At 41.7% G+C, this 69,462-nt stretch overlaps 1 protein-coding gene across 1 annotated transcript; it reads right to left on the bottom strand.

Moving 5' to 3' along the window:
• Positions 1-4,102: 4,102 nt before the first annotated feature.
• On the bottom strand, positions 4,103-42,670 carry GSDMC (gasdermin C). The gene is made up of 14 exons (XM_028852908.2): positions 42,053-42,670; positions 32,757-32,977; positions 31,570-31,753; positions 21,643-21,808; positions 18,642-18,747; positions 16,553-16,597; positions 8,580-8,702; positions 7,989-8,030; positions 7,745-7,774; positions 7,423-7,449; positions 6,312-6,451; positions 5,873-6,002; positions 5,337-5,410; positions 4,103-4,629 (listed from the first exon to the last, which is right to left on the bottom strand). The coding sequence occupies exons 2-14, from the start codon at positions 32,971-32,973 to the stop codon at positions 4,390-4,392; spliced, it is 1,524 nt and encodes a 507-aa protein (XP_028708741.2). The 5' UTR covers positions 32,974-32,977; positions 42,053-42,670; the 3' UTR covers positions 4,103-4,389.
• Between the last annotated feature and the right edge of the window lie 26,792 nt (positions 42,671-69,462).

Raw genomic sequence — 69,462 nt, forward strand, 5'->3', positions numbered from 1 at the left:
CCTCTTCACCTGCATCTTTTTTCTTTATAAATTACCCAGTCTCGGGTATGTCTTTATCAGCAGCATGAAACCGGACTAATACATTTTACTATTTATATGCATGCCATAATATCATGTCATATACCTTAAATATACAAAATAAAATATATTTTTAAAAAAAAAACAAATTTCACATATCAGAACCTCCTAGACCTCACCCTATGCAACTCTACCTTTTGCTGATTGATTTGCATCCTTTTGCTATAATAAAATGTAAATGCAAGTATGACACTTTCAATGAGTTCTGTGAGTTGTGTCAGTGAATTATTGAACCTGAAGATGTAGTGAGAAACACCAAGTTTCTAGCCAGCTGGTCAAAAGTGAAGATGTCCTGGGAACTCCCAAATTTGTAGCTGGTGTCTGAAGTGAGGGCAGTGCCCTGCATCTGCAAAATTCAGTCTGACTCCAGGTAGTTATTGTCAAAAGTCATTTTTCTGATCTCACAAAAGTGGTATTGGCTACAGTGACCCGGACTCACTGAAACATGTGCTTTGGGAAGAGAAAGAACGAGAGGGTGAGAGATGAATACTCATTGATTCCTGAATGGCTACCTAGTCCCTAGTGACCTGTGATACAAAACTGCACCCGTGCAGTGACCATTTATGATAGAAGTTGAGGATCTCTGTTTTCTGATTGCTAACTCTGATCTTAACTGATAAGAGTTAAGCAATGGAATTTTTCTCTTTTTGAGACAGTCTTGCTCTGTCACCCAGGTTGGAGTGCAGTGGCACGATCTTGGCTCACTGCAGCCTCCACATCCCGGGTCCAAGCGATTCTTCTGCCTCAGCCTCTAGAGTAGCTGGGACTACAGGTGCACGCCACCACTTCTGGCTAATGTTTGTAATTTTAGTAGAGACAGCTTCATTATGTTGGCCAGGCTGGTCCCAAACTCCTGACCTCAAGTGATTCACCCGCCTCGGACTCCCAAAGCACTGGGATTACAGACATGAGCCACTGAGCTGGGCCAGCAATGGAATTTAGGAAAGAGAGATCCAACTCCTAAGGGGGCTGCCTCATTGTAATGCATCAGGAAATGCAAAGTAACAAGAAAGAGCAAAACATACAATTCCTTGCTTATTGTGATCCATGGTTAAAATGGAAGAAATAGACAAGTCAAGCTTAGATTCTGGCTGGCCTGACTACAGCCTCAGGACTCAGGATTGTCATGGAAAGAATGTGCTGGGGCAGATCCTGATGCTGGATCAAGTTCAGATGCTGGCCCACTGGAGATATAGCCACTAGCCTCAAAGCCATTTCCAAAGGGAAAGGTTATGCTGAAACCTGGACAGTGAAGAAGACTGGTGTAGTTCCTAAGAGAATGGGGAAAAATGAAGAGGGTGAAATAAAGGAGAAAGAGAAAGGATGTCAGGCGTCTCATCCCAGCAGGGTGGAAATCTTTAAATGCCTATAAAGAAATGGAGTGAATAAAGCAGATGTTCATGGGCCAAAAAAAGCTCTTAATGCCACAGTCTTAGGATTTGGGATGGGAGCCCCTGCTGTTCCTCCAACAATGAAGAGTCTGCTTCATTCACCCTAGTTTGAAGGAATTAAGAAATCTGACCTCAGATCACCTGCCATGATGATCCCACAATCTAATCAGTACAAGGATTGACAAAAGGACCTGAGTTCCTTGAATGAATTCAGGGAGTTCACGTCAGAAGTCATTTCCAAAAGGGCAAAATCCCTTGATGAGGTGAGGGAACTCGGGTACAGAGAATGTTTAAAATTGTAGAAGGAGAGAGAGAGGCCGGGGCAATCATCCAAGACTGCCCAGACCTCCAGGTGAGCCCTCCTTCCCTTCCACATGCCATGACCTTAAGCACTGGAAAACACAGGTTTTAATCCAAAGTTTGCAGAGGAACAGAAACCATCTCATTTCATTTATAAAACAGTTGAGAAAAACTCATTTACCCTATTGTCTTTGTGTAAATAGAGTTTGGACAGAGCTGCTCATGCTGAGGATGAGCTTTACATGGCAGGGGAAGGTAGAGGGTGACAAGAGATTCCATACAAACACACTACAGGAAAAGAAGCGAGTAGAGGAATCAATTCAGGTAGAAAACATAGCTCAAGAAAAAGAATTGTTTTATGCCATGGAAGAATTTAAGATAAATACTTTAATAAGGCAAAACCTCAAACTGCAAAGATAAAACAACAGAAATACGTGAAGAGAGATTGCAAAGCTAAGGAAAGGAACTGAGATCACAACACAATATCTGAACTGATAAACTGGAAAGAATTATAGTTGACAGTTGAGTTATAGACATAGAGCAAAGACCTGCCGTGATCTCAGAGAATGCAGACGAAAAAAAATCAAAGATGCAGGAATTAGACAAAATAATATATGAGAGTCCTACAGGACAATTGGTACCTGTGAGGTAGAGAATCTAACTAATAGAATATGAAAGATATTTAATTATTATAAGAGGAAAAATTCCTAAAAGAATTGAATCTGCAGCTCAGAAGGCACAGTGTCCCAGGAAAAGTGACACAGAGTGACTGAGACACGGGTATTGCCTGATTAAAGTGCTTAACTTCAAGGATGAAGAAATAATTCTTCAGGCATACATTTAGATGTACATGCAAAGAGTTTGGGAAAATTTGACTAGCCTTGATCTTCTTCAAGGCATAAAGAAGTCAACAGGAGACCTTTGCATGGCTACAAAAGACTGAGGGCAAGAAGGTGTTACCTAAAAATATAATCTCTCCCCAAGGAGTTCTTCAAGAATAAAGGCAACAGGCAAAGTTTCTCAAATATGAAGGGACTTGGGGAGTGAAGCACTACTGAAAAAATTATTTGATCACAGCCATTCAAGGAATAAAATAAAATGACTGGTAGTTAGCAATGAACAAATTTAAATAGACTGGAAATGGTGGCTCACACCTGTAATCCCAGCACTTTGGGAGGCCGAAGCAGGCAGATCAGTTGAGGCCAGGAGTTCAAGACCAGCCTGGCCAACATGGTGAAACTCCGTCTGTACAAAAAACAAATACAAAAACTAGCCGAGTGTGGTGGTGCATGCCTGTAATCCCAGCTATTCAGGAAGATGAGGCACAAGAATCACTTGAACCTGGGAGGTGGAGGTTGCAGTGAGCTGAGACCATGCCACTGCATTCCAGCCTTAGTGACAGAGCGAGACTCTGTCTCAAAAAAAATAAAGAATTAACACTAAACAGACATGAGGAATATGGTTACACTCCTTGGCAATTTACAAATAATAAAATAATTGGAGATAGGAGATGATAGAAGAGCAAGATGGGAGAAGAACTCATTTTCTTGCCTTTTTTAGCAAAAAATAAGTAAACACTGTCTAAAAGTGAAGACATGACGTGAGCAATAAGGATTACTGGAATACACTGGAGTGAACTAGTGATAAGGCACTTGATTATTGTCATGTGGAAATGCAGGCCAAGGTGATTCTGATGAGACATCATATTTAAAATCTTGGTTGATGATTCTAGATGACAGGGAGCCTCTAAAGGATTTTAGGCAGAGGAGTGACATATAAAGGTTGCATTTTTTAAATTATTCCCCATGCCTGCTATGATAAGAGCCTCCAGGATTCAAGGAGAATTTGAAGAGAACAAGATGGTGGCAGGACAACCAGCTGGGAACACTAGACCAGCTGTCCAGGTGAGAAGAGGAGGGCTATAGTGAGTCGGCTAGACTGTGTTGATCGGGGATTAAGGAGAGAGAGGAGTCAAGGTGGACTCCCAGGTTTCAGCTTATGAGGCCAGGTGGCATTAGCAAATGACACAGAGAGCACAGAATGAGACAGATATATGACCAAGAAAATGTGATAAAATGTTAATAATGGAGGAATATGCACATACATACACACGTGGGGGCTAATATGAAACATCAGAATCACAAAATGTTTCAAGAAAAAGAAAAAAAACCTCTTCTATATCCTTCACCCATATTCCCCAATTATTAATACTTTATCACATTTACTTGGTCATGTATCCATCATCAAGTCAACTTACTTTTTGTTGCATTTCAATATCAGTTACCGTTATCAGTACACTTCACCCAAAACAATTCAAAATGCACACTGTTAACTAGAGTCAGTATTTGTTTTTATTATTTTGAAGTAAAATTTATACATAGTGAAATGCTTACATCTTTAACATACTATTTGAGGAGTTTTGACAAATATATAAACTCTTGTCGATATATAGAGTATTCCACCACCCCAAAACATTTCCTAAAGTCTCTACCCATTACTGTCTCTACTCCACCTGGAAATGCAGAGAGGCACAGCCCTGTCTCTTGCACCCATAAGGACACTCACAGCATAGACTGGGCAAGGGCCAGTATCTCTGGACTGACTGCCCATCAGGGAGAGCTTAGGCCTCAGCCAGCTGCTGTAGCAATGAGAGAGTCCCATAGAGGGCAGACAGGGGTATCTTTGCTTCTAGATCCCAGGTTGACCTGGGGTTATCCAGCTCCATCCTCAGGCCACACTCCTCCAGCAGGCCATAGGTGATGGCCAAACCCTCACTCTGGAGTGGGGCAAGGAGCTCCGGTTTGAGGGTGAAGGGAATGCTCCAGGGGTATCTGAAGTTCGGCTCCAGGATGCTCCTTACCTAGAAGAAGGATGATCAGACTCTACAGACCAGCCTTTAAGATCAGGAAGAAAAGGCTTCTGCCCAGCGTCCAGGGGCCATGCAGGATAACAGAAGGAGCAAGAGCTTTGGGATCCAGAGGACCAGAAGTAACATGCTCGTCATATCCTATGATCCGCAGATCAAGTTATGGGAAATCAGGGAGCATTGGTTCCACATCTATGAAATGGTGAAAATAAAACTCTCCTCGTAGAATAGTGGTGTTTTTATTTCTAAATGTATATGCACATATGTAAGAACACAGTAAATGCATATAAAGGTACGTATTTATATGTACATATACTTGGAGAGAGAAAAACAGAGAAATTAGCAAATCATAACAGTGTAACTAGAGCAGAAGTAATTAGCAAATGGTAACAGTGTGAGTAGAGCAGGAATATTATATCCCCTTAGTCCTCAAAGTCCTGTGCTCCCATATGGCTATTTTAGACCATTGGGGAATGCTGCAGAGATTGCCATGGAAGCTAAGACCCTCCTGAGGGAGGCTCATACCCACTGGACCAGGTGTCCAGAAGGACACTGCAGCTAGGGATTTCCCAGTGGCCACCGTTGGATAAGGACTCCCCTCCCAGCATAAACCTGTATCATCTCTTTCCTCAGAATCTTTCTTCTTACCTCTGGTTCCCTCACCCTCTTCCCTGAACTTCTGGCCCCTGGGAAGTTCTCACCAGTTCCTGTTGCTGAAGCAGGATCCTCATCTCCACAGAACAGGCCAGCAAATCGTGTTGGATGTCATTCAGCACTGAGGGTGGAGGACATGTGGGGAAAGACAGTAGTGAAGAATCCAGATTTTTCCTCCCACCATAAAGCAGGAGACTCCCTGAGAGAATAACTCCAAAGTAGAGGAATAAAACCCATTAGACTTAAAGGTCAAGCTCCCTGCCCTGGGAAGCCCTTCAGAATGGTCTCCAGGATGCTAAATAAGAGGGACCAGAGGATGGGATTCAGGGGCTGAAGGCTGGAATCACCCACCTCCAGTGATCTGTGGATGAACATAAACTGGTGACTTCCTAGGCCTTAAACTCATTCTGTATCATATGGCAAGTTATCACAGTGAGCCCTCTGACCTTAGAGAGAGCTGTGATGTAAGGACGAAAGATCATGGCATTCAAAGGGTTTTGGACACATGGCATCTAACACAGCTTTTTGGGGGTCTGGGGACCAAACTTATGATTCTCCCATTCTTCCCTTTAATTAATCTTACCCATTATGGCTTCAAGGAGATAAAGAATGGGGTCCTTTGGGTTAAACCATGCACGGTTTGAATCCTGTTGAAGTTTCTTTAGGATGGCACCACCAGGGCCATCCAAATGACCTGAGCTGTCCAATTCCAGCTATAGAAGACAGGTATTATTGTTAATAAATAATACTAATAACAGTAACATTATATAATTTTCCTGTGTCTACTGGTGATAACCAAGGGGTAGGGGTGAGGGTTCTCTACCTCCTACCGGGGTTTCCAAGCAGCCTCAGTAGTGGGGGTGGCACTTTCTGGCCCATTGTGCCCGGCGCCAGAGTCCCGAGCCTTTCTCATTCCCCTGGCATCTTGCTTATTCTTCCTCCCCCCTGTAACTTGGGAGTCGTATCTCCTAACCAATCCCATTTACAGCTTACCAGACCTATGCAACTGTGGAGCCCCTCACCATGTCCATCAGGTCCTGTAGAGCCCCTCTGTCTCCGAGCATGGCCAGGATACTATAGAACACGACATCCTGAACATCCTTTGAGAGCTGAGCCAGTGTCTTTATTTTCTGGAAAACCTCCTCTTGTAGATGCTTGAAATCTGCTCTCAGGCATCATCAATGCCAACCAGAAAGTGGGGCAAGTATTTGATTAGAACATCCTTGAAATGATAGCCTGTTTGCATGAATATGAGCCAAACTCTTCCATCCCTTTCAGCTACTAACCAAAATTGTCTCTGCTAATGGCACACTTGAGCTCTGTGGATAGAGCTGTCATAGAAGCTAAAAAAATGGACAATCCAGCATTCTGAAAAGAGGAAATAGGATACTGGGAGCAGAGATTGAGATTTTGAAAAGACATCATCACTAATGGAAGATAATGACAAAGTGGTCATTTCTAGGACATGTCAGGAATACTGTAAAATCTAGCACTGGGCTTTAGAGGCGAAAATCTTAGGTGCTCTGGAATCAGTTTCCATATTGGTTAAATGGGATGCTATGGGGATTAAAAGAGTTTATGTAGGCCAAGCATGGTTGCTTACACTGTAATTCCAGCTCTTTGGGAGGCTGAGATGGGGGGATTGCTTGAGGCCAGGAGTTCAAGACCAGCCTGGCCAACATAGTGAGACCCCATCTCAAAAAGCAAGAGAGAGACAGAGTTTATGTATGTAAGGCACTTGGCACATATAGGCTGCCCTTATTATCAGGCAACTTTGCCAGTATCCTCAAAGTCTATGAAGAATTAACCATGGGGTGGATGTTGGGGGCCATCTGTTTCTCCCAGGAGGCATCAGGCGCCCTCAGGGTGATCTGCTTGGGATGACAGATCACTGGATTGGAAGCTCCAATGAGGCAAGAATTTATGTCTGTTTGGTTCACAGCCATAACTTTCAAGTTCAGAATAATGCTTGTTGTCCAATAAGTCCTCAATAAACATTTGTTTGTTTCATGAGCAAAGTGTAAATTTGGAAGTGGATCTAGATTTCTGACTTGCATGGAAACCACCAATTTAGGTGCTCAGATTTGCAGCTCCCACCTAGAAGCCCCAGGTTTCCCCTTAATAAATACTTACTTTGCCAGAAGGGTTCCTCTATTCTTCCTAGAAGGAGAATCAAGTCATCATCTCACTTCCTCATCCCCCCAAATTTGCTTTTCAGATGTTTTGGAGGGTTCTGCTCTCCTACCACCTCCTCCCTCTCACTTAACTTCTTCCTGCCCCCATCACCATTCATCCCTCCATGTTCTCAGCCTTTCTGGACCCTTTCCATTCCATATGACCAAGGGCCAGTCCCTAGGGCAGTGGTGGCAAAGGCAAGGCAGGAGCAATCTGCCCTACTTACCCCATGTGTGCAGGATGGGATCCCCACCACCACCTCCAGCAAACTCACACTCACCTACTGGGAGAATGCAAACTTGTTCGTATTCTAAAAAGAGAAATGAAATTCCTCACCAAAGAGGCTCAAAGACTGGATTTCTCCAGTCTTCTGCCTTTCTTTCCCTGAACCCCTCTTCTCTATCTGTTCCAGCCCTTTTCCCAAGGGGCCAGACTCCAAGACCTTGGGTAATAGCACCAAAGGCAATCAGGTGAGTTTTTGTTGTGCAGATTGTCCTGGGAGGGGAGGGCCATATTCCACTCACTTGGCAAATGCCCTCTCAAAAATTTCGGTTTCAGAAATAGCTCTGGAAAGAGAAAGAAAAATGTTTACTCACCAAACGTTAGTCTACCCCTACTTTTCCTCTTCTACTTCTTTCCCTCTTGGTCTCACCTCTAACTCCTCTATCCTCCCCTTATTTCCCACATGTACCATCAGTTCAGTTGAAGAACTTCCCTAGAGAGATGGATCCCCAGGCAGCCTCTCTCCCCAACAGACTCACACCATTCCCAATGTTCAAAGGAGAAAGCCTGGTTTCCCTGTGGCCCCAGGGGACAGTGGCTCAGTCAGAGGAAGGGGTCAATTGCAGGAAATGGAGGAGCCTGATTGGGGGAAAGTTCTCTGTGGGTCTGTGTGGGCTGAGCCCAAGCAGGTCTCTTGTGGGAATTCAAAGGGGGTCAGGGATCAGCAATGCCTCAGTTCTAGGCAAAAAAAACTGCCAGAGGAGGATGAGCGAGATGGTGCAATAGAAGCGTACCTGGTTCATACACCCCACACAAACACCAAATTTTAACAACTGTCTGCACAAAGAAAAGCACGATCATAGAAGCAAAAATCAGGTGAGTAATCACAGTACCTGGTTTTAACTTCATATCTTTGGGCGAGGCATTGAAGAGGGTTGGAGAGATAGTATGAAATGATGGTAGCCACTCCTCACTCCTCGCAGCACAGGAGACTAGCCTCTGGGAAATTTTGTACTCTTGGGAGAGAGGGAGAGCACAGTGACTGGGTGAAAAACTTTACATTGAACTCAGTACTGCCTTGTCATAGCAGAGAGCAGAGCCAGGCTGGGCTCAATCAGTGCCAGTGCACAAAGGGAAAATTTGGATAAGACCCAGTCAAAGGGGAATTGCCCATTCCTTCTTTCAGAACTCAAGTTTCATGGCAAGCCTCACAAATGCCAGCCAGAGTGCTCTGGAGTCCTAGGTAAACTTAAAGGTCAGTCTAGGACAGAAGGACTGCAATATTTAGGCAATTTCTAATGCTGAGCTGGGCTCAGAGCCAGAGGACTAGAGTGACATGTGACCTAAAGAGATACCAGCTGGGGTGACTAAAAAAAGGTGCTTGTGCTACCCCACTCCCAACCTCAGGCAGTGCAGCTCACAGCAATGAAAGTGTTTCATTCCCTTTGTTTAAGTGGAAGAGAGTGAAGAGTAGAGAGGATTCTGTCCCGCATCTGGGATGCCATCTCAGCCACAGTAGGATAGGAGACTAGGTAGAGTTGTGAGGCCCCCGTTCCAAGCCCTAGCTCCCGGACAACATCTCTAAACACCCCTGGGTGAAAAGGGAACCTACTGCCTTGAAGGGAAGAACACAGTCCTGGCAGAATTCATCATCTGCTTAATAAAGAACCACTGGGCCCTAAATAACCAGCAGCAGTACCCAGGTGGTATGTAGTGGGCCTTGGGCTCTGAGATGTACTGACCAAAGTTGTGACCCAGCATATTCCCAACTGTGGTGGCTATGGTGAAAGACTCCTTCTATTTGAGAAAAGCAGAGGGAAAAGTCAAGAGGAGGCTTTGCCTTGCATCTTAGGTACCAGTTCAGCCACAGTGGTGTAGTGCACCAAGCAGGCTCTTGGGGCCCTCAAGATCAGGTCTAGGGTCTTCAACAGCATTTCTGGACCTGCCCTGGGCCAGAGGAGAGCCCATTTCCCTAAAGGGTGAGACCCAGGCCAGACAGCATTTACCACGAGCTGACTGTTGAGCTCCTGGGCTGTCAGCAAACATATGCAGTGGCCTGGCAGAACCCCTCATGGGCCAGTGGTAATGGTGACCACAGAGAGAGCTTCTCTACCTGTGAAAAGGGGAGGGAAGAGTGGGAAAAACTTTGTCTTGTGATTTGAGTGACAGCTTAGCAGTAGTAGAGTAGAACATAAGGTAAATTTATAAGATTTTTTACTTCAATCCCTAGCTGCCAAACAGCATCTCTGCACTTACCCAGGTCCTGGGAAAACTCAGTGCTCTGAAGGAAGTGAAAAAACCTCACTGGTTTTGTCACCTGCTGATTGTAGAGCCCTAGGGCCTTGAGTGAACACAGGTGGCAGCCAAGTAGTGGTTACAGCAGGCCTTTGGTGAGACCCAGTTCTGTGCTGGCTTCAGGTCTAACCCAGTGCAGTGCCAGTGGTGGTGGCCACAGGGGTGCTTGCATCACCACACTCCCAATTCCAGGTGGCTCAGCAGAGAGAAAGAGAGACCCCATTTGTTTGGGGGAAAGTAAGGGGAAAAAGCAAGAGTCTCTGCCTGGAATTCCAGGTAATTTTTCTGGATCTTATGCAAGACCACCAAAGCAGAACTTCTATGAGTCTAAAACAACCACAGAGATATTCAACAGGAAGTCCAAGTCCCTTTGAATACCTGGAAAGCCTTCTCAAGGACAGGCACAAACAAGCCCAGACTGAGAAGACTACAATAAATACCTAACTTGTCAATGCCTAGATACCAAAAAACACCTACAAGAATCAAGATTATCCAGGAAAATATGACCTCACCAATGAACTAAACAAGGCACCAGGGACAAATCCTGGGGAAAAAAAGAGACATGTGACTTTTCAGATAAAGAATTCAGAATAGTATTTTGAAGAAACTCAAAGAAATTCAAGATAGTATGAGAAGGAATTCAGAATTCTATCAGGTACATTTAAAAAAGAAATTGAAATAATTAAAAAGAATTAAGCAGAAATTCTGGAGTTGAAAAATGCAATTGACATACTGAAGAATGCAAGAGAGTCACTTAATAATAGACTTGACCAAGCATAAGGAAGTATTAGTGAGCTTGAAGACAGCCTATTTGAAAATATACAGTCAGAGGAACCAAAAGAAAAAAGAATAAAAAGCAATGAAGCACACACATATGATCTAGAAAATAGCCTCAGAAAAATCTGAAAGTTGTTGACTTTAAAGAGGACATAGAGAAAGAGATAGGGTAAGAAAGTTTATCCAAAGGAATAACATTAAATAATTTCCCAAACCTATAGAAAGATATCAACATTCAAGTACAAGTAAGTTATAGAACACCATGCAGATTTAACCCAAAGCAGACTACCTCAAGGCGTCTCATAGTCAAAGTCTCAAAGATCAAGGATAAAGAAAGGATCCTAAAGCAGCAAGGAAAAAGAAACAAATAACATACAATGAAGCTGCAATATGTCTGGCAGCAGACTTTTCACTGGAAACCGTACAGGCCAGGAGAGAATGGCATGACATTTAAATTGCTGAAGAAAAAAAACTTTTATCGTAGAATAGTGTAACTGGCAAAAATATCCTCCAAGGATGAAGAGAAATAAAGACATCTCCAGACAAACAAAAGCTGAGTAATTTCATCAACACCAGACCTGTCTTATAAGAAATGTTAAAGGGAGTTCTTCAGTCTGAAAGAAAAGGACATTAATCAGCAAGAAGAAATCACCTAAAGATACAAAACTCACTGGTAATAGAAAGCACATGGAAAAACATAAACATTATAACACTATAATCGTGGCATGTAATACTCAAGCAGAAAGACTAAATGATGAATGAATCAAAAATAACAACTACAACAACTTTTCAAGACATAGTACAATAAGACATAAAGACAAACAACAAAAAGTTAGAAAGTGAGAAGGTAAAGTGTAAAATTTTTATTTTATTAGGTTTCTTTTTGCTTACTAGTTAATTTGCTTATGTAATCAATGTTAAGTTCTCATCAGTTTAAAATAATGGGTTATGAGACAGTATTTGCAACTCTGACAGTAACCCCAAATCAAAAATCTTACAATGGGTACACAAAACATAAAGCAGAAAATAAAACACCACCAGAGAAAATCACCTTCCCTAAAAGGAAGGCCAAAAAGAAGAAAAGAAGGCCACAAAACAAACAGAAAACAAATAACAAAATGGCAGGAGTAAATCCCTATTTATCAACAATAGCATTAATTGTAAATGGGCTAAACTCATCAATCAAAAGATGAAGAGTGGCTAAAAGGATTAAAAAAAAAAAAAAAAAAAAAACAAGATTCCATGATCTGTTGCCTACAAGAAACACACTTCACCTATAAAGATACACATAGACTGAAAATAAAGGGATGGAAAAAGATATTCCATGCTAAAGGAAACCAAAACAAAAGGCAGAAATAGCTATACTTATGTCAAACAAAATAGATTTCAAGACAAAAACTGTAAGAAGAGACAAAAAAGGTCATTATATAAAGATAAGGGGGTCAATCTAGCAACAGGATATAATGATAGTAAATATATATGCGCTCAACACTGGAGTAACCAGATAGATAAAGCAAATATTATTAGAGTTAAAGAGAGAGATATTATTAGAGCTAAAGAGAGAGAGAGCTAAAGAGAGATTCTTAGAGCTAAAGAGACAGTAATAGGTGAAGACCTCAACACCCTACTTTCAGCACTGAACAGATCTCCCAGAAAGAAACTCAAGAAAGAAACATGAGACTTATTCTGCACTATAGAACAAATAGACCTAATAGATACTTACAGAAAATTTCATCTAAAGGCTGCAGAATACACATTTTTTCTCCTCACCATATGGATAATTCTCAATGATACACCATGTTAGGTGATAAAACAAGTGTTAAAACATTCCAAAATATTGAAATAATATCAACCATCTTCTCTGACCACAATGGAATAAAACTAGAAATCAACAATAAGAGGAATTTTGGAAACTATACAAATACATGGAAATTAAACAATATGCTCCTGAATGACCAGTGGGTCAAGGAAAACATTAATAAGGAAATTGAAACATTTCTTGAAACAAATGAGACTGGAAACACATCATACGAAAAGCTGTGGGACAAAGCAAAGCAGTACAAAGAGGCATATTTCTAGCTATAACTGGACAAATCAAAAAAGAAGAAAAATTTCATTAAAAACTACCTAATGATGCATCTTAAAGAACTAGAAAACAAGATCAAACCAAACCCAAAGTTAGAAAAAAAGAAATAATAAAGATCAGAGTAGAAATAAATGAAATTAAAGTGAAGAAAACAATACAAAAGATCAATGAAACAAAAAGATCAATGAAACAAAAAGTTGGTTTTTTGAAAAGATATACAAAAATTGACAAAACTTTAGCCAGACCAATAAAAAAAATGGAGAGAACGCAAATAAATAAAATCAGAGATGTGAAAGGAACACTACAACTGATACAGCAGAAATTTAAAGGATCATTAATGGCTACTATGAGCAACCATATGCAAATAAATTAGAAAATCTAGAGAAAAAGGATACATTCCTAGATATATAAAACCTACCAAGATTAAACCATGAACAAATTAAAAACCTGAACAGATCAGTACTGAGTAATGAGATTGAAGCTGTAATAAAAAGTCTCCCAGTAAAGAAAAGCCCAGGACCTGATGGATTCACTGCTGAATTCTACCAAACATTTAAAACGAAATATGAATACTAGTCTGACTCAAACTGTTCCAAAAAATAGAAGAGAGAATACTTCAAAACTCATTCTATGAGGCCAGTATTACCCAGATACCAAAACTAAACGAAGACGCATCAAAAAAAAGAAAAAGAAAAAAACCCTATAGGCAATATCTCTGATGAATATTGACGCAAAAAGTTTCAACAAAATACTAGCAAACTGAATTCAATGAAACATTAACAAGGTCATTTACAGCCAGGTGTCATGGCTCACACCTGTAATCCCAGCATTTTGGGAGGCCAATGTGGGCAGATTACTTGAGCTCAGGAGTTTGAGACCAGCCTGGGCAACACGGTGAGACCATGTCTCTACAAAAAATACAAAAATTAGCCAGGCATGGTGACACAGGCCTGTAGCCCTAGTTACTTGGGGGCTGAGGTGGGAGGATCATTTGAGCATGTGAGGCAGACGTTGCAGCGAGCCATGTTCATGTCACCACACTGCAGCCTGAGCAACAAAGTAAAACCCTGTCTCAAAAAAAAAGAAAAGATTCATCATGAGCAAGTAAGATTTATCCCAGGGATGCAAAGATGGTTCAACATATGCAAGTAAATCAATGTGATACATTATATCAACAGAATGAAGTACAAAAACCATATGATCATTTCGATTGATGCTAAAAAGCTATTTCACAAAGTTTAACATCCCTTCATGATTAAAAAAAAAACCCTTTAAAAACCAGGTATAGAAGAAAGATACCTCAACATGATAAAATCCATATATGACAGAGCCACAGCTAGTTTCATACTGAGTGGGGAAAAACTGAAAGCCTTTCCTCTTAGATCTGGAACATGACAAGGAAGTCCACATTCATTATTGCTATTTAGCATAGTGCTGGAAATCTTAGCTGGAGCAATCAAACAAGAGAAAGAACTAAAAGGCATCCAAATTGGAAAGGAAGAAGTCAAATCATCCTTGTTTGCAGATGATATGATCTTATATTTGGAAAAACCTAAAGGCTCCACTAAAAAAACTATTAGAACTATTAGAACTCCACTAAAAAAACTATTAGAACTAAAAAACTATTAGAACTATTAGAACTAAAACTATTAGAACTGTATTCCTCAGTAAAGTTGAGGAATACAAAATCAACATACAAAAATCAGTAGCATTTCTATATGCCAACAGTAAACACTCTAAAAAAGAAATTTAAAAATTAATCTCATTGACAACAGGGATAAAATTAAACACCTAGGATTTAACTTAACCAAAGAAGTGAAAAGTCTCTACAATAAAAACTATAAAACACTGATGAAAGAAATTGAAGAAGACACGAAAAAAGTGAAAAGATATTCCATGTTCATGGATTGGGAGAATTACTATTGTTAAAATGTCCATACTCCCCAGAGCAATCTATAGATTCAATGCAATCCCTATCAAAACACCAATGACATTCTTCACAGTAAGAAAAAAAAAATTCTAAAATTCATATGGAACCACAAAAGACCCAGAATAGCCAAAGCTATCCTCAGCAAAAAGAACAAAACCAGAAGAATCACATTACTGGCTTCAAATTAAACTGCAGAGCTATAGTAACCAAAACAACATGGTACTGCCATAAAAGCAGACACAAAACCAATGGAACAAAATAGAGAACTTAAAAACAAATCTATGTACCTACAGTGAACTCATCTTTGACAAAGGTGCCAAGAACATACAATGGAGAAAGGACAGTCTTTTCAATAAATGTTGCTGGGAAAACTGGATATCCATATCCAGGAGAATGAAACTAGACCCCTATCTCTTACCATACACAAAAATCAAATCAAAATCATTTAAAGATTTAAATATAAGGCCTTAAACTATGAAACTACTAAAATAAAACATTAAGGAAACTCTTCAGGACAATGGTCTGGGCAAAGATTTCTTGAATAAATAACCCACAAGCACTGGCAACAAAAGCAAAAGTAGACAAATGGGATCACATCAAGTTAAAAAGCTTCTTCACAGCAAAGGAAACAATTAACAAAGTGAAGACACAACCCGCAGAATCGGAGAAAATATTCGCAAACTACCCATCAGAGAAGGGATTAATAACCAGAATATTTAAGAAGCTCAAATTACTCCATATAACTAAATCTAATAATCTGATTGAAAATGGGCAAAAGATGTGAGTAGACATTTCTCAAAAGAAGACATACAAATAGCAAACAGACATATGAAAATGTGCTTACATCATTGATCATCTGAGAAATGCAAATCAAAACTACAATGAAATATCATCTCAGCCCTGTTAAAACGGTTTATATCCAAAAGACAGGCAATAACACATGCTGGGGAGGATGCAGAGAAAAGGAGACTCTCATATGCTGTTGACAGGAATGTAAATTAGTACAACCACTTTGGAGAACAGTTTGGACCTTCCTCAATAAACAAAAACTAGAGTTACCATATGATCCGGCAATCTCACTGCTGGGTATATACACCAAAAGGCAGGCAATCAGTATACCAAAGAGAGATTTAAGAACAAACCAACCATGTTTGTTGCAACACTGTTCATAATAGTCAAGATTTGGAAACAAACTAAATGTCCATCAACAGATGAATGTATAAAGAAAATATCATCCATATACACAATGGTATACTATTCACCCATAAAATAAAGAATGAGATCCTATTATTTGCAAAAACATGAATGAAACTGGAGGTCATTATGTTAAGTGAAATAAGTCAGGAATAGAAAGACAAACATCTTATGTTTTCACTTACTTGTGGGATGTAAAAGTCAAAACAGTCAAACACATAGAGATAGAAGGATGCTACCTGAGACTGGGAAGGGTGGTGGGGGGCCTGGGGGAGAGGTAAGGATGGTTAATGGTCACTTTTAAAAAGCTAGAAAGAATGAATAATACCTAGCATTTGATAGCACAACAGGGTGACTACCGTCAAAATAATTTAATTGTACATTTTTTTAAAACAAAACAGTATAACTGGATTGCTTATAACATGAAGGATAAATGCCTCAGGAGATGAATACTCCATTTTCCATGATGTGATTATTACACATTGCATGCCTGTATCAAAATATCTTGTGTACCTTATAAATATATATACCTCCTGTGTACTCACAAAAATAAAAATATAAAAAGACCAGGCTTTGGAACTCACCATCTTGAAAGGTTCTCTGTTCATCATCATCTGAGATGAGAATGGCTGAATGGAAAGAACTTCCATTAGGAGAGTTGAGGTTATTCCTGCCTGAGTCTTTCCCACAGCCCCAACCTGGACCAGGGAACCCCTTGTATCAAAACCACTGGGACGCCTGTTAAATCTGACCCCTGGCCTCACTCTGTGCCTTCTGAATCACTTTGAAGGGTGCCATAGAATCTGTATTTAAATAAGCAATTTAGGTAATCATTTTGCCATCCAACATTTGGAAATTACCTTGATAGAGTAAAGGAATTCAGCTCCCTTTGACCTTCACTAGGTAGGATTGCTTCCTGCTGCCCTTTTCTTACTGACCTACCACTCTCAATCTGGCATCTTCTTGGATGATTTCACATTCCATGTAGAGAAATATGCTGAAGTCTGAAACTCACCTAACACTAAAGTGTAAGTGTTCAACAGGGGAAAGAGCCTATGAAGAAGACAAAAAGGTTGTATAAGGGTTGAAAAGTGTGAACTGAATGAAGTTAGAGGAAAAGCTAACCTCACAGCAGTGACTGCAAGTCGTGTTCTGACTACTAGCGGGGAAAGTGGCACTCCTCTATGTCAGACGTCTCATCTGTAAAATGGAAATGAGATCTTCTCTCCCTAGCTGATGCAAGGAATGGAGATACATGTCCAGCAATGTAACTGACATCAATTCATCTTCACCCTCTCCAGTTCATCAGGATCTTTCCCCTAGCCTGAGAACAGGCTTAAGTCTTCACCATCTCGTAAACTCCCTTTCCAAAGCTAAGTATCCTCCTTTAGTTATCTCCTCCTCCCACCTATTGTCTCCTCACAGCCAACTTCCTTCAAGAACCATCTACACACTGGTTCCTCACTTCCCCTCTTTGCATTCACACTTCAGCTACTGTAGTTTATTCTCCAATGAATCTACCTGGCTTCAGTCACCAATGAATACTGACTTGATTCTATCTGGATACTACCACATCATGTTTTGTGGGGTCTTCTTTTACCTGACCACATCATTCTTTGTTTGTTGTTGATGATGATGATATTTTGAAACTACAGCTCCTTTTCTTTTCCTTCTGTTAAAATCATCTTATCATTCACCATGACCTTTGGTAGTGCCACCATCTCATGGTGCCCTTCGCAGGAGTCTCTGACCTCTCCCGAGAGTGGGAATCCCATTCTCACCCCTTCTCCTCATTAGAGAGTTGCTTTGGATATGGTCAGTCTTTCCAGAAGCCAGAGTCTACTAACTGAAAGATTGGAGAGAGTTCAGCCTCATTCTGTCTATGGCCACTGGTGGGAGGTAACTGACATCAGGACATTCCCTTGATCATGTTGCAGTGAGGATACTATAGGCAGTAGAGTGTGAGAGTGAGTGTGCGAGAATGAGGAGCTGAGCTCGATCTGTATTTGAATGAGCTCTAGCTGGGACTTAGCATTTGGGAAGGGAGAGAACAAGGACTCTGAGAGCCGGTTGTGTTCCCAGCACTCACCATCACACCCAGGTATGCAACTGACACAGATGCTTCTGCCCACATGGAGTCAAAACCCAAAGTGTGTGTGGTCAGGAACTGTGCATTTTGAGGCTGATGAAGGAGGGAAAGATGTAGATAAAATTCAGGCTTATGTTCTTAGGGCATTGTGTGTGCAGTTTTGTTTGTGATTGTGATGTTGTTACCTCATAGGACCTTAATATGGGATTATGGGTAAGCTTGGGTAATTCTCAGTGACTGAAGAGTTGCTGAGGGTACTTAAGTGAATAAGGATGGTTAGGAGTAGGGTTGGAATTTGCCCAGTGCTAACAACACTCCAAGATGAACAAGTTGGATTATTTTGCAGGTATGAGGCTGTCTCTGTATCTCCCAGTAGCAGCATTTCAGCCAGGCCATGCTTGGAGGTACCTCTGTGTGGTAAGATGGGTGTGTGCCCTGGACAGTAAGAAATGTACATGCTTCTCCTTGGATAGGCAGAGCAAAGATTGCATATTATGGCTATTTTCCTCTCGCTTCTCTCTCTCAGGAGAAGCAGACACCCCCCTCCACTGCCATCTGCCTTGCTGAGCTCTGCTTACTCCCACCTTTCTCCTTGATAACCAGCTGTTTTCTCTTATAAGCCATCACCATGCCCTTCTGCAGAGTCAGCGCCTTCTTCTTCACTCTGAGACTCTCTCCTTGGCCTTGACCCTGGGGAGAGAAACCAGACAATACAGTATTAAATGTATGTAATTTTAAAGGTCAGATGGCTCTAGAAAGCTCATGAGGAAAACCACCAGCATTCCCTGCTCTCATTCTCCCTACTGCTGACTTGTGATTTCCAATCACTGCTCTTTCTTCCTTGTTTCATCCTGTGCTCATCTTCCCATTTCTCAATTTCATGTTGATATTGCAATGTTTTTATTTCTTTCCAGATTTAACTATTTATTCTCTTTTTGATTATGATGAATTTGTTTTCCTTCTCTTTCCTCATTCCTTATTTCCCTTCTCCCATCTTCCTAAAACATGAATATCCCAATTTTTAAGGTAATATTCACTGTTTATACTTGGACAAAACTGCTTTTCACCACTCCCATCTTTCCTTTATCACCACATTCAGTTAATGTGATGTCCCTGTGCCTTCTCTGTTTCTTTACTCATTCTCTCCAGAGGAGATGGGGGACACATTTTTTTGAGAACTTGTGCGTCTAAAAACATTTTTATTGTACCTCTCACACTTGATTGCTATTTTGACTGGTCATACAATTCTTGGCTGGAATTCTCTGGAATATGACTTTATTTCCCTTTTAGAAATATTTATTGTTGTCTTTTTGAGGTAAGTGTTCTGAAAATTCACTCTTAAGTTTTATGGGGTAGATCTATGTTGACTCAAGAAACCATGCCTTCAGTGGACATTTTCATTCTGGAAACACATTCTTTGGGTCTCAGAACCTTCCTTGTATTTCCTCCTAAAAGATTTTCCACATTGCATTATGTCTTTGTTCTCCCCTTCTGGAACTCCTATTATTCAGGAGTAGTTAAATCTCCTTGACTGATCCTCAAGTTTTGTTTTGTTTTAATTGAGACAGTGTCTCATTCTGTTGCCCAGGCTGGAATGCAGTGGCACAATCATGGCTCACAACAGCTGCAACTTCCAGGCTCAAGCAATTCTCCCACCTCAGCCTCCCAAGTAACTGGAACTACAGGCATGCGCCACCACATCTGGCTAATTTTTTGTTTATATTTTATAGAGACAAGGTCTCACTATGTTGCCTAGGCTGGTTTTGAGCTCCTGAGCTCAACCAATCCACCTGCATGAGCCTCCCAAAGTGCTAGGATTACAGGCATGAGCCACTGTGCCTAGCCTCCAAATTTTTTTAATGAATATTCTCCTGTCTTTTTGCTTACTTTTTCCTGGAAATTTCTTTGATTTTGCTTTTTGATTCTTCTATTTAAGTAAAAGAATAATAAATTTCTACTACTCTATTTTTAATTTCTAAGAGCTATAAATACCCTTTTTACAGAGCATTATTCTTTCATGAAAATAAAATATTATCTCTTTAATGGGATCAAGGAATTCTTACCTTCCTATGTTGTTTTTGTTTCCTCTAATTTCCTAATTTCAAAGTGTTTTTGTTTTGTGTTTTAGGCTTTCCTCAAGTGTCTGTGATTTTTTTCTGTTTCGCTAACGAGTGAAGCATGAAAGCTGCTAAGTGTGCCTAGGCAGGGCATGTTGAGTAGAGGTTTCACTTTGGGGCAACCAGGCAGGGATTAAACTATCTCTTTGGAGTCTCCAGTCGTTGGGGGATTTTTAGTTATTTCTTCTGTACTGGTTAATTTTCCTAGGAAATAATTCTTCAATATCCTGCCTAGGCTGTGTGTTGTGGGGGTAGAAAGGGTAGAGACATGATGCCTGGAGCTGAATGGGGAAAGGGACTCAATGTTCCCACTCTCAATGAGGACTTGCACCTGTTTCCCTTTTCCAATATGGCTTCTCACTCCCACCCTTCACTGTAACTAGTCTCCGTAAATCTAGAATCCACAGGGAATAAGTTTTCCACAAGATCTTCTGCCAGAGTGGTGAGGGTAGGTGCCTGGCTATGCAGAGGTGGGAAGGGATTTGGGCTCTGAGTATTCCTTATAAAGATTCCCTGGAGTGATTATTACACATTGTATGCCTGTATCAAAATATCTCATGTACCCCATAAATGTATACATCTACTATATACCCACAAACATTTTTTAAAAAATTAAAAAGATTTCCAATCAATATTCTTACTTTCAGTCCCACCTATACCCTATCTTCAGAGATAGCTAGTGCCTCCGATTCCTGAACCGTTTGGGGATTCTTGTTTCTAGACTTTCTTCCCTGCTGCAGGTGGGGGTCCACTATTCCAGCTTTCCGGAGTCTGTTACCATTTGTCTAATTTTTAGCAGTAACTCACTGGCATTGGGAAAGTTAGTATGCATATCAGGTTTCTTCTTTAGTTTCTAAAGCTCTTAAGTAAGGACAAATTACACAGACATAGTGTAAAAGCACATTATAACACACACAAACTTTATATGTCCTTGACCCATACTTAATCTGAATATTTGATAAATGAATTTATTTATATTAAAAATATTATACTTGGTTATTGTGAATGACTCGTGTAAGTCACATGTTCTTGAAAATACTTTGATCTCACTCCTTGAAATATTTCTCATCAGGTTATCTTAAAGTACTTTAACAACTGGGGTTTGGTGCTAGTGGTCCCACATCACTTCGAGCCACAAAACTAGACTGTATATAACACAGAGGTCACACACTTGCATTCTGCAGAATTTATCATTTACCCAAAGCAAAACACAATACTAAATAATTAAATATATTTCTGATTTTGTCAATACTGCATGACCCCATAGTAAAACACTATAATGGAGGATATTAGAATATACTCTCAGATCAGAAGTCAGGATATACTGACAGGTAAGAAGTGGGAAATAATGACTCCATCCTTTGTAATCCCTGGAAACAGAGTCCAGAGCCCTCTAGGAAATGAAGCTTGGCTGCCAGGATGGGCTATATGTTTTGTATTTCAATCCCACTTCAGGACAACTTTATACCTTGCCATAGGTAATCCAAAGAGAAATTTTCCCTAAAATATTCACACCACTGCTATTGTACAGCACAGTATTGTTGATCAGTTCAACAGCTTCTGTCACCACGTACAGGTTGTCCCCTCTCCTCCGGCACTCCTTCAGAAATGATGGCTCTGGATCCAACAGTTTCCTGGGGATTTAAGGAAGGAGGAGGAGAGTCAGAGTGGGAAAGCAATGCCTTTTCAGGTTACCCTGGGGGCTCTTCTCCTCAAGACCTGGGAGGGGTGCAATGCCTTTGGACCCTGAAAGGTGAGCCCCCAGTGGGTGTTAGGGCAGCAGAAAGTTTTATCTGACATACAGAATGAAGGAGATCCCATTGATGGTGGTTCAGGTGTGAGAGTATATGTACCATATTGTTAAAGGCATCTGCATTTTGCTAAATTATACTGGTCCTGTTAAGGGGTAATTTATAGAATTTCAACACTAGGGTCTCTCAGAAAAAAAAAGGCTAGAAGCAGACAGGTCCAGATGATTGAGAACGGTCTTTAGGAAGTCCTGTTGTCAAAGCTGGGTATTCACATCAAACATGTCCATTAGCACAATCAGGGTGGGCTGGAGAGCAGACAGATAAAGTGGGATGAAGCAGGGAAGACTCTGGATGATTTTATGACCTTTACAGATTTACTGCCCTTGGTGGGTGGATTGGTAGGGCTGACTTGATGATGTAGTTTCTGGGGATACATATGAATGGTTTGAAGTACTGAAGACAGATTTCATTTCTATTTCAGTTCTTTCTGAGGCTCAACCTTGATTCTACTCAAGGCACCCATGGAGTCAGTGTCCTAGATAACAGTCATGTGGAATATTGAGGGATTCTTAATTTGCCTTTCAGTAGAGGAGGTTACTGAGCACACAATATTAGGTTTTGTCATTGCTGTCTTCTTACCATGTCCTTAGATGCTATGTTATGTGACATCTACTTATCTTCCAAGCTTCATGTTATATCTCCTTTATCCTGGTTGTCTAGGCTTCCAACTCACTGACCTTGCCACTTATCCTTCATTAGAAGGGTAAGAGTAAGAGTTTTACTTTGGCAGAATCACCCTTCCCCCAAGCGCCATCACAACATGGATGGAGTTCCCCTGGGCCCACAATCTCTTCAACAGGAAAAAAGAGAGCCAAAGTAGCTATCCAGCTTCAAAAAGCATTCCAAAGCACATCCTAGGAGGTCCAGCTCTGTCCCATGTCACAGAGAACATTGAGGGAATCGGCAGGACTGGACCACCTGGGTCACCTAGAAGCAAAGAAGTGGTCAAGGCTTCAGCAATCACTGCATGGATCTTGGCAGTGACACTGCATTCCTACTAGCAGTGGCACCCAATCAGAGAGACCAGCCAGCAGCTTGCCCGCCTGCAGACCCAAGCCAACCAAATTGTCTGGCCAGGAAGTATGGTAGGCAGTTTCTGTCTGGCTTGCATCCTTAGCCAGTGGTATAGCCTCACTGTGGAGGTCAGTCTCAGAGCCCAACCTAAGTTCCTTGTGAGACAGGAAAGCCAGCCAGCAATGCTGCCTAACTGTGGAGCACAGCCTCTGGCCCCAACGGACCAAGGATCCTCCACAACTCTGCCCAGCCTCAGGGCCCAGCCTAAGACTTTGCCCAAATAGGAAGGCCAGCCAGCAACCACACCTAACTGCAGAGCACAGCCTCTGCCCTGGCCTGAACAGGAAGTCCAAACAGTGATGCTTTCCAAGTTCAGAGCCCAGCCCCAGGCCCTGCTCAAGCAGGAAGTCAAGCTGGTGACTCTGCCTAACTGTGGAGCATAGTCTGTTACCCTGCCTCATGAAGGAGCCTGATCAAGAACCCAACACAGCCTTGAAGTTCTGCCTGCAACCACACCCAAATGTGGGGACACAGGCTACAAACCCAGCCAATCTGGGAGTTCAGTGACCATGACTGACCATGGAGCAAAGTGACTAGCCCTACCTGGATCAAGTTCCCAGTCAGTGACCCAGCACAAGCACACAGTGCAGCCTGTGCCTCTACCCACACATGGAGCCCAGCCTGTGGCCTACCCAACTACAAAGCACAGCCTGAGACCATCACCAATTACAAAACCTAGTCTGTGGCTCCATCTGAACATGGCATTCAGCCAGCAGCACACCCAGTCAGGGAGCACTTCATGGGCCCCCACCCAACCAGGGGCAATTTCAGAGCCCAGCCTAAAGCCCTGCCCAATTATATACCTTAAATAACAGTATCACAAGGAGCACAGGCTGCAACAACATCTGACAAGAGGTGATTGTGGGGTCCAGCCAGTGGCCCCACTTGACCACAAAGCCAGTCAAAATCCCCACCCTATGAGGGAGCCCAGCCAACAGCTCTTCCTGATCACAGAACCCAGCCAGTGATCCAGCCCAACCATGAGCACAGCCAGCAGTTCCACCTCAGAGTGTGGGCAGTGGCTGCACCAACTAGAGAGTGTGAATAGCAACCCACACTTACTCATGAACACTAACAGCCAGTCCATCTAGAACCAAAGGCTGGACTGACTGGTGAAGGTCTATCTCTACTGATATGAACTTGTTAAGGCTAGAAGAAGTGGCTACTGCCTCAAAAGCACAAAAAGAAATGCAAGATACAAGGATTATGAGGTATCAGGAAAACGTTATACCACCAAAGGAAACTAATAAAACGCCAATGACTGACTCTAAAGAAATGGAGATCTATAAACCAACTGACAAAGAATTCAGAAGTTCAATGAACTACAAGAAAATACAGATAGACGATGAAAAAAAATTAAGAAAATAATATACAAAATTAGTTCCACAAAGAAATAGAAACCATTAAAAAATCCTACAGATAAAGAATACAGTAACTAAACTGAAAAAAAATTAGGAAAGTTTCAACAGCAGATTCAATCAAGCAAAAGGAAGAATTAGTGGACTCAAAGACAATTTGAAAGTACCCAGTCAGAGGAATAAAAAGAAAACAGAATGCAGAGTGAAAAAATATATATGGCACTTATGGGATACCATCAAGTGAAACAAAATATAATATTCTCCAGAAACATAAGAGAGTGAGAAAGAGATAAAAAGCCTATTTGTAGAAATAATGATAGCCAAGGGCAGTGGCTTACACCTATAATCCCAGCACTTTGGGAGACCAAGGTTGGAGGATCACTTGTGTCCAGGAGTTCACAACCAGCCTGAGCATAATATTGAGACCATGTCTCTCCAAAAAATAAAAATTTAAGCAAGTTGGTGGCACACACCTTGAGTAGCTAGGACCTGTAGTCCTAGCTACTCAAGAAGCTGAGGTGGGAGGATCACTTCAGCCCAGGAGGTAGAGGCTGCAGTGAACCAAGATCGTGCCATTGCACTCCAGCCTCAGTGACAGAGCAAGACCCTGTCACAAAAGAGAGGAGAGGAGAGGAGCAGAGAGGAGAGGAGAGGACAGGAGGAAACTCCCAAATTTTGAGAGAGAAGGGGGCATCAAGATTTGTGACACTAAAAATTTCCCAAATAGGTTGAACCCAAAAGGGTCTACACCAAGACACAGTACAATTAAATTATCCAAAGTCAAAGATAAAGAGAAAATACCGAGCGTAACAAGAGAAAAGCTACTCATTACATACAGGGGAGTATCTATGAGACAATCAGCAAATTTCTTAGGAGAAACCTGGCTAGGAAAGGATGATATATTCAAGATACTGAAAGAAAAAAAAACTGCTGTCTTGTTCTGTTTTCTGTTGCTGTAAGAGAATATGACAGACTGGCTAAATTATATAAAACTGAAGTTTATTTGGCTCATGATTCTGGAGGCTGGGAAGCCTCAGAGCATGGCACCAGCATTTGGTGTTATGTCATCTCATAGAAGATGGTGAAAAGCAGAAGCAAACACACAAGACAAAGAGAATATAAGCGCTGAACTTCACCCTTTTGTCAACAGCCCACTCCTGCAAAAACTACCCAACTCCCACAATAATGATATTAATCCATTCATGAGGGCAGAGCACCTTACAAGAAATGCAAAAGGGAATTCTTCAAGTTGAAATGAAAATATGTTAATTAACAACATAAAACACATGAATGTGTAAAATTCATCAGTAAAGGAAAATATATAATCAGAGTCAGAATTCTGTAATATTCTAAATGTGGTACATAAATGATTTTCAACTCTGGTATAAAAATGTTTTAAGTATATTAAAAATAACTCTACAATAATTTGTTTTTAGATATACAGTATAAAAATATGTAAATCATAATATCAATAACCTAAAATATCAATGAGGGGAAGAAGTAAAGGTATAATGCTTTTTATGCAATCAAAATTAAGCTGAAGGCCAGGCATGGTGGCTCATGTCTGTAATCTCAGCATTTTAGGAGTCCAAGGCAGGCAGATTACTTGAGGCCAGGAGTTCAAGACCAGCCTGGCTAATACGGCAAAACCCTGTCTCTAATAAAAATACAAAAAATTTGCCAGTTGTAGTGGCACACGCCCATAGCCCCACATACTTGAGAGGTTGAGGCATGAGAATTGCTTAAATCTAGGAGGCAGAGGTTGCAGTTAGCTGAGATTGTGCCACTGCATTCCAGCTTGAATGACACAGTGAGACTGTCTCAAAAATGTCCAAAATAGGTTGACCCCCCAAAACAATTAATCCCCCAAAATTAAGTTATCAGCATAAAATAGGATATTATAACTATAAGATATTTTATGTAAGCCTCATTGTAACTACAAAGGAAAAACCTGTAGTAGGTATGCAAAAGATTAAGAGAAAGGAATCAAGCATCCTACCACAAAAAGTAATCAAATCACAAAGGAAGATGGCAGGTGAGAAAAAAGGAAAGAAAAAAACTATAAAAGTCATAAAACAATTAAAATGACAATAGCAAGTAGTTACCTATCAATAATTATATTAAATGTAAACAGATTAAATTTTCCAAACTAAAGACAGAGTGGATAAATATATAAGAAAGCAAGATCCAATGACTTGTTGCCTAAAAGAGATTCGTGTTAGCTTTAAGGACACACAGGCTGAAAGGGAAGAGATGGAAAAAGAAATTCTAATGCAAAAGATGGCCAAAAAAGAATAAGGGTGGCCATACTTACATAGACACACACACACACACACACACACACACACATACACACACACACACATATTATATATATATATATATATATATACACATATATGTCAGATAAAATGGACTTAAGTCAAAAACTGTAACAAGATAGAAGAATGTCATTATATAATGATACTACTATAAATATGCACGAAACATCAGAGCACATAAATATGTAAATCAAATATTAACAAAACTAAAAGGAGAAATAAAGAGCAATACAAAATTAGTAAGAGACTTTAATACCCACTCTAATGGCCACATCACCCAGAAAAAAAAAATCAATGCAAAAATATAAGACTTGAAAAAAATATTATAAACCAAATGAGCCTAACAGACATATACAGAACATTCCATCTAACAGCAGCAGAATACAAATTCTTCTCCAGAGCACATGGAACATTCTCCAAGATAGACCATATGTTAGGCCACAAAACAAGTCTTAACAAATTTAAGAAGACAGAAATTATTTCAAGTATCTTTTCCAATAACAATGGCACAAAACTAGAAATAACAAGGAATTTCAGAAAATTCACAAATATGTGGAAATTAAACTGAACAATCAGTGGGTCAAAGAAGAAATCAAAAGGGAATTCAAAAAATATCTTACACAAACAAAAATGAAAACACAACATACCAAAACTCATGGGATACGGCAAAAGCAGTTCTAAGAGGAAAGTTTATAAACACCCACATTAAGAAAATAGAAATAATTCAGATCAACAACCTAACTTTATACCTTAAAGAACTAGAAAAGAAGAACAGACTGGGCACAGTGGCTCACACCTGTAATCCCAGCACTTTGGGAGGCCAAGGCGGGCAGATCACAAGGTTAGGAGACCGAGACCATCCTGGCTAACATGATGAAACCCCATCTCTACTAAAAATACAAAAAAAAAAAAAAAAAAAAAAATTAGCCAGGTGTGGTGGTGGGTGCCTGTAGTCCCAGCTACTTGGGAGGCTAAGGCAGGAGAATGGCGTGAACCCAGGAGGCGGAGCATGCAGTGAGCGAAGATCACACCGCTGACCACTGCCCTCCAACCTAGGCAACAGAACAAGACTCTGTCTAAAAAAAAAAAAAAAAAAAAAAAAAAAAAAAGGGGTTTTTTGAAAAAAATTAAAAATTGACAAACCCTTAGCTAGACAAACCAAGAAAGAAGAACTCCAATAAATAAATTTATAGTTAAAAGGAGACATACAAATGATGCCACAGAAATAAAAAAGATCATGAGAGCCTATTATCAACAATTATATATCAACAAACTTGGGCATCTAAGAGAAATGGATAAATTCCTAGAAACATATGACATATTGAGATTGACTCATGAAGAAACAGAAAATATAAACATATCATTAACAAGTAAGGTGATTGAATCAGTAATCAAAAAAGCTCCCAAAAAACATGCCCATGACCGAATGCCTTCACTGGTGAATTCTACTAGACATTTAAAGAAGATTACATCAATGCTGCTCAAACCAAAAAACTGAAGAGGAAAGAATAATTCAGATTCATTGTGCAAGGCCAGCATTACTCTAATACCAAAGCCAGATAAGCACATTACAACAAGAAAAGAAAATTACAGGCCAATATATCTGATAAACATAGATGCAAAAGTCCTTAACAAAATTTTAGCAAACCAAATTTAACAGCACATTAAAAGGATCGTACAGCATAATCAAGTGGAATTTATCCCTGGAATGAAAGGATGGTTCAACACATGCAAATCAATAAATACAATACAACATACTGACATAATCAGGGACAAAAACCATATGATCACCTCAGTAGATGTAGAAAAAGCATTTGGTGAAATTTATCATCCTGTCATGATAAAAACTCTCAGCAAATTAGATATAGAAGAAATGTACTTTAACATAATGAAAGCTATACATGGTCATAATAAAGTCCACAGCTAACATTATGCTCAATGTTGAAAAGCTTTTCCTTTAAAATAAGGAACAAAACAAGAATGTCCACCCTCACCACTTCTCTTCAGTATAGCACTGGAAATGCTAGCCAGTGAAATTAGGGAAAAATAAATAAATAAAAGGCACCTAAATAGGAAAGAAAGAAGTAAAATTATCTCTTTACAGATGATATTATCTTATACATTGAAAATCCTAAAAACTTCATTTTAAGAATATTAGAACTAATAAATAAATGCAGTCAAGTTGCGGGATACAAAATCAACATTAAAAATCAGTTGTATTTCTATAAATTAACAATGAACTATCTTTAAAAATCAATTTATAGGCTGGACATGGTGGCTCTCACCTGTAATCCCAGCTCTTTGGCGGGCTGAGGCAGGTGGATCACCTGAGGTCAGGAGTTTGAGACCAGCCTGGCCAACATGGCAAAACCCCATCTCTACTGAAAATACAAAACATTAGCTGGGCATTGTGGCAGGCACCTGTAATCCCAGCTACTTGGGAGGCTGAGGCAGGAGAATTGCTTGAACCCGGGAGGCAGTGGTGGCAGTGAGTCAAGATCATGCCATTGCACTCCAGCCTGGGTGACAGAGTGAGACTCTGTCTTAAAAAAAAAAAAAAAAAAAAAAAATCCATTTATAATAGAATCAAAAATAATAAAATACTTGTGAATACATTTCACCAAGGAGGTGAAAGGTCTATATACTGAAAACTACAAAATTGATTAAAGAAGACAAAAATAAACAGCAAAATTTTTGTGCTCATGGATAAGAAGAATTCATATTATTAAAATGTCATACTACTCAAAGCAATTTATAGATTCAATGCAATTCTTATCAAAATACCAACAACAATCTTCACAGAAATAGAAAAAATAATCCTAAAATTCTTATGGAAAGACCCAGAATAGCTAAAGCAATCTCAAGAAAAACAAAGCTAGACACCCCATACTTCCTGATTTCAAAGTATATTACAAAGCTACAGAAGTTAAAACTTACGGCACTTGCGTAAAATCAGACATATAAACTAGTGGAATCAAGTAGAGGGCCAAGAAATAAACTCATATGTGTATGATCAATTAATATTTGACAAGCGTGACAAGAATAGATAGTGGGATAAAGGATAGTGTCTTCAAAAAATGGTGTTGAGAAAACTGGATATTCACATGCAAAAGACTGAAACTGGGTCCTTACCTTATACACAAAGATCAACTCCAAGTAGATTAGAAACCTAAATATACGATACGGAACCTTAAAACATTTTTAGAAGAAAATACAGGGGGAAAGGTCCTCAAGATTGGTTATGGCAACAGTTTGTTTGATATGACACCAAAAGCACCAGCAGCTAAAAAAAGAAAAGTGGTATTCAGCAAACTAAAAAGCTTCTGCACAGCAAAGGAAACAATCAACAGGGTGAAAATGCAACCTACAGAATGGTCAAAAATATTTGCAAACCTGATAAAGGGTTAATATCTAAAATATATAAAGAATTCATATAGCTAAATTGCAAAAACAAAAACAAAAATCTTGATTTAAAAAATGGGCAAAGGACCTAAATAGATATTTTCTCCAAATAAAAGACATACAAATAAGCTAACAGGCACATGAAATGGTGCTCAAAATTACTTATCAGGGACATAGAAATCAAAACCACAATGAGACAAAACTTCGCATCTGTTAGGATGGCTTTTAACAAAAAGATAAGTGTTGGCAAAAGATGTGAATTAAAGGAAATCCTTGTATGCTATTAGTTGGAATGTAATTGATATAGCCATATGGAAAACAGTATGTTGGTTCTTCAAAAAACTAAAACTAGAACTACCATATGATCCAGCAATCCCATTTCTGGGTATACAGCCAATGAAAACTAAATCAGTAGCTCAAAGACATATCTGCACTTCTATGTTCATTGCAGCATTGTTCACAAAAACCAAGACACCAAAACAACCTAAGTGCCTGTCAGCAGATGAATGGAAAAAGAAATCATAGTATGTGTGTACAATGGAATATTATTCAGCCATAAAAAAGGAAGAAACCCTGCTATTTGCAACAACATGGATAAACCTTGATGGCTTTATGCTAAATAAAAATCAAACAGAGAAATACAAATACTGTATAATCTCACATATATGTGGAACCTGTAAATGTCAAACTTATAGAAACAAAATATAATGGTGGTTAGCAGGGGTTAGGAAGTCAGGGAAATGGGGGGACATTGGTCAAAGGGAACACAGACTAACAATACTGTATTGTATATTTGAAATTTGCTGAGAGTAGATATTAAATGTTCTCACCACAAAAAAAAAAAAACAATAACTAGGTGAAGTAATAAATATGTTAACTGCCTTTATTGTGGTCTTTTCACAATATATACATACATCAAATCATCACATTGTACACCTTAAATTCACACAATTTTATTTGTCAACTATATCTCAATAGAGCTGGAAAAAAAAAAATAAATCCCAAGACAGTAATGTACATGTTATTTAAATAGTTATTAAATAGTTTTAGAGTCTTTGTCTCACTTAAATTAATACTTTGTTAATTTATTTTTTATTGCTTATTTTCTTACTCCCTGCCCATCCCTTGTCTCCACTAAATGTAAGCTGCTTTATGACAGGTATTTACATCTGTCTTGTTTTCATTCTATCCCCAATGAATAACAGCACAGTAGTGGGTAGTTACTGCTCTAATAAGTATTTGTTAGGTAACTAATAGCTATTACTCGAGTAAAGGAAGGTATGAATACTTAAAAAGAGTAGCAAAATCTGGGATGTCATCATCTTGATTTTCATTCCTACAACAAGACTTGCTAGATGTATTTTTGTGTTCAAGGATAGCACCCCCTGGGATACTGATGATCCATTCCCTTCCTCTCCCATGGCCTCACCTTTTTTGAAAGTCTTCCAGGTTTGGAGATGGGATGGTAACAATTTGAAACTCAAGGGAGCATCCATGGTCCACAGAGGCCTCCCCTGACACACTCACTTCTACACCAACATTCACACTCACATCAGCCTTATGCTTCTGGATCACAATGTCACTGAAGTGGAACGGTCCTGTCACAACAGTTTCTGGGAAAGAAAAGATGACCATAGGTTTAGCCAGGAATTCATTCAAGAATTCAAAGGTTTAGCCAAGAACAGCTGGTGAGCAGAATGAAATCACAAAGACCTATTTTGCCCCAACCCTCCCACTCATTTAAAACTCTGTTGAAAACTAACTAATCAACTGAACGTAAATTACTACAGACAAAAAATGTTTAAATGTTTAAAGGGGCACCGTGTGACAGAGATAAAATCTTCACCCTGAGAAATAGTGGTGTCAAATGTACAGTGTCCAGAAGACCCCTGGGATCATCCTTCCAGGCACACTGTCTCCTCTGCAGCAGGCACAGCACCCAGCCGCAGAGGGCAGCACACAGGGGCCGAAAATGTTTGGGATGTGGAGCCAGACAGACCTGGGTTTGGATAGCAGTTCTACCAGTTCCCAGAGACAAACTGTTTTTGGTTTGGTGGTGGTTGTTGTTTTGAGACAGAGTCTCACTCTGTCATCCAGGCTGGAGTGCATTGGTGCAGTTTCAGCTCACTGCAACCTCCACCTTCTGGGCTCAAGCAATTATTGAGTCTCAGCCTCCCGAGTATATGAGAGTACAAGAGTGCACCACCCTGTCTGGGTTTCGGCATGTTGACCAGACTGATCTCGAACTCCTGGCCTCAAGTGATCTGCCCACCTCAGTCTCCCAAAGTGCTGGGATTATAGGCATGAGCCACAGTGCCCAGCCCCCAGGTACATAACTTTGAACAGACAATTGTATAACCTTCTATTTACTCTTATGTAAAATGGGGATAATATCCTCATGAGCCTGATGCAAATATTAAATGACCTAATGAATGCCTACATCCAGATAATTAGTAGGATTCTCAATTTGTCTTTGTTTCTTGCCCCTTGTCTACAGGCAAGGCTAGTCCTGAGAGTTCCTTTCTAGGTGCTCAGTTATTTTTGGATGCTGGGCCATCTTTTTCTGACCACCCATGTTTTTCACCCCTCACCTCCTAGGCCTCTGGCTGACAATACCTGGGACTGAAGAACTTGGCTCCAGGATATCATTGAGGGAGAATCCAACTGGAACATAGTCAGATTGTCCCCAAATAGATGAACGAGAATCCTTCTTTCGTAATATAACAAACTGACGTAATTTGGTGGCACTCAGTAGGTATTTGACAGGTGTCAAGTCTTTGCTTCCAATCTCTTTGATCAAATTTTTGCTAATGCGTTCAAACATGGAGGGCATGTTGCTAGGAGGAGATGAAAGGAGAACATCAGTTGGGAAAGGAAGAAAATGGTTAAACTCTCACCAATTATTGATATTTCCCCTAAAGGAAAAGATCTACATATGAGATTAGCAGGTCTTAACTTAAAATAGTGACTAGATTATAACTTTCTCAACTTTGAGTTCTTTTTTTGTTGTTTTTGAGACAGGGTCTTGCCATGTTGCCCAAACTGGTCTTGAACTCTTGGGCTTAAGTGATTCTCCCACCTCAGCCTACCTAGCATCTGGGATTATAGGCACACACCACCACAACTGGCTTCCAACTTTGGGCTTCTAAAGACAATTTGGGCTTCTGACAGAGGCACTGCTGTGAAATTCATTGCCCCTTATGGTTGGAGTAGGAAATCCTGGGTATCTCCTCACCTCTAACCCAGGGATACTCTAAATAACAAGAAGAAGGAAGGGCTCAATACTGTCATCAACTAAAGGGCCAGAGGGAAGGCGGAGTTTATGTTAAGATGGTATGAGTAGTGGTAGAGAATATGTTGGTGTTTGCAGTTTTACGGAGAAAGCCACACTGAGAAGTGACAGTTGAACAATAATGTAGAGGAGGCAAGGTATAAACAATGAACATTATGTGGAGAAAAGAATTCCAGGTAGAGAAATCAGCAAGTGAAAAGATTTAGAAGCAATGCATGCCTGGAATATGTGAGGTGGAAAGGAAAGAAGATGAGGTCAGAAGAAACTGAAGGCAAGTTGGTGAAGGCCCCTGTCGGTCATTTTCATCACTCTCTTTTACTTGAAGTGAGATTAAAAGCCTTTGGAGGGATTTGAGCACACAAGTGACATATCTGATGCATCTTTTGCAGAGAGATGTCTGTGGTGGCTGGGTTGACATTAGCCTGCAGTAAGGGAGTTCAGGCAGAAGTGGGAAGTCTAGTAGGGCAGTTTTGCAATAATACAGGTAATCATTAATGACAGGGTAGGCCAGGGCATTGCACTCCAAGTAATGAGAAATGATCAGGTCCTAGTCTACACTGAAGGTAAAAACAACATATATGAAAAGGATGGTTTGTGGAGGATCATTCCAAGATGGCCGAATAATGACAGTTCCAGTCTGCAACTCCCAGTGTGATCAATGCAGAAGACAGGTGATTTCTGCATTTCCAACTGAGGTACCTGGTTCATATCGCTGGGACTGGTTGCATAGTAGGTGCAGTCCACAGAGGGTGAGCCCAAGCAGGGCAGGGTGTTGCCTCACCAGGGAAGTGCAAGGGGTTGAGGGATTTCCCTTTCCTAGACAAGGGAAGCCGTGACAGACTTTACCTGGAAAAACGGGACATTCCTGCCCTAATACTGCACTTTTCCAATGGTCTTAGCAAACAGCACACCAGGAGATTATATCTTGCACCTGGCTTGGCAGGTCCCACGCCCACAGAGCCTTGCTCAGTGCTAGTGCAGCAGCCCAAGATTGAACTGCCAGCTAGCAGCCTGGGCTGGCAGAGGGGTGTCTGCCATTGCTGAGGCTTGAGTAGGTAAACAAAGCCACCAGGAAGTTCAAACTGGGTGGAGCCCACCACAGCTCAACGAGGACTGTCTGCCTCTGTAGACTCCACCTCTGTGGGCAGGGCATAGCTGAACAAAAGGGAGCAGAAACTTCTGCTGACTTAAACGTCCCTGACTGACAGCTCTGAACAGAGCAGTGGTTATCCCAGCACAGAGTTTGAGCTCTGAGGACAGAAAGATTGCCTCCTCAAGTGAGTCCCTGACCCCCGTGTAGCCTAACTGGGAGACGTCTGCCAGTAGGGGCCGACTGACACCTTATACAGCCAGGTGCCCCTCTGAGACGAAGCTTCCAGAGGAAGGATCAGGCAGCAATATTTGCTGAGGCACTTTTCAAAAAAAAGACATACATGTGGCCAACAATCTTATTTAAAAAAAGCTCAACATCACTGATCATTAGAGAAATGCAAATCAAAACCACAATGAGATATCAACTGACACAAGTCTGAATGGCTATTAATAAAAGTCAAAAATAACAGATGCTGGCAAGGTTGTGGAGAAAAGGAATGTTTATACACTGTTGATGGGAATGTAAATCAGTTCAACCATTGTGAAAGACAATTTGGTGATTCCTCAAAGTCCTAAAGACAGAAACACCATCTGACCCAGCAAGCTCATTACTGGGGATATACCCAAAAGAATAGACACCATTTTATAATAAAGACACATGCTTGCGTATGTTCATTGCAGCACTATTCACAATAGCAAAGACATGGAATAAACCTAAATACCCATCAGCTGTGGACTGGATAAAGAAAATGTGGTACATATACCTCATGGAATACTATGTAGCCAAAAAAAGAACAAGATCAAGGACAGCTCCCAGTGGAGCTAGCGGCCATTATCCTTAATAAACCAACACAGAAACAGAAAACCAAATATCACTTGTTTTCACTTATAAGTGGGAGCTAAATGATGAGAACACATAGACTCATGGAGGGGACCAACGCACACTGGGGCCTACTGGAAGGTAGAGGATGGAGGGTGGGAGGAGGGAGAGGATCAGGAAAAATAACAAATGGGTACTAGGCTTAATACCTTGGTGACAAAATAATTTGTACAACAAACTCCCATGATACAAGTTTACCTATATAACAAACCTACACATGTACCCCTGAACTTAAAATAAAAGTATAGAAAAAGAAAATATATATATAATTTAAAAAAGAAAGAAAGAAAATGTAAGTCTCTAGTCCAGGAAGCCTATAAGGAAAACTATTTTTAAATTCTGCAATAAAATGTAATTTTGAATTAAAAAAAAAAAAAAAAAAAAAAGACTATTCAGGAAAACATGACCTTACCAAATAGACTAAATAAGGCATCAGGGACCAGTCCCAGAGAGACAGAGATATGTAATCATTCAAACAAAGAATTCAAAGTAGCTGTTTTGAGGACACTCAAAAGAATTCAAGATAACACATAAAAGGAATTCAGAATTCTATCAGATACATTTTTTAAGGAAATTGAAAAAACTAAAAAAAATTTTCAACTCCAGAAATTCTGGAGTTGAAAAATACATTGACCTACAGGAGAATGCATCAGCATCTCTTAATAACAGAATTGATCAAACAGAAGGAAGAATTAATGATCTTGAAAACAGGCTATTTGAAAATATATAGTCAAAGGAGACAAAAGAAAAAAGAATGAAGCATGCTACAAGATGTAGAAAATAGCCTCAAAAGGGCAAATCTAAGAGTTATTGGCCTTAAAGAGAAGATTGAGAAAGAGATAGGTGTAGAAAGTTTATGCAAAGGGAGAACTTCTCAAACTCAGAGTAAGATACCAATATTCAAGTACAAGGTACAACAAGGTAACAGAACACCCAGCTAATTTAACCCAAAGAAGACTACCTCAGACATTTGATAATCAAACTCCCAAATATCAAGTATAAACTAAGAATCCTAAAGTGGCAAAAGAAAAGAAAACATAGCAAACAATAAAATTCCAATACATCTAGCATCAGACTTTTCACTGGAAACCTTACAGGCCAAGAGACAGTGGCATGACATATTTAATATGCTGAAGGGAAAAAAAAACTTTTACCTTAGAGTAGTATATCTGGCAAAAAATATGCTTCAAGGATGAAGGAGAAATAAAGACCTTCCCAGACAGACAAAAACTGAGAGAGTTCATCAACACCAAACCTGTCTTACAAACAGGGAGTTGTTCGGTCTGAAAGAAAAGGATGTTAATGAGCAAGAAGAAATCATCTGAAGGTACAAAATTCAATGGTAGTAGGAAGCACACAGAAAAACACATAATATTGTAACACTGTAATTGTGGTGTGCAAACTACTCTTACCTTAAGTAGAAAGGCCAAATGATAAACCAATCAGAAACAACTACAACTTTCAAGACATAGTACCATAGGACATAAAGAGAAACAACAGTTAAAAAGCAGAGAGACGAAGTTAAAGTGTAGAGTTTTTATTAGTTTTTTTGTGTTTGTTTGTTTATGCAATCACTATTAAGTTGTCATCCATTTAAAATAATGAGTTATAAGATAGCATTTGCAAGCCTCATAGTAATTTCAAATCTAAAAACATACAATGAATAAGCAAAAAATGAAAAGCAAGAAATTAAAATATGCCATCAGTGAAAATTACCTTCACTAAAAGGAAGAGGAAAATGAAGAAACAGAAGATCACAAAACAACCAGAAAACAAAAAATAAAATACCAAAAGTCCTCACTTATTAGTAATAACATTAAATGTAAATGAACTAAACTGTCCAATCTAAAGACATACAGTGATTGAATTAATTAAAAAACAAGAGCCAATGATCTGTTACCTACAAGAAATACACTTCTCCTATAAAGATACACATGGAATAAAAACATAAGAATGGAAAATATATTTGTGACAATGGAAACCAAAAAAGAGCAGGAATAGCTATACTTATATCAGACAAAATAGAGTTAGATTCAGATTAGAGCTAAAGAGGTAGACCCCAATACAATAATAGCTAGAGACTTCAACACCTCGCTTTCAGCATTGGACAGATCTCCCAGACAGAAAATCAGCAAGGAAACATTGGACTCAATCTGTACTATAGAACAAATGAACCTAATAGGTATTTACAGAACATTTTATCCAATGGACGCAAAATACACGTTTTTTCTTCTCATCACATAGATCATTCTCAAGAGTGGACCATATTTTAGGTCACAGAACTAGTATTAAAACACTCAAAAAGTTGAAATAATATAATGTATCTTCTCTGAACACAATGGAATGAAACTAGAAATCAATAATAGGAATTTTAGAAATTATACAAACACATGGAAAGTAAACAATATACTCCTGAATGACGGATGGGCCAATGAAGAAATTGATGAGGAAATTGAATCATTTCTTGAAACAAATGATAATGCAAACATACCAAAACCCATGGATACAGCAAAAGCAGTACAAAGAGGGAAATTTATAGCTATAAGTGTCTACATCAAAAGAGAAGAAAAACTTCAAATAAATAACCTAATGATGCATTTTAAAGAACTAGAAAACCAAGAGCAGACCAAACCCAAAATTAGTAGAAAATAATAAACAATAATGATCGAACAGAAATAAAGTTAAAATGAAGAAAACAATATAAAAGATGAATGAAATGAAAGTTGCTATGTTGAAAAGATAAACAAAATAGACAAATCTTTAGGCAGACTAAGAAAAGAGAGAGAAGGCCCAAATAAATAAAAACGTAGATGAAAAAGAAAACATTATACCTGATACTGCAGGAATTCAAAGGATTATTGGTGGCTACTATGAGCAACTATATACCAATAAATTGGAAAATCTAGAGGAAATTGATAAATTCCTAGAAACATACAGCCTACCAAGATTGAACCTTGAAGAAATCCAAAACCTGAACATCTCAATCACAGTTAATGAGAGCAAGGCCGTAATAAAAAGTCTCCCAGTAAATAAAAGCCTGGGACCCAATGAATTCAATGCTGAATTCTACCAAACATTTAAAGAAGAGCTAATACCAATCCTATTCAAACTACTTTTAAAAATAGACAAAGACGGAATACTTCCAAACTCATTTTATGAGGCCAATATTACCCGAATAAAAAACAGGACAAAGAAACTTCAAAAAAACTACAAACCAATATCTCTGATGAATATTGATGGAAACATCCTCAACAAAATACTAGGAAACTAAATTCAACAATATTATTAAAAACATCATTTATCATGACCAAGTGGGATTTATCCCAGGGATGCAAGGATGGTACAACATACACAAATCAATCAATGTGATACCTTATATCAACAGAACGAAGGACAAAAACCATGTGATCATTTCCATTAATGCTGAAAAACACTTGATAAAACTCAATATCCTTTGATGATAAAACCCTCAAAAAAGTGGGTATAGAAGGAACATACCTCAACATAATAAAAAGTCATATATGACAGACTCATTAAATGGGGAGAAGAAAAAAATAAAGGGCATCCTAACTGGAAAGGAAGAAGTCATATTGTCCTTGTTTGTAGATGATGTGGTCTTATATTTGGAACAACCTAAAGATTCCAACAAAAAAAAACTATTAGAAGTTATAAATTCATTGGCCAGGCGCAGTGGCTCATGCCTGTAATCCCTGCACTTTGGGAGTCCAAGGTGGGTGGATCACAAAGTCAGGAGATCAAGACCATCCTGGCTAACACGGTGAAACCCCATCTCTACTAAAAAGTACAAAAAATTAGCTGGGCATGGTGGCGGGCGCCTGTAGTCCCAGTTACTTGGGAGGCTGAGGCAGGAGAATGGCGTGAACCCAGGAGGCAGAGCTTGGAGTGAGCCAAGATCATGCCACTGCACTCCAGCCTGGGTGACAGAGTGAGACTCCATCTCAAAAAAAAAAAAAAAGAAGAAGAAGAAGTTATAAATTCATTAAAGTTACAGGATACAAAATCAACATCCAAAAATCAGTAGCACTTATATATGCCAACAGTGAAGAATCGGAAAAGAAAATCAAGAAAGTTATCCCATTTACAAGAGCCACAAATAAAATTAAATTCCTAGGAATTAATTTAACTGAAGAAGTGAAAAATCTCTTCAATGAAAACTATAAAACATTGATGAAAGAAACTAAAGACGACACAAAAAAATGAAAAGATATTCCATGTTCATAGATTGGAAGAATCAACATTGTTAAAATGTCCATACTATCCAAAGCAATCTTCAGATGCTATGCAAATTCTATCAAAATACCAATGACATTCTTCACAGAAAGAGAAAAAACAATCCTAAAACGTATATGGAAACACAAAAGACCCAGAATAACCAAATCTATCCTAAGCAAAAAGAGCAAAACTCAAGGAATCATATTATCTGACATCAAATTATACTACAGAGCTACAGTAACCAAAACAGCATGGTACTGGCATGAAAACAAACACATAGACCAAAGAAAAATAATCAAGAATCCAGAAACAAATCCATACACCTACAGTAAGCTCATTTTTTACCAAGGTGCCAAGAACATACATTAGAGAAAGGACAGTCTCTTCAATAAATGGTGCTGGGAAAGCTGGATATTCATATGCAGAAGACTGAAACTACACCACTCTCTCATCATGTACAAAAATAAAATCAAAATAGATTAAAGACTTCAATCTAAAGCCTCAAACTGTGAAACTACTACAGGAAAATATTGGGGAAACTCTCTAGGACATTGGTCTAGGCAAAAATTTCTTAAGTAATACACCATAAGTACAGGTAACCAAAGCAAAAATAGACAAATTGGATCTCATCAAGTTACAAAGCTTCCTTCCAGCAAAAGGAAAAATCAGCAACAGAAAAATACAACCCACAGAATGGGAGAAAATATTTGCAAACTGCCCATCTGAAAAGGGATTAATAACTAGAAAATATAAGGAGCCCACGCAACTCTATAGGAAAAATATAACAATTGGATTAAAATATGGGCAAAAGAGTTGAATAAACATTTCTCAAAGGAATACATACAAATGAAAAACTCATATGAAAAGGTCCTCAACATTTTTAGTTATCAGAAAAATGTCAATCAAAATTACAATGAGATATAATCTCACCCATGTTAAAAATGGCAATCAAAACTACAATGAGATATAATCTCACCCCTGTTAAAATCTCACCCGTTAATAAAAAATGCTGGAGAGGAGGTGGAGAAAAGAGAACCTTGTACCCTGTTTGTGGGAATGTAAATTAGTACAGCCACTATGGAGAACAGTTTGGACCTTCCTTAAAAAGCTAAAAATAGAGCTGCCATACAACCCAGCAACCTCTCTACTGGGTATACACCCAAAAGAAAGAACAACAGTATATTGAAGAGATATCTGCACTCCCATGTTTGTTGCAGCACTGTTCACAATAGCCAAGATTGGGAAACAATGCAAGTGTCCATCAACAAATGAACAGTTAAACAAAATGTGGTACATATACATAACAGAGTACTACTCAACCATAAAAAAGAATGAGATCGGCTGGGCGCGGTGGCTCATGCCTGTAATGCCAGCACTTTGGGAGGCTGAGGCAGGTGGATCACCTGAGGTCAGGAGTTCAAGACCAGCCTGACCAACATGGAGAAATCCCGTCTCTACTAAAAATACAAAATTAGCCGCATGTGGTGGCACATGTCTGTAATCCCAGCTACTCAGGAGGCTGAGGCAGGAGAATCGCTTGAACCCAGGAAGTGGAGGTTGCAGTGAGCCAAGATCACGCTGTTGCACTTCAGCCTGGACAACAAAGCAAAACTCCATCTCAAAAAAAAAAGAGAGATCCTGTCATTCGCAACAACATAGATGGGACTAGAGGTGATTAAGTAAATAAACCAGGCACAAAAAGACAAACTTTACATGTTCTCACTTATTTATGAGAGCTAAACATTAAGACAATTGAAGTTATGGAGATAGAGAGTCAAATGATGGTTACCAGAGGCTGGGAAGGGTATTAGGGGGTGGGAGGGAGGTGGGGATGGTTAATGAGTACCAAAAAAATAGTTAGACTGAACAAGATCTAGTATTTCTGAATAAGATCTAGTATTTGATAGCACAACGGGGTAACTATAGTCAATAATTGTACAGTTAAAAATATCTAAAACAGTATAATTGTATTGTTACAATTAAGAGTATAATTATATTGTTATAATTAAAACAAATAGGAATAGGATTTCCTAACTATAGGAATTCGGTTTTTGAACATTCTAAATATGTTCAATAATGAAGAGAGTCAGAATTTTCAACAGTTCATGTAAAAGTCCTGATGTGACCATTTCAATTCTGTCTGATATGGGCCACGTAAGAGCTCATTGGACAACAGATAAAGAACATAAGAAGCTTCTCCAAGACTGGACGTGTACAACAATATATCAAAGATATATTCCTCAGCCTTACATGCTATCAGGAATTCTCCATTATTAAAAAGAACTTAACTTCCTTTTCAGTCAAATTATGTAGGAAAAGAAAATTCTTTGACTCATTTCACAAACCCATCCTGAACATTTTTGTCGCTGATGATGGTACCTTTTCTTTTTCATCCCCGATCCCATTAGGACTTACCAGATTATATATCCTTTTGTCCTGTAGAGAAATAGCACAATTGGCCGGGCGCGGTGGCTCACGTCTGTAATCCCAGCACTTTAGGAGGCTGAGGCTGGTGGATCACAAGGTCAGGAGTTCAAGATCAGCCTGGCCAAGATGGTGAAACCCCGTCTCTACTAAAAACGCAAAAATTAGCCAGGAGTGGTGGCAGGCACCTGTAATACCAGTTACTTGGGAGGCTGAGGCAGAGAACTGCTTGAACCCAGGAGGCAGAGGTTGCAGTTAGCTGAGATCACACCACTGCCCTCCAGCCTGGGCGACTCCGTCTCAAAAGAAAAAAAAGAGAGAGAGAGAGAGAAATAGCACAATTGAGTGGGGCCCCTTCCAGTCTTCAGACCTCCTGCAGTCAAGCAGAAATTGTCAGACAAATTCCAGGACCAGGTCAATGTGATTCTGCTCACTGTTCTCTTCTCAACAACGGGTCCCTGATTCAATTTCCAATCCTGGAAAAATAAGCACAGGGAGGGCCCTCTTCATTTCCAGAAGAGTAAGTCTGGAACCAGTTCTGGATCACAGAACCTTAGCTCTCAAGTCCTTCTCAGCCAAAAATCTGTGGAACAAAATCAAGTAGCATCTAATTGTGTATCTCCTGAATCAGAATTAAAAAGGCTTCTTCAGCGTCACACCCATTTCCTTTCACATACAGAACTAGCTGAGCAAGTCTTTGATTCATGGATTCCCAGCAACTGTAGCTGTAACAACTTCTTTGGCTCGCGTTCCTCTGGCATATGTGCTGAATTTAGAATTCAATCATTGGACACCAGGAAAGGCAACTTCAACAGGAGGGACAGGCACCAGTGCCAGGGCCCTGGGAAGTACCTCTGAACTGCCTACATGTGGAGCTCTGTACAACAGGAATTACTGTGCTTAATGCTTCCTCTGTATTAAGTACCATGCATGTATTATCTAAATCCATTCTTGCAACAATCTTTATTTTAAAGATAAATAAAAAGGGGATTTGTGAAAAGAATTAAAAACTTGCCTGAAACCCATGTTCTTTCCAATTTACTCCCTATGGGTTTCAAGATGAAGTAAAGTGCCTATAGGAGGAGAAACTGTATAAACAGGATTGCTACACCTTTAAGTTTTGAGTAACTTCCTGGAACTGACACTCAATACAACAACATTCCTTTCAGCTGACAGTATTTCACAATGCATTTACTTTACTTTTGTTTTCTTTTAATATTCAAAAAAGTCTTAAGCCTTGCCTTTCCACTATAAGAACCTGATATGCACTTCACTTGGGACAAAGCTCAGACTGTACTTTCTGCATATCACCAGCAGACACGATGTACCAAATTAACTTTCATGTTCTATAATTTTCATTGTAAAACCTATAGACATACATAACCCTTTTGTGTACCAACATTCTACAGGCCCCAACCTGCTATTGGGTAATTCAGAAGTCGGAGAAAAGTAATTTAGCTGTTTGGGAACAGTTATGTGAGTCACATCAACTTACATAACAGATAAAGAAAAGCTCTCTAAAAGAAAGCGATATTTATTCAAGAATGAGCATTGCAATGGGAATATGCATGCCATCACAAACTATGTGTGTATTCAGAGAAGGGTGAATACACTGTAAGGGAAGAAAAAAGTTTTAAAGAGAAAAATAAGAAGGATTGCACAATTGTTTTGAATCGATTATCTTTGGTTACAAGGATCAGTAACAAAGGTGGCACCAGTCCAAGGTTAGACAGGCAGTTGGTGGGCAGATGTCCTGGCAGAAGTATTTTTTGTTTAAGGTTGCAGTAGCCTTTGTGCAAAGCTGTGGTTTTTGGTTTTGTCTTTAATTTTTATGGGTACATAGATTTATATACTTATTTATGGTATATATGGGATATTTTAAGACAGGCATACAATGTATAACAATCACACCAGGGTAAATGAGATATCCATCATCTAAGACTTTTTTTTGTTTACAATATAATTATACTCTTTTAGTTATTTTTAAGTGTACAATTAAATTATTATTGACTATCGTCACCCTGTTGTGTTATCAGATATTAGATCTTATTCATTCTAAATTTTTTTGTACTCATTAACCATTCCCCCTACCCCTGCACACCCACCTCATTACACTTCCCAGCCTCTGATAACCATCCTTTTATTCTCTATCTCCATAAGTTCAATTGTTTTAATTTTTAGCTTTCACAAACAAGAGAGAACATGTCAAGTTTGTCTTTCTGTGCTTGGCTTATTTCACTTAACATAATGACCTCCAGTTCCATCCATGTTGCTGCAAATGACAGGACCTCATTCTTTTATTTGTAGAGTCAGGGTTTTACCATGTTGCCCAGGCTGATCTCAAACTTCCAGGCTCAAGTGATCTACCTGCCTCAGTCTTTCAAAGTACTAGGATTGCAGGCATAAGCCTCCACACCCAGATTAAAGTTTTTTAAAAATACAAATACTTTACAGTGCTGCCAATAATACAGTAAAACCAGAACTCATATAAATATTGGTAGGAACATAAGCTGTACGATATTTCTAAGCTTGTAGTAGTAGGTATTAAAATCATTTTTTGACATTCTTGTTCTTTGAATCAGTAATTTTGCACATACAAATATGTCTTAAGAAGATAATCCAAAAGGTAAGCAAATACTTAGGTATAGATACTTATTATGGCATTATTATGATACTAAAGAACTGAAGGTACCTAAATTACCAACATTATGGAAATTAAGTTGGAGCAATAACCTAAGTTTTATTCTGCATTCTGAAACCCTCCCAAGAGCAGAGTGGGGAAGGAGTCTTTGTCCTCTCCCTTTCCAAATGCTGAGTCCCAGCTGGAGATCATCCTGATTCATCTGGGGTTCAGCTCTTCTGAGACAAGGGAATGCCCTCACCCCATCACTCACTCTCACACTCTGCTGCCTGTATCTACAACATCACTATATCTGGTCAAGGGAGCGTCCTGGTGTCAGTTACCACCTATCGGTGGCCATAAACAGAAAAAGGCTAAACCCTCTAAACTTGTGCACTTAGCAGACTCTGCTTCTACAAAGACCAACCATATTCAAAGCAGCTCTCTAATGAGGACTAGGCATGAGAATCGGATTCACCCTTTAGAGAGAGGTCAGAGACACCTGCCGAGGGCACCAGGAAATAGTGGTGCTCTTCAAGATCATGGTGAACCATACGGTGATTTTAATTTAGAGAGAGAAAGGAAAGAAACTCCATTTTCAAAAATAGCATATTTCATATGTGTTGACAAGCGGGAAGTGAATGAAATCAGGTTAACTTGGTAGCAGAGCCTGTAAGTCACGACCTGACCACTAGGAGGCGAGCGAGGCATCTCTGAACACAATCTGGGCCTAGGGGACAAGGAAACCAACCTGGATTGTGCCAGTGAAGGAAACACTGGCCGGACACCAAGGACTTAACCCTCACAGCAAGTCAAGAAGGAAAATAATGTGCGGAAATGTTCAATAATTTCCAATAGCCTCTGCTGTGTAACTTCAGAGGAAATTCGAATCCCTCTTTAAGTATCAGCTGTTGGGAAAATATAATTAAAAACGAAATATTCTTCCAACCCAGAAAACCTGTGTCCAAAGGTAGTAGAAAAAGAAAACACTTTTTTTAATTGAATAAACATTAAACCACAAGCAATCCACTAAGAGACTGCAAAGACAAGGATAAAATTGTATTCTTTATATATACAAGCAGATATCACCAATTACATACTTGTTTTCAAGATAAGCAACAACTAGTCCCCAAGTGTGAGGATCTGACAGCACCACCTGTCAGACGCAGCGCATCCCAGATTCACCTGGTAATTGGTGTGACCACCTGTTAGCAAATTGGCTTTATCCAGAGAAAAAACAAACCTCTAATATCTTTATGACAGGAGGGAATTTTGCAACGTGAAGTAAGATACACCCCCTCCCCACCGCACCCAGTTCGGATCCTGTCTTCCCACAGAAAATGGAAGATAGGGTTGTTTCCATTTGAAAGACTGGTTCTCAGATCCTTGAGAAAGACATTCCTGAGTCATCAAGCTGATAAATAACCTATCTAGTTTTCAAAAGGATTTATATATTTTTTTTTTCTGAGACAGGATCTCACTTTGTCACCCAGGCTGGATTGCAGTGGTGCAATCACAGTTCACTGCGGTCACTAACTCTCAGGCAAAAGCGATCCTCCCATCTCAGCCTCCCAGATAGCCAGAACTGCAGGTACACAACGCCACACCCGGTTAATTTTTGTATTATTTGTAGAGACAGTGTTTCACTGTGTTGCCCAGGCTGGTTTTGAAGTCCTGAGTTCAAGCGATTCACCCGCCTCAGTCTCCCAAAGTGCTGTGATTACAAGGCGTGAGCCACCACGCCTTATCTATACATTTCAAAGAGAAGAGAAAGTACTTACAAGTTTTCTAAATTTAAGAAAAAGGAGGCCAGGAAACCCTCTTCCCTTACATTCCACTGGGAGAATTAGCCTTATTTTTAATTTCTATTTGTCCTTACACAGCCTTCTCTAGCAAATAATGGAAACGAGACATTCTCTCCCTGGCTGACGCAAGGAATGGAGTTGCATGTCCAGCAATGCAACTGATACCGATTTCTCTTCACCTTATCCAGTTCAACAGGATCTTTCCCCTCACCTGACAACACGCTCAGGTCTCTGCCATAAACCCTCTTCTCCGAGTGCCCTCCCCACCCCATTAGTTGTCACCTCCTCCCACCCATTGTCCCCTCACAGCCGACATATTTCAAGAGTCATTTATACACTGGGTTGCCACTTCCTCCCCTGGCGTTACCATACACCTCAACCACTGCAGGCCACCCTCCGGTGAATTTACTCATAAGCCACTAACAAACACGGCTTGATCACTCCATCATAGGAACTCTCTTCTCCCTGGATACCAAGACACCACGGTCTGTGGGGTCTCTTTTTATCGGATTCTATCCTGTCCCTTTCAAAGGCTCTTTTCCCCTCCTGAACACTTAACTTTCAGTCTTATGCTATCCTCAGACATCAATACATTTCTCTCCATAGATTTGAAATCACCCAAGAAGATGGCGGGCTTGGGAGTGGAGGAGGGAAGGAGTCCCCATGACAGCAAGACCAAGGGCAACAGGAGGACAAGCCTGCATGACACGGGAGGGAGGAAGCCAATCTTCTTTACCTTACAAAGGCAGTTCTCCGGTGTTAGAGGGCAGAATGATCACCAGGAGGGCCTATTTTAAATGTAGGTTCCGGCTGGGCATAGTGGCTCACACCTATAATCCCAGCAATTTGGGAGGCCAAGGCAGGTGGATCACTTGAGGTCAGGAGTTCAAGACCAGCCTGGCCAACATGGTGAAACCCCATCGCTACTAAAAAATACAAAAATTAGCCTGGTGTGGTGGCGTATGCCTGTAATTCCAGCTACTTGAGAGGCTGAGGCAGGGGAATCGTTTGAACCTGGGAAGCGGAGGTTGCAGTGAGCCAAGGTCATGCCACTACACTCCAGCCTGGGCAACAGAGCAAGACTCCATCAAAATAAATAAATAAAATAAAAATAAGCAGGTAGGCTGGGCGCGGTGGCTCAAGCCTGTAATCCCAGCACTTTGGGAGGCCGAGACCAGCGGATCACGAGGTCAGGAGATCGAGACCATCCTGGCTAACCCAGTGAAACCCCGTCTCTACTAAAAAATACAAAAAACTAGCCGGGCGAGGCGGCGGGCGCCTGTAGTCCCAGCTACTCGGGAGGCTGAGGCAGGAGAATGGCGTGAACCCGGGAGGCAGAGCTTGCAGTGAGCCGAGATCCGGCCACTGCACTCCAGCCTGGGCGACAGACCGAGACTCCGTCTCAAAAAAAAAAAAAAAAAAAAAAAAAAAAAAAAATAAGCAGGTTGCAAGGCCTTCTTTCAGAGATCCTGATTCAGAAGATACAGTGAGGTCAGAGATCAATTTAACAATCATTCCAGATGACTCTAATGCCAGGGGTGGGGAGCCAGGCCACACTGAGAAAAGCTGCCACACCTGGTCTGACAGAGGCAGCCAGGGAGGCTGCAGCGCAGAGCCCATGAAAGACTAAGCAGCAATGACCTCAGCATCCTTTGGCTTTCCTAACTAAGTGGCTCCTTCTTCCAGCCAGTCTTTTCATCTCAGATAACAATAAGCATAAAATCTTTTAAGTAGGGGAGTTTCAGAGCTGGGCAGGTCCTCTGTCTGGACCCTGGGCCCTGCTGAGCCCTGACCTCCTGCTGATATCACTTGGCTATTTGTCTCCTCCAAATCTCATGTTGAAATATGATTCCTAATGTTGGAGGTGGAGCCTGGTGGGAGGTAATTGGATCGTCGGGGCCCCGGGGAATGGGGGATGGGTCTCTCACAAATGGGTTAGTTCCACTCCCTTGGTGATAAATGAGTTCTCGCTTAGTTAGATCATTCAAAATCTGGTTGTTTAAAACAGTCTGGGACCTCTCCCTTCTATTAATCTCTCTCTCTCTTGCTCCTGCTCTTGCCATGTGACATACTGGCTTCCCTTTACCTTCCGTTATAATTGGAAACTTCCTGAGGCCTTCACCAGAAGCAAATGCTGGCACCATACTTCGGGTACAGCCTGCAGAACCATGAGCCAATTAAACCTCTTTTTGAAAAAATAAATTACCCAGTCTCAAGCATTTCTTTATAGCAATGCAAGAATAGCCTAATAAAGGCCTCAACACCATTTCAGAAGTCATCCGAGAGCCCCTCCCATTAGAGGCCCACAGGGTTAGGAGGAAATAATGGTTTCATAGACCAGGCCCAGGGTCCCGCGGCCCTGCACATTCTCAGGACATGGCTTCGCTCATCCTTGCCACTCCAGCTCCTTCCTTGGCACAAAAGGGCCCAGGTACAGCTTGGGCCACCAGTCCTGAGGGCACAAGCCTTAAGCCTTGGTGGCTTCCACATGGTGTTAAGTCTGCAGATGCTCCAAATGCAAGTGTGAAGAAGGCTTGACAGCTTCCACCTAGATTTCAGAGGATGTATGGAAAAGCCTGGGTACCCAGGAAGAAATCTGCCACAGGGGCAGAGCCCCCCAAAGAGAAATTCTACTAGAGTGGTGCCAAGGGGAAATGTGGCTTTGGAGCCCACACACAGAGTTGCTACCAGGGCACTGCCTAGTAGAGCTGTGGGAAGGGAGCTACTGCCTCCAGACCCCAGAATGGTAGCTTCATGCAGCTTACGCCCTCTGCCTGGAAAAGCTGCAAGCACTCAACTCCAACCCATGAAAGCAGACATGAGGGCTGCCCAAGACTTTGGGATCCCATACCTTGCACCAGAATGCAGCACATGGAGTCAAGAATTATGTTGGAGCTTTAATATGTAATGCCTTCCCTGCTGGGTTTCAGACGTGTATGGGGCCTATTACCCCTTTATTTTGGTCAATTTCTCTCTTTTGGAATGGGAATGTATACTCGATGCCTATATGCCCATTATGTCTTGGGAGTGAGCAACTTGTTTTTGATCCACAGGTTCCTAGGCAGAAGGAGCTCATCTCCAGATGAGACTTTGGACTTTGAGACGTGGGCCTTTTGAGTTAATCCTGTAATGAGTTAAGGCTTTGGGGGACTACTGTGAAGGTATGAATATATATTGAAATGTGAGAAGGACCTGAGATTTGTGGGACCAGGAGTGAAATGATATGATTTGGACGTTAGTACCCTCCAAATCTCGTGTTGAAATGTGATTCCCAACGTTGGAAGTGGGACCTGCTGGGAGGCGACTTGCCCATGGGGGCAGATCTCTCACGAATGGTTTAGCTCTATCCCCTTGGTGATAAGTGAGCTCTTGCTCAGTTAGCTCACATGAGATCTGGTTGTTTAAAAGAGTGTGGGACTTCCCCCTTCTCTCTGCCTTGCTCCCACTCTTGTCATGTGACATGCTGGCTCCCCTTCATCTTCTGCCATGATTGGAAACTTCCTGAGGCCTTCATCAGAAACAGATGCTGGCATCATGCTTCCTGAACAGCCTGCAGAACTGTGAGCCAAAGAAACCTCTTTTCTTTATAAATTACCCAACCTCGGGTATTGCTTTATAGTGATGCAAAAACAGTCTAATGCAGATGCTCCTAAGAGCCCTGTTGGGGGCCCAGCCCCCAATGACCCACAAGGAACCTTTCCCAGACAGGCTCCTACACCACCTGCCATTCTCACCTAGCTCTGACCGTCCACAACCCTTGGGGACACAGGGAATCCAGCCTTTCTCCTCTGAACTCTAGGATAGAGGTGTGTGTGTGTGTGTGTTGGGTTGGGGGCTACCTGGGGCTCCACCTCTTTCATAGTGGTTAGAGGTAAGAAATAAGGGGGAAGAAGAGGGACTTGGAAAGAGGAGAAGAGGGAAATGGAAGAGAGAAAGAGGGAGAGGAGACAAGTCTTGGTGAGGGAGCAGTGCTTTCTCCTTCCAAAACAATTGTGGATGCACACAACATGCCATCTGCAAAGAGGTTTCTGGTTGATACCTAAAGGAATGGAGGTGCCTGGCTCATACTGATGGGGAGTAACATAGCATTTCAGGGATGTTCTCACCAAGGAACTGTGTCCACTTTCTGGTTGGTATTGATGCCTGAGGCAGATTTCAAGCATCTACAAGATGAGTTTTCTCAAGAAAAGGAGGCACTGGCCCAGCTCTCAACAAACCTTCAAGGTGTCATGTTCTATAGTATCCTGGTCATGCTTGAGGAGAGAGGAGCTCTCTTCATGGACAGTGAAGGGTTTCACAGCTGCCTAGGGAGATCAAAGCTGTAAAGAGACAGGTTTGGGAGATATGACCACCAAGACATATGGGGGAGGAGGAATGAGAAAGATGCCAGAGCAATGAGAAGGACAGGGGACGCTGGCCCAAGGCATAATCAGGGCCAGGGAGTGCAGCCCCACATAAGGAGGCTGCTTGGAATTTCCTGGGGGAGATAGAGAGCCCTCACCTTCACCCCTTGGTCATCACCTATAGATACAGAAGATATAGGCAAATTATATGATTTATGGTATTACGATTATTAGCAATAAATACTTGCCTCCTGTAGTTAGAACCGGGTCCCTCAGATTCTTTGGATGGCCTTGGCAGTGCCATCCTAAATGAGCTGGGAGAGAACTCATGCAACCCATGGCTCAACCCAAGACCCTACCTCGTCTACCTCCTTGAAGCCGTAATGGGTGACCATGATTTTGGGGAAGGGTGGAAGAGTCACAAGATTGGCCCTCGACCTCATGAAAGGAATGGGTTATATGCCACCTCTCCAAAGCCCTTCCCATATTGTGATCTTTCATCCTCACATCACACCTCTCTCCAAGGTCAGGGTGTTCACTGGGATAACTCACCAGTAATGCAGACCGACCCTGAGGCCTGGAAAGTAACCGGCCATTGATCATGGAAGGTGTCCTTGGAGGTGGATGACTCCAGGCTCCAGCCTCAGAGTCCCAGCCTCTGGGCCGTTTTATTCAGCATCCTGGAGACCCTCCCAAGAGCAGAGAGCGTAAGGATTCCCTCCTCAGGAGTCTTCGGTTCCTTGAGAGCACTAGCCTGCCTTGCCTGGGGGAGACAAAGTGACTCAGAGCCTAGGCAAGCCCTCTCGCTGTGAGAGCAGGGTCACAGGTGTGACAGCCACCTTTCACTTAGGTAGCTTTGCTGTCCCCAACACTTGCATTCCCAGTCACCTCTCTCTTCCCAGGAGCCAGTCTTTCCCTCCCCACATCCCATCTCCCGTATCTCTAATGTCCCACCCAAGCAGATGAGACGGAAAGATCGACTAAGGCTTGAGCTCAAAGCCTATGAGGTGGAAAAGGACACTTCAGCTTCCTCCTGCTCCCCCAGGAGATCGTGTCTCATTCATATTTTCTGTTTTCACCTATATTGAAAATGTTCTGGGGTGTTTTTGTTTGCTTTTTAAACCATAACAATTAGCTCTGGGTGTTTCACATTTATTTTTTCTTTCTACCCGGGGGAAAAAAAAAAAACAGAATGGTACATTCCAGAAGTTTCCCGTGTCTCTAGTGGGGCACAGAAGTGGCCAGGGAGAACGCTGCTTTCAAGGGAAGATCAGGGTCATGCCCTAGGCAGCACACACTTCTCCCCTCCCCTGTTCTACAAGCTAAAGGTTTTTTGTGTCGTCTTTCAGAATTGACTCACTCCTGTTCCTAGCGCCTCTACAGCAGTCAGTTATGAGCGACAGGAGAGTTTGCCAAGCTGAGAAGCACAGATTCATCCTCTCTCGCTTGCCATCTATGTCCTTGCCTTTTGGTAACTTCTGCTACTATTAAAAAGAATTGCTATTTAACATCCCTTGTATATTCTTATGTTCCCTTTCTCCCTTAAGGCAGTTATCTTTTGTAACCAAATAATCCTCAATTAAGAAAAATAATACAACCTCATCTCCTACTGAATATCTGAATATAAGATCCAGGAAGTCTCACTTTCACCTTTGAAAAAGGAGAGAGGGGAAGAAGAGAATTCGCGTTTACTAAGTATCTACCATGTGCTAAATTACATGCTGGACACTTTCACACAGCAATACATTTAATCTTCCATCCAGTTAAGAGATAGAATCCCCATCCTACAAATAAGGACGCCTGGACTCACAGGGGTCAGTAACTTTCCAAAGATCATAAAACTGGTAAGACTCAGAGCTGGGATTCAAACCAATGTTTATCTCATCCCAAAGTCACTACTATACTATACTGTCTCTCCAGGGAGACAGAGGTTGGGGAAGAGAAAGAGACAGAGAGAGAAACTGATTCAGCACCAGGGATAGGGGACCCTCACTCAAAGTTACATGAAAGTCTTGGCATGGCCACTCATGGTGGCTCACACCTGTAATCCCAGCACTTTGGGAGGTCGAGAGGGGTGGATCACCTGAGGTCAGGAGTTCAAGACCCTCCTGGGCAACATGGTGAAACTCCGTCTCTACAAAAACACAAAAATTAACTGGGCGTGATGGCGGGCACCTGTAATCCCAGCTACTCAGGAGGCTGAGGCAGGAGAATCGCTTGAACCTGGAGGCAGAGGTTGCAGGGAGCCAAGGTTGTACTCCAGCCTGGGCTACAGAATGAGACTCTGTCTCCCCGCAGCTTTGGCCTACCCAAACCCTTCCCATTCATTATCTCATTGCATCCTCATGCTACACCTATGAAATAGATAGGACAAGTATCATCCTTGGCCAAACCTCCAAGTACATAGAGGTCCAAGGGACCTGATTGGGATCGCACAGCATTCAGAGACAGAGCTGGTACTTACATCTGAGGCCAGAACTGCTTCCAGTTAACCATGGTCTTGAGTGGAATCCCCGACCTTACATGGAGAACACAAGAAGAAAAAGTCAGGAGTTCACAGGAGTTGTGTCATCTATTTTTAGAAGGTAATTAGAGATCACCTAGCCTACTCCTTTGCTTCTCTGAAGCTCAGAGAAGTGAGGTAGCTGCAGTGCCTTCCATGTCACCAGAGGGGTTGTTGACTGAGCTGGGCAAGGAAGCCTGTCCCAGGCTCCCACAGCAGAGTCAGAGACTAGTGATCCCAGGAATGCGTACTGAGGCCTTTCCTCCCACCGTCCCACCCATTATTGGATAGAATAACTTTCCAAAGGTCGTGAAGCTGGTGAGAAACAGAGCTGCGGTTCAAACTAAGGCTTCTCTGACTCTGGCTCTGCTGTGCTTAAAGAGCAGTAGATTGAAAACCCCAGCTGTAGCCCCAGCAACACTTGAGGAGGAAAGGTAGAGGCCAGGCCTACATGGTGCCCTGGCTCAGTGGCCAGGAGAGGAAGCGGTCAGTGGTCAAGGAACACCAGCCACCAGCTCAAGGCAGGACATCCTCTTCTTATGAATCTTCCTCGGGTCCCCCAGACACTGCACAAGAGAAGCTCCAGCCAAACACACACCTTTATTCCTAAACAAAGGCAGCACTGCCTGCTCCTCCATCTCTCTATGTAGATCTCCCACTAAGGGTGTCACGGAGCCCAACCTGGTTATGAACCTGGTTATGAACATCCATGCTACAGCGAAGAGATTCATCTGCTCAGGCTGCCATTGCAAAATACCATAGACTTAGTGGCTTACACAATGGAAATTTCTCTTTCACAGTTCTGGAAGCTGGAAGTCCTAGATCAATGTACCAACATGGTCAGGTTTTGGTGAGGGCTCTTGTCGTAGCTTGTAGAAGTCCACCTTCTCACTGTGTCCTCTGGTGGAGACAGTGAGAGCTCTGGAGACAAGCTCTCTGGAGTCCCTTCCTATAAAGGCACTAATCCCATCATGAGAGCCCCGCCCTCATGACGTAATCTAACTCCAGTTACCTCCCAAAGACCGCATTTCCAAATACTACTGCAAGGGATTCAGTGTGAATTTGGAGGAGACACATACATTCAGACCACAACAAAGGGGAAACCAAATGCAAGCCCTGTGCTGTCTGTTGTGAGGCTGGTAGCTGGAAACCCAGATCTTTTTCGTTCATTTTTTCTTTTTTTTTTTTTTTTTTTTTTTTTTTTTTTGAGACAGAGTCTCACTCTGTCACCCAGGCTGGAGGGCAGTGGTGCGATCTCGGCTCACTGCAACCTCCACCTCCCCGGTTTAAGCGATTCTCCTGCCTCAGCCTCCCGAGTAGCTGGGATTACAGGCACGCACCACCACGCCCAGCTAATTTTCATATTTTTTAGTAGAGACAGGGTTTCACCATGTTGGCCAGGTTGGTCTTGAACTTCTGACCTCAAGTGATCCACCCACCTCGGCCTCCCAAAGTGTTGGGATTACAGGCGTGAGCCACTGCACCAGCCCGCAACCCAGATGTTAAAGTTGGAGAGAACTGGAGAACAAATGCAAGGCGCAGGAATGGCATGAGAACTGGCAGTCCTCATCGACGCAGGACCCAGCCTATTGAAACCCGGCACTGCAGGTCACTCTCGTCAGCCGCATTAGCAGTGGCCACAAGCGCAAACAGCCACCCTGGAGCTGTCCTTGCCAGACGCCTGTGCCCCCACCGTGCTCTGCCAACTCACCATCGGATCCTCCCGGTTGTAGGTTATTTCTTCCTGCTCTGTTAACTCGGACTACACAGGAAGGCTCAGGCGGAAACTTTCTCAATGTGTAACCGCAGGGCGGCAGCAGAGAGCAGCAATAAAGATGCGCTATTTTCTCAGCGACTTTGAAACTGGATTTTACTGATGGTGGCTTTTTGTTCATTTCTTTTTAAGTATAGCACAGAGGTTAAGACTGCAAACTTCATAGCTAGACTCCCTGGGTGCAAACCCTAGCGCTGTCACTTACCAGTTGTGTCAGGGGCAAGTCATTGAACCTGTGCTTCAAATTCCTATTGTTAAAATAGGGATAATCACGTTGTTGTAAATCCGCTGAGACATATGAAGCACCTGGCTGGCGCTTCGCACTCAGAAAGCGGGAGCTTGTGTTCGTATACAGAACTGTTCCAGGATGGCCTCCAGGGAACTTTACACTCAGGTTCCCCAAGCCTCTCCCATCCAAACAGGCCTGGTCCGAGTCCCTAGGATGGGCTCAGATCGGCCCCGCGGGTGCAGTTACTTTGGCACAGCCGGCGCGTCTTTATGGAACTAACAGCAGGAAAAGCACCTCTTCAAGCAGAAGATAATCTGGGCCTGAGGGGTCACACAGAGGGACTCTGGGTCAATTAAGGCGGTCGGAGCTGGGGGACAGGGTTTGGAAAGAACAGAATCCCCTCCACTCTCAGGCTGACCCCAAGCCACCTCTGTCCTGGTTCTCCAAGTGCAGCAGCACCAGCCTCCCGGAGGAGTGGGGGGAGCTTGTTAGACCTGCACCTTCTGGGGCTCCATCCTGGACCTGCTCAGAAACTCTGGGGCGAGCCCTCCTGGTGATTTTGATGCAGCTAACGTTTGCCAGCCACTGCAGTAAATAGATGGAGACTCCTGATTTTGGCTGGGAAATGGTCAGGTGTCCTCCTATAGCCCTTAATTTTTAGCAACAAAAATATTAGGATGCACAGGACACAGTACTTCACAGCCCGTAAGCTCAGCACTCTGGGAGACCGAGGCGGGCAGGTTGCTTGAGCTCAGGAGTTCAAGACCAGCCTGGGCAACATGGTAAAACCCTGTTGTATTAGTTCGTTTTCATACTGTTACAAATAACTGCCCAAGACTGGGTAATTTATAAAGGAAAACGGTTTAATTGACTCAGTTCAGCATGGCTGGGGAGGCCTCAGGAAACTTACAATTATGGTAGAAGGTGAAGGAGAAACAAGGCACCATCTTCACCAGACGACAGTAAGGAGAAGTGCAGAGAGAAGGTGGAGAAGAGCCCCCTATAAAACCATCAGCTCTCGTGACAACTCACTATCACGAGAACAGCATGTGGGAAACTGCCCCCATGATTCAATTACCTCCACCTGGTCTCTTCCTTGTCACGTAGGGATTACGGGAATTATAATTCAAGATGAGATATGGGTGGGGACACAAAGCCTAACCGTATTACCCATCTCTACAAAATAGTTAAAACTTAGCCAGGCATGGTGGTCCTGCCACCCAAGAGGCTTTTAAATTTTTTTTATTTAAAAATTAGCTGGGTGCACGTGTGGTCCCAGCTACTCGAGAGGTTGAGATGCGAGGATCACCTGAGCTCAGCAGGTCAAGGCTGCAGTGAGCCGTGATTGCGCCACTGCACTCCGGCCTGGGTACAGAGTGAGACCCTGTCTGTCTGTCTGCCTCTCTCTCTCTCTCTCTCTCTCTTGCTTTTATATATATATATAAAGAGAAAGAGAGATATCAGGATACTTGATACACAAAGGGCAAGAGGCAGGTAGGGAGAGGAAGGTCAGGTGCCAAAATAATGGAATACCTGGATCTTCCAAAATTCCTGGTGAGTTGAGGACAGAAAATTTCAAATCAGAAGCGTATAGAAGAAAATTGGGGCATCCATTACTAGAATACACAAAAGCACAACAATTATTATACAAGACAAGAAGTGTTTCATATGAGATGGTCACAGTCACTTCAGCCTGGGGCAACCAGTGAAGACACAAGCCTTTTCTGTTCCTATACTACTTGATATTTCGATAGCTTTTCTTTCTCTTTGTTCTTCAGGGGTCAGCAGGATAATGCAATCAGAATAGCACATGGTTTATATCTGTGTTGTCCAGTTCAATAGCAATTAGCCCCTGTGGCTATTAATCTCTTGCAATGTACCTATCCCAAATTCAGATGTGCTGGAAGACTAAACTACATACCAGATTTTGAAGGTTTAGTATGAGAAAAAATAATGTAAAAGACATCATTAATATTTTTATGTTGATGATGTGGTGAAATGTTTTTAATATGTTGGATTAAATAAAATGTTACATATTACATTAATTTATTTGCTTTTACTTAAATGTAGCTACTAGAAAAATTTAATTGTGTATGTGGCTTATATTATATTTTTATTGGGTAGAACTGATTTAGAGTAAAGGAAAATAAGAAAAGAATTCACACCCTAGTACTGCTGTGTGTCCTTAGTCAAGTCTCTCAACCTCTCTGTTCCTCTGTAAAATTAAGATAACCTTCATTATATTTTACTCATCTACTTCAGGAACAGAATTATCATGACATTGAAATGTGATTGTGGATGTGAAAATAATTATGAAGTGTAAAGAATGATTCAAATTTTAATTAGTATCAGTCAGTAACAGGCCATGTGTTTATTTCCATTCCTCCCTTCCACCCACCAGTTGATGACATTATCCTGGAGAATTCTCTCCCTGCCTCATTCATCTCATAAGAAATGACATGGCACATGAAGATACCCCAGGCCTCGGCAGTGAGACTCAGGAGAAGGCATTCAGCAGCTAGCCCCGAATACCCTCCTTCCCTGGCTCATGGACCTTTAGGTGCAAACTCTGGCAGCCTCCCCAGCCCCCACGTTCTCTGCCCTACTCCCTCCTTCCCCCGAGACAATGAACAGAGTCCATTTTTTTACCTAAATTGGGTGGGAAGGGAATGCGAAAATCAGGAAATACAGAGGATTTTTAAAAAGACACTATCTCAGTATTCTTTTTTTTTTTCTTCAGAAAAATGTGTATAAAGATATTGCACTGGGTTGATTAGTGTCACCCCCACAAAAATCTGTCTATCAGGGATCTCAGAATGTGGCCTTTTTTGGAAATAGGGTCTTTGCAGATATAATTAAACTAAAATGAGGTCTGACAAAGAGTTTCTCCTTAACCAAACTTTAGTCAGGCTCCTCTTAACTGTCTTCCCAACCAGGCTTTGACTTTTGGACTTCCATATCTGTCCTGCATTATCCAAGTTTTATGAAGAATCCTACTAAGTCAGTTTAGCCAGAACCCCCCACCCTCAATATCTGGGCACCCTCAATGTCTGACCAAATTCCTCATTGCCCACCACACCCCAGGTCATGTGTGATCACTTTGGCCTGCCCTCAGCAAGAATCCTGTTGAGTCCGTGTATTAGTCTGTTTTTACGCTGCCGATAAAGACATACCTGAGACTGGGAAGAAAAAGAAGTTTAATTGGACTTACAGTTCCACATTACTGGGGAGGCCTCAGACTCATGGTGGGAGGTAAAAGGCACTTCTTACATGGTGGTGGCAAGACAAAATGAGGAAGATGCAAAAGTGGAAACCCCTGATAAAACCGTCAGATCTCATGAGACTCACTCACTTCCCTGAGAACACTATGAGGGGAACCACCCCCAGGGTTCGAATTCTCTCCCACCAGGTCCCTCCCCAACACGTGGGAATTACGGGAGTACAATTCCAGATGAGATTTGGGTGGGGACACAGAGCCAAACCATATCATTCTGCCCCTGGCCCCTCCAAATCTCATGTTCTCACATTTCAAAACCAGTCATGCCTTCCCAACAGTCCCCCAAAGTCTTAACTCATTTCAGCATTAACCCCAAAGTCCACAGTCCAAAGTCTCATCTGAGACAAGGCAAGTCCCTTCCACCTATGATCCTGTAAAATCAAAAGCAAGCTAGTTACTTCCTCGATACAATGGGGATACAAGTATTGGGTAAATACAGCCATTCCAAACGGGAGAAATTGGCCAAAACAAGGGGGTTACAGGGCCCATGCAAGTCCAAAATCCAGCAGGGCAGTTAAATTTTGAAGCTCCAAAATGACCTCCTTTGACTCCAGGTCTCACAACAGGTCAGCTGATGAAAGAGGTGGGTTCCCATGACCTTGAGCAGCTCTGCTTCTGTGACTTTGCAGGGTACAGCCTCCCTTCTGGTTGCTTTCATGGGCTGGTCAGTTGAGTGTCTGTGGCTTTTCCAGGCACACAGTGCAAGCTGTCAGTGGATCTAAATTCTGGGGTCTGGAGGACGATGGCCTTCTTCTCACAGCTCCACTAGGCAATGCCCAAGTAGAGACTCTGTGTGTGGGCTCTAACCCCACAATTGCCTTCTGCACTGCCCTAGCAGTTCTCCATGAGTATCCCACGTCTGCAGCAAACTTCTCCCTGGGCATCCAGGCATTTACGTACATCTTCTGAAATTTAGGCAGAGGTTCCCAAACCCCAGTTCTTGACTTCTGTTCACTCACAGGCTCAACACCACGTGGAATCTGCCAAGGGTTGGGGCTTGCACCCTCTGAAGCCATGACGTGAGCTCTACGTTGGCCCCTTTCAGCCACGACTGGAGCGGCTGGGATTCAGGGCACCAAGTCCCTAGGCTGCACAAAGCAAGCCCAGCCCATGAAATCATTTTCTCCTAGGCCCCTGGGAAGACATCCAACATGCCCTGGAGACATTTTCCCCATTGTCTTGGGGATTAACATTTGACTCCTTGTTACTTATGCAAATTTCTGCAACCAGCTTGAATTTCACCTCAGAAGATGGGTTTTTCTTTTCTATCACATTGTCAGGCTGCAAATTTTCTAAACTTTTATGCTTTGTTTCCCTTATAAAACTGAACGCATTTAACAGCACCCAAGTCACCTCTTGAATGCTTTGCTGCTTAGAAATTTCTTCCACCGGATACCCTAAATCCCCTCTCTCAAGTTCAAAGTTCCACAAATCTCTAGGGCAGGGGCAAAATGCTGCCAGTCTCTTTGCTAAAACATAACAAAAGTCACCTTTGTTCCAGTTCCTAACAAGTTCCTCATCTCCATCTGAGACCACCTCAGCCTGGACCTTATTGTCCATACCACTATGAGGCTTTTGGTTAAAGCCATTCAACAAGTCTCTAAGAAGTTCCAAACTTTCCCACATTTTCCTGTCTTCTTCTGAGCCCTCCAAACTGTTCCAACCTCTGCCTGTTACCCAGTTCCAAAGTTACTTCCACATTTTTGGATATCTTTTCAGCAATGTCGCACTCTACTAGTACTAATTTACTGTATTAGTCCTTTTTCACACTGCTGATAAAGACATACCCAAGACTGGGAAGAAAAAGAAGTTTAATTGGACTTACTATTCCACATGGCTGGGGAGATCTCAGAATCATAGCGGGAGGTGAAAGGCACTTCTTACAAGGAGGTGGCAAGAGAACATGAGGAAGATGTAAAAGCAGAAATCCCTGATAAAACCATCAGATCTAATGAGATTTATTTACTACTATGAGAACACTATGGGGGAAACTGCCCCATCCAAGATTAAAATTATCTCCCACCAGGTCCCCCCAACAACACGTGGGAATTATGGAAGTACAATTCAAGATGAGATTTGAGTGGAGACACAGCCAAACCGTATCAGTCTGTTTAGCAAGAATTCCCCTGATGTTTCCTCCTCTAAACAATTTTCTATCCACAGACCCCACTACTCTGTTACTTGACTATAAATGCCCACTTTTCTTTGTTGTATTTGGTGTTAAGCCTAATCTCTCTCCTCTACTGCAAAACCCCACTTTAGGGGTCCCTATGCCTATGGCAATGGTCCTGTATAAAGTCCTTCATACCATTCTTTAATAAGAGTCTTGAATAAATTTTTCTTTAACAGGACATCCTGAGTGAATGTGGGCCCTAATCCAATGACTGGTGTCCTTACAGAAGAGCAGATGGAAATACAGAGACCCTCAGAGAAGAGAAGGCCATGTGAAGATGGAGGCAGAGGTTGGAGTGGTGCATACAAGCCCAGGAACACCAAGGATGCCGGCATCCACCAGAAGCCAGGAAGAGGCAAGGAAGTGTTCTCCCCTAGAGCCTACACAGCAGTAGTCCCCAACATTTTTGGCACCAGGGACCAGTTTCCTGGAAGACAATTTTTCCACGGATGTTGGGGGAATGGTTTCAGGATGATTCAAGTACATTACATTTATTGTGCACTTTATTTCTATTATTATTACATTGTAATATATAATGAAATAGTTATACAACTCACTATAAGGTAGAATCAGTGGGAGCCCTGAGCTTGATTTCGTGCAACTGGACAGTCCCATCTTGAGGTGATGGGAGACAGTGACAGATCATCAGGCATTAGATTCTCATAAGGAGCACACAACCTAGAGCCCTCAAATGCACAGTTCACAAGAGGATTCATGCTCCTATGAGAATCTAATGTCTCTGCTGATCTGACAGGAGGTGGAGTTCAGGTGCTAATGTGAGTGATGGGGAGTGGCTGTAAATATAGATGAAGCTTCACTCACTCGCCCCCCACTCACCTCCTGCTGTGCAGCCCATTTATTGCAGGCCACAGACTGCAGAGTCCTCCAGAGGATCCAGTATCTCAGGGAGGGGGTCATGGGAGGAAATTGGGGGTCAGAGGCACAGAGGCTAAAATAAGCTTTGAAAAAGTATTGTTAAGAAACAGATCAGATCTTCAGATCTCCCTTACTCCGTAGCTGGAGACTGCCCCTCCCTTACTTGAGCAGAAGACAGAGTCACTAGGCTGGGGATCACCTGGCACAACTGTGAACAATGTCATCAAACTGAAAATAAAGGAATAGGCCAGGCACAGTGGCTCACACCTGTAATCCCAGCACTTTGGGAGGTCAAGGCAGGAGGATTGCTCCGGAGTTCAAGAGCAGAGTGGTCAACATGGTGAAACACCCATCTCCACTAAAAATATGAAAATTAGCCTGGTGCGGTGGTGTGCTCCTGTAATCCCAGCTACTTAGGAGGTTGAGGTGGGAGAATCGCTTGAGCCCAGGAGGCAGAGGTTGCAGTGAGCTGAGATCATGCCATTGCACTCCAGCCTGGGCAACAGGTGTGAAGCCCTGTCTCAAAAAAAGAAAAGAAATGAAAAGAAAGGAATAAGTGATTATTTACACTTGTAAGGCTACTTCCATCCAGCCCGGCTTCTACTGGGTTCCCAAACGGCAGGCAGCCAGGATTTTGCCTTCCAGGCAGAAGACTGGAAGATTCCTCCCTGGGGACTCAGTTTAAGAAAAAGACCAACTGATACAGACACCTGGTTTCCCTGAGAATCTGATTTCCCTGAGGAAACAGTGGGGCAGATGGTTTGAAACCCTTAGCAGAGGTTTCAGCCCTAGGTGTAGACAGGAATCCACTGGGGAGCTTTTAAAAAACAAAACAAAACAAAAAACTGATGCCTGGGGTCCACCCCACAATTCTGGTTTAATTGCTCTGTGGTAAGAGCATTGAAAAGTTCAAAAACACTAGATGATTCTAATCTCAAGCAAGTCGGCACCACTGGCCTTTGGTGAAGCTCACTGTTAATAAGCACCACTCATCTGCTCAGTACTCCCAATATGCTTTTTAACACCCCTCTCCAAAGTGGGAGCAGACAAAGATCACTAGACATCTCAGAAACAGACAGAGACTAAAACAAACCAAAAAAGCAAATCAGAGGAATGCATGCAGAAAGAAGAAAGTATATATTGTATTTTTTTCATCATTAACATCCTCAGAGAAATAGAAGAAAAATTATTGCAATAATAACAAGATGACATTTTTAAATGAACACTGAGAGAACATAAAAAGAACTCTTAGAAATTCAAACTCTGATGGGAGAAATAAAAAATCCAATAGAGGGGTTAGAAGATGAAATTGAGATAGCTTCCTAAAAAGTGGAGTAAAAACCCAAAAGATTAAAAATAGGAGAAACAAGACTTTTAGAGCAGCTGTTCAGTAAGCCTAACATCTGAATGAAACAAGTTCCGAAATAAGAGAACACATACATTTTTAAAAATGGAGAGGAAATCATCAACAAAATAATTCAAGAAAATTTTCCATACTTAAGATATGAGTTTCCAGATCTAAGAGCCCATCAAGTTCCTGACACAAATGGAGGAAGTTGGGTTGACAACAAAACACATTTTCATGACATTTCAGAACATTCAAACAATGTACAAATCCGGAGAGAAGAAGAAAAGTTACTTACAAAAGACCATATGTGAGAATGACTTTAAACTACAACCAAACTAGAAGTAATCCCTTCCTAAATTTTGAGGGAAAATTATTTCCAACCTAGAATTCTATACCAAGCTTGAAGCTAGAATAAGGACATTTTCAGACAAACCTTTTTTTTTTTTTTTTTTTTTAATGCTTCCCATGTTTCCATTACCAGAAAGCTATAAGAAGGTGTGACATACCAAAGTTAAAAGAAATCCAATAAGAAGACACTGGACATTAGGAAAAGGAGATTTATGTAGATCAGAGATGAGGAATTCCCAAGATGATACTGAGTTCCCAAGAGATTTCTCCAGGAAGCAAAATTAATACCTTGAATCTGAGCATATTAGGAGAGTTATGCAATTAGCAGAGTTTGAATTTAATTAGATATACATAAGTACATAGAAAACAAGGGGTAAAGCAAAAAGAAAAGGACAAAAGAAGTAAAACAAAAATTCACCAACAAAGGAAAAAAATCACAGTTTACTAATACATGAATAGCATTTTTAGTCTTTAATAATGAACACAGGAAATTAGGATGTATAGTAGTCTCTATTTAAGGTTTTGCTTTAGTGGTTTCAGTTACCCCAAAAATCTTCAATGGAAAATTCAAAAAATAAGCAATTAATAAGTTTTCAATTGCACACTGTTTTGAGTAACGTAATGAAATCTTGTGCTGTCCTTTTCTGTCCTGTGGGGACATGAATCATCCCTCTGTTCGGCATCTTCACACTGTCTACACTACTTGCCCATCAGTCACTCAGTAGCTGTAGCGGTTATCCAATCAGAAAAAACAACAGATACAGGGGTCGCTACTATCTGTGGTTGCCAGCATCCACTGGGGGCCTTGGAACATGGCCAGGTGGGTGAGGGGGGACCAGTGTAACTCCACTGGAAAGATGAGGGATGGGACTTGTGCATGGTACAGAGAGAGGGGGCCCCAGATCCTCATCTTCCTTGGTCAATCCGTGGATACCTTCTAAGACTCAGCAATTGATCAGCAACACAAGTTTGTTACTTAAGAGATGACAGACACAAAGGACCATATCTTGTATGAAATATCCAGAATGGGCAAATCCACAGAGACTGACGCAGGCGAACTCCAAAATTGGGGCTCACTCGGGGAGAGTTCTTGGCTTCACCCAAGGAAGAATTCAAGAACAAGCTTACAGTGAAAGAAAGTAAGTTTGGCCGGGCGTGGTGGCTCACTATTGTAATCCCAGTATTTTGGGAGGCCAAGATGGGTGGATCACTTGAGCCCAGAAATTCAAGATCAGCCTAGGCAACATGATGCAACACCGTCTGTGCTAAAAATAAAAAAATTAGCCCAGCTGGTGGCACACGTCTATAGTCCCAGCTACTTGGGAGGCTGAGGTGGGAGGATGCAGTGAGCCATGACCATCCCACTGCACTCCAGCCTAGGCAACAGAGAACCTGTCTCAAAAAAAAGGATGAAAGAATGTTTATTAGAGCAACAGCATACAGCAAAATAGCTGCTCCACAAAGTAGACCTACCCCATAGGCAGAGAGGCCCAGAGCAGCACTGGTGGACTGCTGGCTAGCTATATTTATACCCACTCTTAATTATATGCTAAATAAGGGGCAGGTTATTCACAAACTTTCTGGAAAAGGGGTGGGGAGTTCCCAGAACCATATAAGGTAACTTCCAGGTTATTGCCATGACATCATAAACTGCTATGGCACTGGTAGGAGTGTCTTATGCAAATGTATTATAATTAGTGTATAATGAACAATTAGAGCAACAAGAGGTCACTTTCATGGCCTTCTTGGTCCTAGCTGGTGTGGGCTGGTTTCTTTGCTATTAATACATTCTGCTTTGATCAGCAGGGTGGTGACCAAGGTGGGGAAAACGAGTCCTGCTGATTTCCTGCCTCAAGGCCAGGGCTAGTAAGAATGGGGTGGGCCGGGAGGGAAAGGGGATGGCAAGGAGGGAGGAGGGTCTATTTGGGGTGATGAAATGTTCTCAGATTGATTGTGGCCAGGTGCGGTGGCTCATGCCTATAATCCCAGCACTATGGGAGGCCAAGCAGGAGGATCACTTGAGCCCAGGAGTTTAAGACCAGCCTGGGCAACACAGTGAGAGCCCATCACTACAAAAAATAAAAAGTTAGCTGTGGCTGGGCTCAGTGGCTACACCTGTAATCCCACACTTTGGGAGGCCGAGGAGGGTGAATCACCTGAAGTCAGGAGTTTGAGACCAACCTGGCTAACATGGCAAAATCCTGTCTCTACTAAAAATACAAAAATTAGCTGGACGTGGTGGTGGGTGCCCGTAATCACAGCTACTCAGGGTGCTTAGGCAGGAGAATTGCTTGAACCTGGGAGGCAGAGGTTGTCGTGAGCCGAGATCATGCCACTGCACTCTAGCCTGGATGACAGAGTGAGACTCCATCTCAAAAAAATAAAAAAAGTTAGCTGGGTGTGGTGGTGGCTGCCTGTGGTCCTACCTACTGGAGGATTGCTCAAGCAATCCTCCAGTGGCCTGGCCAGGGGTGCCAGCAAGGTCCCGCGTGGGGCACAGCCTGGGCTCGTGAGCAGCGACCCAGAGCCTCAGGTACAGGGTTGCCAGAGGCCCGGACCTAGGTGGTACTTCAGGTGGCCCCTCTCAGGAGGGCAGGCCAAGGGGCATTAGAGTAGCCGCCTCCCCATCCCTGCCCTCACCCCACCCCTCTGGCCCTGTGGCCTTTGGAGACCCTCTCCCTTGGTCCTGCCCACCTGAGGCAGAACCCGACTTTGGGTGGCACCTGCGCAGCTGTCCCCTCCCTGACTCCTCCCCACTGCCCAGCGGGCACACCTCTGGCACCCCCAGAAACAGGCCCCACTTGGGTCATTGCCTCCTGCTCCCCATGCTTGTGACTCTCAGGGACCCCAAACACTTTGGACTTCGTGGGACCTTTCCTCTAGAAAAATATGAAAAATTATCACAAGACTGTGTTGGTATAAATACATTAATACTTTTTTTCTTAGGCATTAAGACATTCTCTTAGACAAGGTAAAAATACAAGTGTATTTTTTTTCCTTCTGCTTTTAAAATATAGTGAAATGTTTTCATGGTCCTTCAATATATATTGTGGGCCTTGGGTCCTGTGCACTGGGTGGCTCCCTGGTACCCACTGCAGTAAGATGCTTGCTTCAATGTCCAGTGCTATCACAGACGAGTGAACAAAATGCCACCACAGTTCAGAGGAGAGGAGATTAGAGACTCATCCTAGATACATCCAACCAGAACATTTCACTGTATGTGCCAGGAGGACGACAGAGCGAGATTCTGTCTCAAAACAAAACAAACAAAAAATTGTGCAGGTTTGCCTAGCACCCACATGGACTGAGGAAAGTAGTGAAACTACTACTGTAGATTACTTTAGAATGGGAAACAATGCATGTTAATAGATATAATACCTACTGCGTTTAATGTAGTCAAACGTCATGATGGCCAGAATAAAACTTCTGATATGCATAGGACATTGTGGGCATTAAACTAGCACAATTCTCAGGACCACCCTGGAGAGGTAGGTATTTTGAGTATTCCCTGTTACGAGGACACATGAGACTCGCCCAAAGTCACATGGAGTTAAAGAGGGAGACCAGAATAAACTACACTCCACTGCCTAAAGCCTGTCTTTTAAGTATTCACACTACTAGTGCCTTTGCAGACAGTATATAAGACATGGAATCAGTGTTAGAGATCATCTGTTTCAATTCTCTCATTTTACTGATGAGGAAAATAAGAGTTTCAAAGAAGAGATAATGGCTTGGGTCTCCTGACCCTTGACCCACAGATCTTTGCATTGCATCTTCTATGATTGAATCTTACTCTGAAGTTTGAAATGTGCTTCCAACAGTAAGAACTTCAAAACTGCAGTTAACTGCAATCTCAAATGGAATCAGAATGACATTTCAACTCAAAAGACCTAGATTTGAGTACAAATGTCATTAATCCTTATGACAAGTCTAAAATACTTGCAGCAATCTTAAAATGGTCCAGAATGCTTCTTAGCCCAAATCTTTTTAAGTGAGAAGCCAGCCAGTTGAGAAGTTCCACTTATCTATGTTGAGGGCTGTGGAAATGGGGCAGTGGTGAGTTAATTACGGGCATGTTTGGTGGAAGAGATGAGGCAATGGATTTCTCTAAATTGTGAAGAAAAGCTGGGGCATAGGATGAGTAGAGACACACTAACCAGGTGCGTTTTAGAGACAAGACTGGGGTTCAAAGGATTTTCCTACACCAGAGCAGACTCATACCTTCCTCCAGTGGGCAGTAATTAATCCTGGCTGGCAAGGTTTGGTTGTGTCCCCACCCAAATCTCATCTTGAATTCCCACGTGTTGTGGGAGGGACCCAGTGGGAAGTAATTGAATAATGAGGGCAGGACTTTCCCGTACTGTTCTCATGACAGTAAGTCTCATGAGATCTGATGGTTAACGGGGAGTTTTTCTGCAAAAACTCTTGTCTGCCATCAAGTGAGATGTGCCTTTCACCTTCTCCCATGATTGTGAGGCCTCCCCAGCCACATGCAACTGTAAGTCAATTAAACCTCTCTTTCATAAATGCCCAGTCTTGGATGTGTATTTATAAGCAGTGTGAAAATGGACTAATACACTGGCTGACTCCATGCCTACCCCTGAATAAGGACAGACATGAGAACTGCAGATAGAGTTGGCAGAGAAGATGCCTGCTTGCTCTCTCTGGCAATCTGAATGGCAAGTACTAGATCTGAAGTTGAATCATCTTGTGGCCGCAGTGCTGTGTCCTTCGATGACACTGCAGCCCTCAGCTTCCATCACACTACGTTGTCAGATAACCCTACTCTTGGATCTAGTGGAGGGAGAGGAACATTCTTTCTGGAAAGGGTCGGACAGTAAATATATTTTAGCTTTTGAGGGCCATATGGTCTTTGTCACAACTCAATTCTGCTGTTGTTGTGCAAAAGTCTCGGTAAATGTGTCAACAAATGAGTGAGGCTTAGGTTCCAATAAAATTTTATTTATGAACACTAAAATTTGAATTTCATATGCTTTTTTCATGCCACAAAATATTATTCTTTTCATTGTATTCAACCTTTTTAAAAACCATTTTTAGCTCACAAGCTGTACAAAAACAGATGGTGGATAAATTGGCCCAAAGACCGGTTTGCTAGCCCCTGGGCTAAAGAGATTTGTCCACTTATTCTTCAACATGCAGAGTGTGAACTATGTGAACTGCATAGGCCACAGCAATCTTACTGCATCCATTCCAGCTGCATCATTATTTTTGATTTGTATTCATTCAGTCCACCGAAGCATTCACTTGGCACCTCTCCAAATCCGGGTACTGTGCAAGATCCTTCCTTGGGACACTGAAGGAAAATCAGACATGGCCCTTCTCTCAAGTTCGCAGACTCTCTAGTATCCAGATACTACGGCTCTTATAGAATCAGACAACACAGCCACAAGTGCAGGTAAGTATCAGAGATGTTTTACGAGATACATGTATCAGATTCTTAAGGCTGCTATACCAAAATACCACAAACCGCATGGCTTAAAACAACAGAAACTTATTCCCTCACAATCCTGGAGGCCAGATATCTGAAATTAAGATATTGGCAGGGTTGGTTCCTTCTCGAGACTCTGAGATAATCTGTGACAAGCTTCTTTCCTAGCTTCTAGCGACTTCCAATTCTTACGGTTCTTTGGCTCATAGATGCATTGCTCTAATCTCTGCCTCCATCTTCACATGGCCTTCAGCTCTGTACGTCTCTTTCCCCTTCTTTTCTAATAGCTGGTCATTGAATTTAGGGCCCATCCTACTACAGGTTGATCTCATTTCCCGATCCTTGATTTCATCTGCAAAAACTTTTCCCAAATAAGGTCACACGTGCAGGTTCCCAGTGAATGTATCTCCTGGGGGTCACTATTTAGCCCATTACACTATTCTTAGAAGATGCCTAGAAGGATATGGCCAATGTTATCCAGAAGGCTCCATGAAGGAGGTAACAGAAGATAACCCTTCAACATGAAAGTTGGCGTTCATTAGATGGTCACAAGGGGAGGAAGGGAATGTCAGGTTCAGGTACCAGCCAGACCAGAGTTAAGGAAGTGACATCGCATGGGACAATTTGTGAATAGCAAGCAGTAGGGCCTGGCTGCA

The sequence above is a fragment of the Macaca mulatta genome, chromosome 8, assembly GCF_049350105.2.
Source record: "Macaca mulatta isolate MMU2019108-1 chromosome 8, T2T-MMU8v2.0, whole genome shotgun sequence".
Classification (NCBI taxonomy): Eukaryota; Metazoa; Chordata; class Mammalia; order Primates; family Cercopithecidae; genus Macaca; species Macaca mulatta.

What these genes read in the sequence shown, in the direction of transcription:
- GSDMC (XM_028852908.2), bottom strand. Translation starts at nt 32,973, where the DNA reads ATGCCCTCCATGTTTGAACGCATTAGCAAAAATTTGATCAAAGAGATT. An exon ending in GCCAAGTTCTTCAGTCCCAG is followed by an intron (nt 31,754 to 32,756) that starts GTATTGTCAGCC and finishes TTTCTTTCCCAG; the next exon opens with AAACTGTTGTGACAGGACCG. An exon ending in AGATATGAAGTTAAAACCAG is followed by an intron (nt 8,031 to 8,579) that starts GTACTGTGATTA and finishes TTCTCTTTCCAG; the next exon opens with AGCTATTTCTGAAACCGAAA.